Here is a 50,872-nt window from a genome sequence, read left to right as displayed (position 1 = left end):
ATGATGATGCTGCCGGCTGGCTGGGTGATGCTGTGTGATGATGATGCTGCCGGCTGGCTGGGTGCTGGGTGATGCTGTGTGATGATGATGATGCTGCCGCCGTGCTGGGTGATGCTGTGTGATGATGATGATGCTGCCGCCTGGCTGGGTGCTGGGTGATGCTGTGTGATGATGATGATGCTGCCGCCTGGCTGGGTGCTGGGTGATGCTGTGTGATGATGATGCTGCCGGCTGGCTGGGTGCTGGGTGATGCTGTGTGATGATGATGCTGCCGGCTGGCTGGGTGCTGGGTGATGCTGTGTGATGATGATGATGCTGCCGCCTGGCTGGGTGCTGGGTGATGCTGTGTGATGATGATGCTGCCGGCTGGCTGGGTGCTGGGTGATGCTGTGTGATGATGATGCTGCCGGCTGGCTGGGTGCTGGGTGATGCTGTGTGATGATGATGATGCTGCCGCCTGGCTGGGTGCTGGGTGATGATGCTGTGTGATGATGATGCTGCCGGCTGGCTGGGTGCTGGGTGATGCTGTGTGATGATGCTGTGTGGTGGATGCTGCCGGCTGTGTGATGCTGTGTGGTGGGGGGAGCCTCCCCGGCAGAGCCCAGCACTTCCCATCTGCCGCTGCAGCCATGTTGAGCTCTTTGTGAGGGGGAGGAGAGAGGAGGAGAGAGCAGAGAGCCGGAGGATGGTGGCAGACAGCAGCCCCTGAGCCCCGCATCACTGCCCGACACCTGCCGCCGGCTGCAGCCTCCCCCAGAGCAGCACTCCCCGGACCATGAGCCGCTCTCCTGCCTGGTGAGTCCCGGTGCCCCCCCCCCCCCCCCCGCTCCCCGGGCAGATGCTGCGCTACGGCCATCCAATGCAGATTAGATACAGTGTAGCGCACGGCCCATAAGATACATCCTCAGCATTAGATACATCACCCTCCTCATCATCATTAGATACATCCTCATCATCAGATACATCACCCTCCTCATCATCATTAGATACATCCTCATCATCAGATACATCACCCTCCTCATCATCATTAGATACATCCTCAGCATTAGATACACCTCATCCTCCTCCTCAGCATCAGATACATCTTCCTCAGCATCATCTCCATCCTCATCCCTGCAGCAATGTGCCAGCTGTCCCCCTCCACCCCTGGTGCCCATATCTTACCCTGGCTCCTCTCCATCTATTTGGATGGGTGGTTGGTTGCATTGGTTCCTGTGAATCCTGCTCCTTGCTGCCTGTAGCTGCTGGTAATGGCTGTCTGCATCCTGTGACTCAGTATATTCCTATACCAGGCAGAGCCCCATCTGTGCTGCTCCACACTACTAGCCAGATCTCTATGGCCCTTATAGGGATTACCCATCATCAGGTATATACTGTATACCAGTGGTTGATCGTCATTGGGATATATCCTTACTATCTGTACACCATATATCATTGGGTATATACAGTATACACCAGGCCCAAGCATCTATCTGTGTACCATATATCATCGGGTATATACTGTATACTCCAGGTCAGTGTCATATACCAGTCAGTGGTTGATCATCATTGGAACATATTTGGGTGTAGCTAGCTAGTATCTAATCCCTTCTATCTGTGCACCGACAGCATCATGTATATACTGTCCATGCATCTATCGGTGCACCATATAGCATCAGGTATATATAATGCATGGCCAAGGGCAGTGTCTACAAAGTATCTGGTCCTTACTATCTGTGCCCCAGTAAAATCTTTTCCTATAACCAGGTATATACAGTATATGCATCTGACTAGTGTAGCAGGTATATACAGTATATGCATCTGTCTAGTGTAGCAGGTATATACAGTATATGCATCTGTCTAGTGTAGTAGGTATATACAGTATATGCATCTGTCTAGTGTAGCAGGTATATACAGTATATGCATCTGTCTAGTGTAGTAGGTATATACAGTATATGCATCTGTCTAGTGTAGCAGGTATATACAGTATATGCATCTGTCTAGTGTAGCAGGTATATACAGTATATGCATCTGTCTAGTGTAGTAGGTATATACAGTATATGCATCTGTCTAGTGTAGCAGGTATATACAATATATGCATCTGTCTAGTGTAGCAGGTATATACAGTATATGCATCTGTCTAGTGTATGGATCCTTCCTACTTCTTCACCATCAGGTATATAGTTATCCACCTAGTATCCTTACAACCTGTTTACTATATACTCATAATGAGGATTATAAGCTTTGGGTGAGTGTCTGTCTGTACACTCCATAGTACTTACCTGTGGTCAGGTATAGATGCATCAGCCCAGTGTCTGGTTATCATCACACATCTCAGGCTACATAACACTGGATAGTGTATGTTCATCATCTGGATCCCTATAACATCTGTACCAACACAATGTCACCCGGTATATACCAACGTCTGTCTATTTCCACCTTAGTTTGCTGTGCACCAGACCTGCGCATAGTGACAGGCCGGTGCTTGGCACGGGCATCTTAAAGGGGTACTCCAGCTAAAAAAAAAACAACAACTTTCTTTCGAATCATCTGTCAAAAAGTTCCAAAGATTTGTAATTTACTTCTATTTAAAGAAATCTCCAGACTTCCAATACTTATCAGTTGCTGTATGTCCTGCAGGAAGTGGTGTACTCCTCTACCTCTGTCTGTCAGGAACTGTCCAAAGCAGGAGATGTTTTCTATGGGGATTTGTAACTGCTCTGGACAGTTCCTGACATGGACAGAGGTGGCAGCAGATATCACTGTGCTAGACTGGAAAGAATACACCACTTCCTGCAGGACATACAGCAGCTAATAAGCTGGGAATATTTTTATAGAAGGAAAGGAGGAACCGGTACAAGGATCATGGGCACCCAAGGCCCATTGATGTGCATAGGCTAGCCCAGGGGTAGGGAACCTTGGCCCTCCAGCTGTGCAAAACTACAACTTCCATCACTGCTTGATATATATATATATATATATATATATATATATATATATATATATATATAAACAGTATGTAATAAGGTTATGAAGGGGGAGATTTATCAAACATGGCGTAAAGTGAAACTGGCTTAGTTGCCCCTAGCAACCACACATCTTAATGTTATGGCTGATCAGTGTATTATTCCAGTGCCTGCTTAGCATTGAATTCTTTATTATTCTCTCCTATATCCTCATGTGAGAGCTAGGTATCACCTGATACTGTATACTGATCCTCTGGCGGCAATATATATGTATCCTGGGCATGTTGTTACAAATCTATCTGGTGCCAGGGCAATGCTTTTGCCTCCTCTGCTTTTCTATGCGTCTATGGTATTATATATCTGGTTATTGTATTGTATTGTATTATATATTGTATTATATTATATATATATTGTATTATATATCTGGTTATTGTATTGTATTATATATCTGCTTTTCTATGCGTCTATGGTATTATATATCTGGTTACTGTGTTTGCCCGTTCTCTGTCCCTTGCCCCCGGGCCCTGCTCCAGCAGTGCTGTACACCAGGCCTGTCGGTGTTATGATGGCCGGCCATGTGACTAGTCGTGCAGCAGGTGCTTGCACAGGAAGGGCCGGGCTTAGTCGTGCTGAGCTGACTGATCTCTTTACACATTCACATCTCACATCCGCAGCATCTGAGCCTGAACACATCCTCCCACAGCGGCCGGGTTCCTGCACGCCACCCACTGAGGTAATCACACAAGTGGGGAGACATTGTACGGGTGGAGATTGGGATGTACTATGCACAATGCAGAGAAAGCCCCCCCCCCCCCTGACATTCCCTATAAATATCCTGTTATTTATATGGACACAAGACGTCTTCCTTGTATATTTGACTACTGTATGGTTACGGTATTATGTGGGCGGACATTACAGCAGGAAGCCCTATTCTGCCTGATGCCCAGGGCTCCATTTTTTTTTAAATCCCCCCCGTACAGTGATACCTTATATTACATACAACTCATTCATTGGCTTGTAGAGTATCGCGCTTGTATCTCAGCTTTGTCGGTCTGGCCGCCTCGGTTTGCCTCAAGGCTTCCATTCATTGTTGGTGTCTATGGATCTTTGAATACTGAATAAATGACATTCATTGATATGTACACAGTGTTAGCTAAGAAGACACTAAGATGTCTTCAAGGAAAGGGATGGGGAACCTTCAGGCTGAAGGTTCCCCATCCCCGCTACTCCTCATGTCCATGGCTATGTTCATGCATAGTATTTGGTCCATATTTTCAGCTAAGACTAAAGTAGGTAAAAAAAAAGAAAAAGAAAAATTCTAATATTACTCCATGTCAGTTATACTATAACCAAACACTACCTATGAACCCAGTGTGAACATAGCCTTGGATTTATGTTAAAGGGGTTTTCCAGACAAAATTTTTTTGACAGCTTATGAATTGGTGGCCGAAATTACTGCTGCTGGTCCTGATCTATGTTAAAGCAACTCTGTACCCACAATCTGTACCCCCCCCCCCCCCCCCAAAAACGCTCGTACCTTCGGATGGCTGCTTTTAATCCAAGATCTGTCCTGGGGTCCGTTCGGCAGGTGATGTAGTTATTGTCCGAAAAAACAACTTTTAAACTTGCAGCCCCGTGCCAAACGGCCATGGCCTAGAGTGTCTGTGCATCAGACTGGCACAAGCTCTCTGTCCCTCCTCCCCGCCCTCCTCATCATTAGGAATGCCCCAGGCAGATTGTCTCCTATTCATCAGCTGTGTGAATACTGCACATGGGCTTGATAGTTATGGCGCCTGTGCAATGTTCACTTCAGAGCAATAGGAAATATCCTGCCAGTGGCATTCCTAATGATGAAGAGGGTGGATAGGAGGGCAAAGTTAGGGCACAGATACTCTCGGCCACGGCCGTTTGGCACAGGGCTGCAAGTTTAAAAGTTGTTTTTTAGGACAATAACTGCATTACCTGCTGAACGGACCCCAGGACAGATCTTGGAGTAAAAGCAGCTATCTGATGGTACAAGTGGTTTGGGAGGGGGGCAGATTGTGGGTACAGAGTCACTTTAAGTCAGTGGCTGAAGTTGGTAACAGCAGTCTTTTTAAAGGGGTTATCCAGCGCTACAAAAACATGGCCACTTTTCCCCCTACTGTTGTCTCCAGTTCAGGTGCAGTTTGCATTTAAGCTCCATTTACTTCAATGGAACCCAAACTGGAGACAACAGTAGGGGGAAAGTGGCCATGTTTTTGTAGCGCTGGACAACCCCTTTAAGATGAGGACTAGGGTTAGCAGAGAAAACCAATTTGAAGGGAATTCATCATATTGAAAATGCAGTTCAAGCCTGTTATAGAGCAGGAGGAGCAGAGTAGATTGATATACCTATTTGTGTGGAAAGGTTCAGTATAACTAATAATTTATTCATCTTAACCTTTGCTCATTCTTAGGCCCTGTTCCCACTGAGGAAAGGTAGCGGAATTCCGCGACGGAATTGTCCGCCGCGGAATGCCGTTAGCCTCCCGCTCATAATGGGAGTCTATGGGAGGCGCGCGCTCCTGCTCTGTACGCGCTGAAGAATGATTTTTTTAATGATTTTTTAAGGAGTCATCCCTGGGTTGTTTTTGGAGAGGGTTCAGTGTAGGCTGATAAGTGGCTGATTCAGATGTTCAGGCGGCCAGGGAGTGGAGTGCACTGTAGCTCATTCCCCCCGCCTATATCTCAGGGTCAGGAGTGAGACCCAGTGCAATCAGTAACTTTTCAAGTCAAAAGTTTTTACAAGTGACAGTAAAGCTGTAATGCGATCATGTTTTTGTACTTCTTTTATTATTATTGATAGGCCAAATGGGCTAGTAAGGGCAAAGAAAATAGCATGACAGGGTTTTGCCCGATATTAGATTGTATTGTTCGTTTTTTGGGGAGACTTCCCATATGTGAGAATGACGGTAATAGGTCGAGAACAATTGTATGGGATTTGCCCCATTATGGTCCAATAAAAATCTAAAATAACTGTATAAATGAAATAGTATATCAATGAAATGAACAGCAATAATCTACATCAGGGACTCTGTAAAATATTTATTAGATTTAACAGAATCAGAAATATATTCATTTTTTTTACTGCCTCTTAAGATGTCTAAAGTATATACACAACAATCCCGGGAGAAGAGGATGTAATAAATTAAAGGCATTAAAGGGAGAAAAAAAATTCCAAAGAAAAAATTAACCCTGATTTATAAGATTTATTTATTTTAACGTGCTTCATATAATATATATATATATATATATATATATATATATATATATATATATATATATAAATTTATTTTGAAAAAATTTGGAAAAAAATCTTAGGACTGTTGACAATATTGGCAGTGTTTTCTGTGAAATAAGACGATATATAGACGACATTTTTGACACAGAAATTTACTGTGGGCCTTATAGCAACATGATATAGTTTGTTGGGTGAAGATATCATGGTATACATGTAGATATGTGTAGAATCAGTATAACATCTATCCATTGGCGTAATGCAGCAGCGGTCAGTGTCCTTCCTGTGTACAACATGTAACCACCTGCTCCATTTTCTTCTGTCATTTAGAAAAATCGATGATCGGTCGCTCGTGAAGAGACGTGAAATTAAAAGAACCTCTAAAGACATTCCCATTTCTTCAGGTAAGGTGTTCTCGGTAGTCAATGCTTATTTTAGTGTGTGTATATGTAGAATATATATATATATATGTGCCAAGAACTGCGACTGAGCTTAGTAAACGTTCCTTTAAGTACGTTGCCATGGTAACGGGGAATAATGCCTTTCACTGAGCGGACCCCACACACAGCGGCATTATTCCCCGGGACCAGTGGGATAAAGCTTAGTCATGTCTCATTTCAGCTGTTTTATAGGAATAATCTTGAAGATTGTTGTGTAAGACCATGTATAAAATTGCCAGGTCAGCCATTTAAAATCTAGTAGACATGGCTGCTCTTCAAGGATATGTCACATGGCAGTTCAAAGATTAAAATAGCTGAAGTTTTATAGGACTAGAAAAACGTGGCTGCTTTCTTCCAAAAACAGCGCCGCACCTGTCAGCAGGTTTTGTCTGGTATTGCAGCTCAGCTTCTGTGAAGTGAATAGGGCTGAGCTGTAATATCATACAAACTGTAGATCTGTAAAAAAAAAAATTGGGGGGCTATATTATGGCTTCCTAAACTTTAAGGTTTATAAAGATCTCAAAAAGTGGAGTTGGTGATTTTTAGGTGGTTTGGTCTTGGATCTCTATGTATTTAGGTAGTCTAGTCTGCAATCTGTATTTATTTTTGTGGTCTGGTCTAGGGTCTGTATTTGGGGGCTGTTCTCTGGGATCTGTATCTAGTTGGGGATTTAGGGTCTGTATTCATTTAGGTGGTCTGCTCTGGGATCTGTATTTAGGTCAATTCCTCTGGGATCTGTATTTAGGGGCCTATTCCACGGGAGCGATAATCGGCCCGATTCGGTGGAATCGACCCGATTATTGCTCGGTGGAATAGAGAAAACGATCAGCCGATGATTGTGTCATTGACTCATTGTTATTTAGGGCCAGACCTAAAATCATCGGTCCCCCACCGCACATCGCTACTGTGGAATAGCGGTGCGCGGCGGGCGACAGACGATTTGAGAAGCAGCAGCATACATTACCTGGCAGGGCTTCTCCTCTGCTCCATCTTCCTCCCCGGGTCCCGCGGTACAGCATCAACAGCTCCGGAGCGGCCTGACTTAGCTGTCAGACCGCTCAGCCAATCACAGGCCAGGACCGCCGTGGCCAGTGATTGGCTGAGCAGTCTGACAGCTCAGTCAGGCCGCTCCGGAGCTCCTGATGCTGTGCCGCGGGACCCGGGGAGGAATATGGAGCGGAGGAGAAGTCCTGCCAGGTAATGTATGGTGCAAGGGCTGCAGGGACATCGGTAAAGATGTCCTTCAGCCCTCGCTTAATGATCATTGGGCCGTGAAATAGGCCCAGTAAACGAGCGACGATCTAGCAGATCGGCGCTCATTTACATTGTTGATCGGGCCCTGTTCGGCCCGTGAAATAGGACCCTTAGTCAGGGGGTCTGATCTAGGGTCTGTATTTATGTAGGTGGTCTGCTCTGGGGTCTGTATTCACTTAACTGGCCTGGTTTGGAGTTGATGATTTATAGGTGGTTTGGTCTTGGCCCTGTATTTATTTAGATAGTCTAGTCTGCAGTCTGTATTAATTTAAGGGGTCTTGTGCTGTAGATGAGATGGTGTTTTTTAGGTAGTCTAGTCTGCAGTCTGTATTTATTTAGGTGGTCTTGTCTAGGGTCTGTATTTAGATCATCTGGTCTGGGATCTGTATTTAGGGCCTCCGCTTTGGGATCTGTATTAAGTCAGGGGTCTGATCTAGGGTCTGTATTTATTTAGGTGGTCCCCTCTGGGATCTGTAGTTATCATCTGCTCTGGGATCTGTATTTAGGTGCTCTGCTCTGGTATCTGTATTTAGTCTGAGGGTCTGATCTAGGGTCTGTATTTATTTAGATGGTCTGTTCTGGGGTCTGCAGCCTGGTTTGGAGTTGGTGAGTTAAAGGTGGTCTGGTCTTGGCCCTGTATTTATTTAGATAGTCTAGTCTACAGTGTATGTTTATTTAGGGGGGCTTATCTGTAAATGGTCTTTTTCTCAGTAGTCTAGTCTGCAGTCTGTATTTATTTAGGTGGTCTGGTCTAGGGTCTGTATTTAGTTCATCTGGTCTGGGATCTGTATTTAGGGCCTTCGCTCTGGGATCTGTATTTATTTCGACGATCTGCTCTGGGGTCTGTTTTTACATAAGTGGCTTGATTTGGAGTTTTGTGATTTTCCAGTTGTCTGGTCTGAGATCTTTTTATTTTTTTTAAATGTCTGGTATGTTAGTGGGCAATCTTTTCTGTGGTCTGTAATTCACTGTATGCAGGCATACTGTAGGTACATCTAAGGGCTTATGCATAAGGGTATATACCATGTACACATCAGAGATAATATAAAGCTCATAGATTTTCATGATTTTTTTTTTTTTTGGTACCTCAATGATTACAGTGTTGTTGTATACATGAGAACTAATACATGTTTAGCAGTGCTACCTGGCCACTGCATGATATCTGTCCTCACCTGGCTATAAGCATCCCTGTGGTTTTCATGTAGGGGTTTACATTGAGTTGGCACATACCCATTTCTGGTGTGAGAGCTTTCAGTGTTGTTGGTTTAAGCTCCGGCACGTCTATGTGCTTTGTTATTTTAGCGTTGTTGTTGATGGTCGGAGCCTATGATTGGCGTTCGTCACCACCGCACAACCACGTGTGATTAATTTCATTATATCTGCATCAGGGAATCTACGGGGGCAGTCTGCCGAAGTAAGGCCCTGCCAGGAGAACATGTAAGGCCTTTATATCTCTTACCCCTTAATTTGGAGGCCAAGGTGGAATTAGTAAATCATGCCAAATTTACAAATAGTATGTATTTATGGGACTGTATTTCTTAGGAGGTCTGGTCTGGGGTCTGTATTTTGTGAGATCTGGGATTAGTCTGGGGCCTGTAAACAAAGGGGCACTGGTCTGGGTCTATAAACAGATCAGGGGTGATTTAGCCAGTGTGGACTAGGGTCTAGGATTTTTATCAGGTCCGGAGTATGTTGTTTTTTTGGGAGTCAGGTGTAGGGGTCTGTATTTTTAGGGGGTCTGGTCTAGTGCCTGTATTTTCAGGTGGTCTTGGGTCTGTATTAAGATAGATTCTCTGAAAGAATCTATATGTATTCATGGTACTGTTTTTTTTCAGGGGTTTGGACTGGGATCTGTATACAGGGAGGTCTGGGGTCTGTAAACAAAGGGGGAATGGCCAGGGCCTATAAACAGTATGGGCCTGGCCAGGGGTCTTTAAACAGGGGTTTGATCTGTGGTCTGTATTTTTGAGAAGTTCTGTTCTGGTGTCTGTATTTTTAGGCAATCTGGACTAGGGGGTCTGTTATTTTTCTGTAGTCAGGTCTGGGGTCTGTAATTCTTCGGGAGTCTGGTGTGGGGGTCAGTATTTCAAGAGGGTCTGGTCTAGTACCTATATATTCATTATAGATACCCCTGTACTGAAAGGGTCCTATGAGTCAGTTCTTAGATCTGCAGGAGGAACCGCTCTGTCTCCTGTATTTCCTATGTGGAGGTTTGCATACATCCTTTGAGGTCAGATGAGACATGTTGTGAAGTGAGGCTTCCCATTCTACAGCCTTATATCAGATCATAAAAAGCTATATTTATAATATTATAATTGTACAATCTCCTCCGTCTCAAGAACTGCACAGATAAACTGATTATTACATAACTTCTTTTATTTTTCTACATTAATAATTTAACCACTGAACGATTACATATACACTGGTCAAAAAAATAAGGGGAACACTTAAACAACACAATATAACTCCAAGTAATGCTGCGTTTACACGAAGCAATAATCCGCACAATCGATCGTTCATTGCTTCAAAATCGTTAAACAATCGATTGGTTGAATTATCGCTTCGTGTAAACGTAGCAAGAGGGTCTATTTATGCTACGTTTACACAGAGCGATAATTCACCCAAACGATCGTTTAACGATTTTGAAGCAATGATTTGGTTTTTATAACAATCAGCTTTTAGACGAAGTGAAAAATCTTTAAAAAATCGTTATTGCGATCGTTTTAAGATCGCTTAAGCCCATCTCACACATAGGGTGAATCTGTGAAAGACTGTTTACATGAAGCGATCTGCGAATTTTTAGCAAATGACCAATGATGATTTGAGAACATGCTAAAAGATCAAAATGAACGATTTCTCACTCATCGCTTTCCTGTGTTTACTTAAGCCGATTATTACTCAAATGCAATCATTATGGCAAAAATTCGGTAATCGTTCCGTGTAAACGCACCATTACACAGAAAGATTATCTGCCAAAGATTTGAAAAGAGGAGAAATCTCAGGCTTTCCTTTATGACCTGATCTCTGTTTATAGTCTGTTTCTGGCTTTGGCTTCAAATCTTTGGCAGATAATCTGTCAGATAATCTTTCTGTGTAAATGGACCCTCACTCAATAAAGCAGTGGTTCTGCAGGTGGGGACCACAGACCACTTCTCAGTACCTATGTTTTCCGGCTGGTGTTTTGGTCACTTTTGAATGTTGGTGATGCTTTCACACTCGTGGTAGCATGTGACGGACTCAACCAACACAAGTGGCTCAGGTAGTGCAGCCCATCCATGCGAGCTGTGGAAAAAAGGTTTGCTGTGTCTCTCAGTGTAGTGTCCAGAAGCTGGAGTGGGGTGGCATTTCTTTGGAGGGCCGCACAACCCTCCATGTGTTGCTAGCGGTAGCCTGACTGCCATTAGGTGCCGAGATGAGATCCTAAGAGCCCTTGTGAGACCATATGCTGGTGCGGTTGGCCCTGGGTTCCTCCTAATGCAGGACAATGCTAGACCTTGTGGCTGGAGTGTGTCAGCAGATCCTGCAAGATGAAGGCATTGAAGCTATGGACTGGCCCGCTGGTTGCCCAGACCTGAATCCCATTGAGCACATCTGGGACATCATGTCTCCTCCATCCACCAACGTCACGTTGCACCACAGACTGTCCAGGAGTTGGCGGATGCTTAAGTCCAGGTCTGGGAGGAGATACCTCAGGAGACCATCCGCCACCTCATCAGGAGCATGCCCAGGTGTTATATAGAGGCCATACAGGCATGTGGAGGACACGCACAATACTCATTCTGACTTGTTTTAAGGACATTACATCAAAGTTGGATCAGCCTGGAGGGTGTTTTTCCACTTAGATTTTGTGTGTGACTTCAAATCCAGGCCGCCATTGGTTAACAATTGTGATCTCCATTGTGATTTTGTTGTCAACACATTTAACTTTGTACAGAACTAAATATTCAATGGGAATTTTCATTCATTCAGATCTAGGATGTGTTATTTAAGTGTTGCTTTAATTTTTTAATATATATATATATATATATATATATATATATATATATATATATATCACAGCTGGAGGCTCCATTGTTCTGCTCTGTCTAATAAAAGAACGGATCCAGATATAAAGAGCAGTCCAGATATAAATAGCATCCAACAGACGCCAGTGACTTTTATGTAGTCCGTCAGTTTTCTGCATTTTATGTTGCACCATTTTGTCTGGGATTTTCCATTGTACCATTAGGATCCTAATTTTGAGGCGCTGTCTTTGTATCACGTCTGCATTAGAGCTGTATGGGCACTTGATGGGGCTACTAGACCCTGTGTTTCTGCTGTTATTATAGAGCAGCGGTCAGAGTGAATAGCCTGGAGGTCAATCACAGCCTGTCACAGCGATCACTGAGGAAGCTGGCACCATCTCGCCGCTTGTCATTGATGTGTCAGATAGCGCTGGCTACTTGTGTTGACAGTGTTACCGCAGAATAATCCACCTATCATTTACTCCTTCCTGCCCTGTGTGTTATCATGTCTGGGCTAATTATAGTTAACAAAGTATTTTTAATTTTTTTTTTAGTACATGTATAGTACTTGTTTAGTACATGTATAGGAGCCGTGTCATGGAGGGGAGATCGTCACACTGGAGACTGTTCATGTAAAAACCATTGGATGTACATTGGCGCTAAAAACTGCTGTATACTGTTTTTATGGCAGTCGTTGAGTAGACATCTTCCAATGCGTTGTCTTTTTATGATTCCACGTTAAAAAAAAATTGCACCAATACAGGTTTTCTCTGATTGTTTAGCCCCTTAGATGCCACAGTCCATAGTGTCCACGGCATCCAAGGTGTTTTACAGAGAGGGGGGTGTCATCTGTCAGTCAATTAATGCCCCTTAACCTATAAAATAGAGTAAAAGCAAAGTAAAGAGCAGAAAACAGCAGTGGGCTTGCTGCTTTTTTTTCTTGCAAACCAGATTGTAAAGAAATTAGTTCTATAAATTATATACACCCCCTAAAAAAATGACCAATAAAATCTTTAACAAATTTTAAAAAAAATACAGTGTGAAAAAAAAAAAAAAAAATGCTTTCTTTTTTTTCAAAGTAGGCTAGGTTCACACTGCGTTTTTGCAATCCGTTTTTTGCAAAAAAAACATGAAAAAAAGGATGTATTTGTGTGCATCTGTTTTGATCCGTTTTTCCATTGACTTACATTGTAAAAACGGATCAGTTTTTTTTTTTATCGGACACAAAAACGTAGCCGACACTACTTTTGTTTCCGTTAAAAAAAAAAAAAAAACTGATCCGTTTTTTTTTACAATGGATCAAAACAGATGCACACAAACTGATCCGATTTTTTGCAAAAAAAAAACGGATTGCAAAAATGCAGTGTGAACCCAGCCGTACAGTTAAAAATAAAATAAAAAAAAAAGCTGTATTTTCCCAAGTACTTAAATTGTTTAAAGAAGAAGAAAAAAAAAACAACGAATTTGCTATGACCACATTTGTACTAACCTGTAGACTTTATGGGGGAGATTTATCAAACATGGTGTAAAGTGAAACTAGCTCAGTTGCCCCTAGCAACCAATCAGATTCCACCTTTCAATTTCCAAAGAGTCTGTGAGGAATGAAAGGTGGAATCTGATTGGTTGCTAGGGGCAACTGAGCCAGTTTCACTTTACACCATGTTGGATAAATCTCCCCCTATATGTTTTAAAATTGGTATGTGACCACCAGACTAGAAATTTAGGGACTTAAAGCTGAACTCACACAAAAAAATAACATCAGCTTCATATTGGAATTAACTGAAGATATTTCTCTTTTTGGAACAGATAAATTTGTCATCAAATCCCTAGAGACTGGTGCTACCGGATTTACTCAGCATGACCACCCACGTGACGCTGGAAGATGCGTTATCTAACGTGGACCTACTGGAGGAGCTGCCCCTCCCTGACCAGCAGCCATGCATCGAGCCTCCGCCGTCCTCCATAATGTATCAGGTAACATGACCCACAGACTCCTATACTTACCATAACTACTGATGTAATGGCGCTCCCGCACTAGGCGTCACATCTGCAGGTGCCCCATATTGGCTACTTTAAGGTCAAGACTCACTTTTTATTTTCATTTGGGCTTCTATGGAGAAACCTACCATACACCTTTTTATACTGCTTATTTTTTTTTTTTTTTTTTTTAACTTACCTTTGTTTTTTCTTGCAGGCTAACTTTGATACTAACTTTGAGGATCGGAATGCGTTCGTTACTGGTATAGCTAGATACATAGAACAGGCCACTGTCCATTCTAGCATGGTGAGTACTGGCGAAACGGAGGTCAAGCTCTGCGGTACACTATGCGAATCATGAGATGGTTTTGAGCATCAGATATATAAGACATAAGGAGCTGCGCTGTCCGCGGGGGAGCACAAGCCAAGGATAATGTGGAAGAATGATAATAAAGATACGACCACATCAGTCAGCAGAAGCTTGTTGGCGGATTCCAAGTAGCCGCTATTTATTTTCTATACTGCACCGAGATTTGTGTGAGTCTCCTGTGCTGCCCTATATGAAGAATAGGATACAGGAGAGATGCTGAGCTCAGGGATATATCGTCCCTATGATTTTATTTGATCCTGATTCCCCATTGTGAAAGCCTGTGAGTCCTATTTGCCCCACCACACATAGAGAAAGCCTGTGAGTCCTGCTTCCCCCACCACTCATAGAGAAAGCCTGTGAGCCCTGCTTCTCCATCACACATGGAAAAAGCCTGTGAGTCCTGCTTCCCCCACCACCATAGAGAAAGCCTGTGAGCCCTGCTTCTCCATCACACATGGAGAAAGCCTGTGAGTCCTACTCCCTCCTACTCATAGAGAAAGCCTGTGAGCCCTGCTTCTCCATCACACATAGAGAAAGCCTGTGAGTCCTTCCCCCACCATACATAGAGAAAGCCTGTGAGTCCTGCTTCTCCATCACACATAGAAAAAGCCTGTGAGTCCTACTCCACCCTACTCATAGATAAAGCCTGTGAGTCCTGCTTCCCCCACCACTCATAGAGAAAGCCTGTGAGTCCTGCTTCCCCCACCACTCATAGAGAAAGCCTGTGAGTCCTGCTTCCCCACCACTCATAGACAAAGCCTGTGAGTCCTGCTTCCCCACCACTCATAGAGAAAGCCTGTGAGTCCTACTCCCCCCTACTCATAGATAAAGCCTGTGAGTCCTACTCCCCCCACCACTCATAGATAAAGCCTGTGAGTCCTGCTTCTCCATCACTCATAGATAAAGCCTGTGAGTCCTGCTCCCCCCACCACTCATAGATAAAGCCTGTGAGTCCTGCTTCTCCATCACTCATAGATAAAGCCTGTGAGTCCTGCTTCCCCATCACTCAGAGAAAGCCTGTGAGTCCTGCTCCTCCACCACACATAGAGAAAACGTGTGAGTCCTGCTCCCCCCACCATACATAGAGAAAGCCTGTGAGTCCTGCTCCCTCCACCATACATAGAGAAAACCTGTGAGTCCTACTTCCCACCATACATAGAGAAAACCTGTGAGTCCTGCTCCCTCCACCATACATAGAGAAAACCTGTGAGTCCTACTTCCCACCATACATAGAGAAAACCTGTGAGTCCTGCTTCCCCACCACTCATAGATAAAGCCTGTGAGTCCTGCTTCCCACCATACATAGAGAAAGCCTGTGAGTCCTGCTTCCCCCACCACACATAGAGAATGCCTGTGAGTCCTGCTTCTCCACCACTCATAGAGAAAGCCTGTGAGTCCTTCCCCCACCATACATAAAGTCTATGAGTCCTGCTCCCCCCACCATTCATAGAGAAAGTCTGTGAGTCCAGCTCCCCCCACCACTCATAGAGAAAGCCTGTGAGTCCTGCTTCCCCACCACACATATAAAAAGCCTGTGAGTCCTGCTTCCCCCACCACACATATAGAAAGCCTGTGAGTCCAGCTTCCACCCCCACTCATAGAGAAAGCCTGTGAGTCCTGCTTCCCCCACCACACATAGAGAAAGCCTGTGAGTCCTTCCCCCACCACTCATAGAGAAAGCTTGTGAGTCCAGCTTCCCCCACCACTCATAGAGAAAGCCTGTGAGTCCTGCTTCCCCCACCACACTATAGAAAGCCTGTGAGTCCTGCTTCCCCCACCACACATATAGAAAGCCTGTGAGTCCTGCTTCCCCCACCACACATATAGAAAGCCTGTGAGTCCAGCTTCCACCCCCACTCATAGAGAAAGCCTGTGAGTCCTTCCCCCACCACTCATAGAGAAAGCCTGTGAGTCCAGCTTCCCCCACCACTCATAGAGAAAGCCTGTGAGTCCTGCTTCCCCCACCACACATAGAGAAAGCCTGTGAGTCCTTCCCCCACCACTCATAGAGAAAGCCTGTGAGTCCTGCTTCCCCCACCACACTATAGAAAGCCTGTGAGTCCTGCTTCCCCCACCACACATATAGAAAGCCTGTGAGTCCAGCTTCCCCCACCCCTGCAGCTCATGTAATGTCCTTTGATCAGGGAAGGTTGGACCATCTAAGTGTTAACTGGCTAAAGCGAAATACTGCCGAGGTTTACTACGCACGGCACTGAGCAGCAGCAGTGTATGTCCCGCCAGCGCCTCCTGGACATATATCCAACCCACCTCCTCTCCCCTCATGTGCATGAGATGCTCTGCAGCTTCCAGCTATAGTTACCAGCAGCAGTCGGAACAACAGGGTAATGTGGGGGACAATATTGTGCAAATGTCTGCTCACAAGTGAGACAGCCAGACCTCAGCCACCTTACATCAGCCTGCTGAGTTAACCCCTTGTAGACTGCACCCAGATGGATAAGTATGCTGTGTACACTGTGCAGTGCTATGTGTGATTTGATATGCATTGGTGATGCTTTCTATCTGTGTTGTTCTATGTATGTGTGATGTGCATACTGTGTACTGTATAATATACTGTATATATATATATATATATATATATATATATATATATATGTGTGTGTGTGTGTGTAAGAGCATATGTCTGACTATCCATCTATCTATCTTCTATCTATCTTCTATCTATTATCTATCTATCTATCTATCTCCTATCTATTATCTATCTATCTATCTATCTATCTATCTAAAAAACTTGTATATTGGAGCAGCACTACCAGATATCCCGAAGTGGGTGCCAGCGGGTGGCCGAGACCACGGCTTCAACTTGAATATATGTAGAAATCCCCACAGCACTCCGAATTGGCAAAAAACAAACGTGGTTTATTGCATAGTGTAACAGCACACAATAGTCAAAAGCGACGTTTCGACGACCTCCGTCGTCTTTTTCAAGCGAGCTTCAATCTATCTATCTCCTATCTATCTATCTATCTATCTATCTATCTATCTATCTATCTATCTATCTTCTATCTATCTTCTATCGATCTATCTATCTATCTATCTATCTATCTATCTATCTATCTATTGTCTTCCTTCCTTCCTCCCTTCCCTTCCTTCCTTCCTTCCTTCCTTCCTTCCTTCCTTCCTTCCTTCCTTCCTTCCTTCCTTCCTTCCCTTCCTTTCCTTCCCTTTCCTTCCCTTCCCTTCCTTTCCTTCCCTTCCCTTCCCTTCCTTTCCTTCCCTTCCCTTCCCTCCCTCCAGCTATGTTCATACAATGTACGTAAATTATTAATCACGGCCATTGTTGCCGATTTGCAACACGGCCGTGATTAATCCTTTACCCACTTTGTGCTGCATGCTAAGGGAATTCCAGCTGGAGTGTATACACATGGTATACACTCTGGCCAGGACCCCTAGCAGCGCCACATAAAACTGACATGTAAGTTTTCTGCGGCTGCTATTCAATGAATAGCGGCCACAGAAAACCCTGTCAGTGCCCACTATGGAGCATTGGGGAATTCTGATGCAGGCATGGACGGGATGATCTTTTCTGACGCTGGCCGTATACTTGGGGTTCAGAGATCAGAGAATACTTTTTGATGCAGTTATGTATTTATATGTAATGATTATTTGTGCTCTTATGCAGAATGAGATGTTGGAGGAGGGGCAGGAGTATGCCGTCATGCTGTATACATGGAGGAGCTGTTCTCGAGCCATTCCTCAAGTAAGTAATGTAGACTATGGGGGACATATATCAACACAGGCCTCTAGCATACGATCCACCCCTTTTTACGTGGTGTACACCAACCTTATCCTCTGGTTGCCTGATTGGCGGGTGGGGGGTGGGTCGTCAAGGCGGGGAGGAGGAATGGCCTCCTCCCACGCATGATTTATCATGATTTACGCCTGCTCGCAGGTAAATCATGATCCCCGCTGCGCCAAGCTGGGAAATGTGCCCGGGGAAAAGGGGGTGGGGCTTTATCTAAGACTCGCCCCCCTATATGTCATCTGACCTGATCATAAATATCCCCCTATATTAGACCTGAACGTATCAACCATTACTACTAGAAAAAAAAAATTCTTTCAAATCAACCGGTGCCAGAGATTTGTAATTTGCTTCTAATAAAAAATCTCAAATCTTCCAGTACTTGTCAGCTGCTGTATGTCCTGCATTAAGTGGTGTATTTTTCCAGTCTGGAGAGCAGGAGAGTTTTTCTATGGTGATTTGCTACTGCGCTGGACAGTTCCTGACATGGGAAGAGGTGGCAGCAGAGAGCACTGTGTCAGACTGGAAAGAGTACACCACTTCCTGCAGGACATACAGCAGCTGATACGTATAGGAAGAGTTGAGATTTTTTAGTGAATTACAAATCTCTGGCACTTTCTGGCACCAGTTGATTTGAAGTAATTTTTCTTTGGGTAAACAACCCCTTTAACTATTTCCCCATATCCCTTTCAAGGGAATCTCTTGTGTGCAATTTATGTTTTCCGAACTGCTGACATTGTTAGATGCAAGCTGTTAGAGCAAGGAGACACTTGTTACCTTTTATATGCCTGTCTGTGCTTCCAGAAGGTATAGACATGCTTTTATTCTCCAGTGCAAAGTGTCTAAGAGGCGTTCCTAAGCTCCTGATCTGCTGCAAGCTGGAATGCCTCCTCTCACCCCTGCTTGATTGATAGTCAGGGATGGGAGGGGGAGCGAGGAGGCTTATAGAAGCCGCACTCTGATCGCCATGCTTGCTTCCATCTGTATAGAAATTATCTTCATGAGTCAAGAAAATGGAAATGATAAATCGGTGTTCACTGTGTGTTTGTAGGTAAAGTGTAATGAGCAGCCGAACCGCGTGGAGATCTATGAGAAGACGGTGGAAGTCTTGGAGCCCGAGGTCACAAAATTAATGAAGTTCATGTATTTTCAGGTAAAATATTATTTTTTTTATAATAGACTAGAAAGGAATGAAGCTTGAGCACGCTTGGGTTTATCCAAAAACGGACTCTTAGCATTTGATCATCGGTGACTGAAGAAGTCAGATTTAGCCCTAGGGAGTCCTGGAACACATGGATATGGCTTAAAGTGTCACTGTCGTTTAATTTTTTTTTTTTTTTTTGCAGAAATCAATAGTACAGGCGATTTTAAGAAACTTTGTAATTGGGTTTATTAGCCGAAAAATGCATTTTTATCATGTAAAAGCAGTTTGAAGCTCTCCCCCCTGTCTTCATGGTTCTCTTATGGAGAGGGGAGGGGGTGGAGGGAGATGAGGCACCAAAGCAGGACAACAAAGAGTTAATTTACAGCTACATCACCAAGCTATCTCCTCTGAAGTCAGCACTGACCTCTGAATACCGCTTTCACACAGTTCCCTCTGTGTAATCCTTTGTTCTCTGCTCTCTGCTGGTGATTAATCTCCCTCCCCTCTCCATAGGTTACACAGGGCTCGACTGATGTAAAAAAAGAGTCGATATTTCCTGATAATGAGCAGTGAATGAGAGGAGGGGGGGGGGGACCTGGGGAAAGGCTTTTTGAATGCAGATAATGGCAAATTTGCCTAATAAACCCAATTACAAAGTTTCTTAACATCGCCTGGACTATTGATTTCTGCAAAAAATAAAAAAAAATACAGTGACAATTTAAGGCTGTATCCATGTTTTCCATCATTGTGTTGCTGAAGTCCTTGTTAGACTGCTATATTTCGGGTAATTCTGATACGCTTTGTTCTCCCTTGCAGCGTAAGGCCATTGAGAGGTTCTGCAATGAGGTGAAGCGTCTGTGTCATGCCGAGCGCAGGAAGGACTTTGTGTCGGAGGCCTATCTGCTCACCTTAGGGAAGTTCATCAACATGTTCGCTGTGCTGGACGAGCTCAAAAACATGAAGTGCAGCGTGAAGAATGACCATTCTGCGTATAAGCGGTGAGGAACCATGAGAGGTGTTAGTGCTCTGTATACTGTACCCTAATGCTTCAGTGGTCAGTCCAGGGCCGGCGCCAGCACAGGTCACCTTCAATGAAGTTTTACTTTCCTCTCAAGGGGACAGTCTGTGTATTGTCATCTATGTCCATGAGTCTTGCTGTAAAGCATGTGACTAAATGCTGTTAAGAACAGCCCAGGTCCCCATAACAATGTACAAAAAAGGAATTAAAATAAATTACAGCTTGGCTGTCCAGGCATGATGGGAGTTGTAGTTTTGCAACAGCTGGAGAGCCAAGGTTCCCTACCCCTGATATATGTTATACAGTACTCCTATTTTATGTTGTTATTAATATTATTATTATTACCGCTTCTTTGTAGAGCTGCCCAATTCCTAAGAAAGATGGCTGACCCTCAATCTATCCAGGAGTCACAGAACCTCTCCATGTTCTTGGCCAACCATAACAGAATCACTCAGGTATCTTTTGTTATATATTTTGTTACTATTATGCCTCTTATGTATGTTATCTGCGGTGTCCATTTACTTTTATGCTTTTTTTTTTCTTTAACTATTTCCTATACCTATAAGAACCTCCAACCCCCATTTATTCACATTAGGTTACATGCCCATTCTATGTCCATCCTATTATATTGTATTATAAGGTGTTTATGGTGTTAAAGGGGTATTCCCCCCAAAATTATTTTTGCATTAATACACTGCCCACCCGTAGCTTTCCATCTTTCCAATATAAAGTTATTATGGATTCTGCACAGTTTTGCTGTTATCCAGCTGCATTCACCCCCACGGATTGCAGAGAATCATCAAACCTCAGTCCACACCGACACGCTCCCTGCTCCTGGCCCCCACCCTCCGTGTCGGCATCACGTGTCCTCAGTCCCAGCACAGTGAAGTGACTGAGAACACTGATGTGGTGGCTGCTGTTAGAGAGGGAGACAGCGGCTCTGACTGTCTCCCTCTCTAACAGCAGCCACTCGGTCACCCCCAGCCCAGAGCTCACCCGGTGTCCAGAGCCTCCCGGCACCGTCCAGCACTCACCCGCGGGACCCCCCCCCCCCACGCACTCACCCGCCGTACCCAAATCCCCCCCCCCCCACGCAATCGCCCGCTGCAAGCTCGGCCCCCCGCGATCACCCGCTGCAAGCTCCGCCCCGGGCAAGCTCCGCCCCCGAGATCGCCCGTGACAAGCTCCGCCTCTCGCAATCGCAGCGTCACCGCCATCTCAGCTCTGCTACACCTTCCCCCCAACTCAGCTCTGCTACACCGCCAGCGCCAACTCAGCTCTGCTACACCACCAGCGCCGACTCAGCTCTGCTACACCGCCAGCGCCGACTCAGCTCTGCTACACCGCCAGCGCCGACTCAGCTCTGCTACACCGTCAGCGGCGACTCAGCTCTGCTATACCGTCAGCGCCGACTCAGCTCTGCTACAGAGTCACCGCCGACTCAGCTCTGCTACAGCGTCACCGCCGACTCAGCTCTGCTACAGCGTCACCGCCGACTCAGCTCTGCTACAGCGTCACCGCCGACTCAGCTCTGCTACAGCGTCACCGCCGACTCAACTCTGCTACAGCGTCACCGCCGACTCAGCTCTGCTACAGCGCTACCGCCGACTCAGCTCTGCTACAGCGTCACCGCCGACTCAGCTCTGCTACAGCGTCACCGTCGACTCAGCTCTGCTACAGCATCACGGCCGACTCAGCTCTGCTACAGCGTCACCGCCGACTCAGCTCTGCTACGCCGTCACCGCCGACTCAGCTCTGCTACGCCGTCACCGCCGACTCAGCTCTGCTACGCTGTCACTGCCGACTCAGCTCTGCTACGCCGTCATCCCCGACTCAGCTCTGCTACACCGACACCGCCATCTCAGCTCTGCTTCTCTGTCATCATCTCCTTCATTGTCTCAGCTCTGCTACTTCACCATCATCAGGCAGAAGCATTGCATGATGGGAAATGTAGTTTCCTATCTTGGATATAGATCGGCTTTTAGAAAAACTTGTAACTCAGGAACGGCAGCAGCTAGAAAGATGGGAGACGGCTCAAAATACTAAGGGGGACTTGGTGAGTAAGGCCCCCTTCACACGTCCGTGTCAGTTTTTACTGTCAGGAAATCCTGATCAGGAGACCTTAAATGTCATCAGGATAGTATCAGGATTTCCTGACAGTAATCCGTTTTTACCATCAGGAAACCATCAGGAAAAACCTTCAGGATTTCCTGATGAGATAATATTGTCTAGTATGCCAACATAAATCACAGGTACCCGTGTACCTGGATGGCCACAGGCTGCAGAACTACAACTCCCATCATGGCCTACCAGCAGAGCCATGATGGGAGTTGTACTTCTGCAACCTGGATGGCCACAGGCTGCAGAACTACAACACCCATCATGGCCTGCCAGCAGAGCCATGATGGGAGTTGTACTTCTGCAACCTGGATGGCCACAGGCTGCAGAACTACAACTCCCATCATGGCCTGCCAGCAGAGCCATGATGGGAGTTGTACTTCTGCAACCTGGATGGCCACAGGCTGCAGAACTACAACACCCATCATGGCCTGCCAGCAGAGCATGGTGGGAGTAGTAGCCCTAATCTCACCTGTCCCGGATCCTGCTCTGTCGGGGCCGCGAGGTTGGGGTCCGGGTCAGAGTGCAGTGCTGAGGTCCGGGCAGCGGCGGCGGTCGGAGGTGCGGAGCATCCGGCGGGCGGCCTGGTGGTGAGTTCCCGGGGGGGGGGGGGGAAGAGGGTCAGATGCGGCGGCGGGGGCGGCGGGGGCGGGGGCGGCGGCGGGGTCGCGGCGGAGGTACTGGAGCATCCGGCGGCCGGCCCGGTGGTGAGTTCCCGGGGGGGGGGGGGGGGTTGAGAGGGTCAGATGCGGCGGCGGCGGCGGCGGGGGGGGGATCTGTAGTGCCGGGCAGCGTGTGCGGTGCGGTGCGGGGGGGATGGGGGTGTGCGGGTGATCGGACGGCGGCCGGGGCTGGCTCTCTACCAGTCCGGAATCGCGGGCACTTTCCTGATATACATCAGGAAAATGCCCGTGATTCCGGCGCTCCCATAGACTTCTATGGGGGCGTCCGTGCCGGATTTCCGGACGAAAATAGGACAGGATCTAAAAAATCCGGTCCTATTTTCCGGAACGGACACCCTTCCGGAAAAATCCGGAAGGGTGTCCGTGTCTAATGTTAGTCTATGAGTCCGGAAATCCGTCCGGATTTCCTGATAGGAAATCCGGACAGATTTTCCGGACGTGTGAAGGGGGCCTAAGACCAGCTAGGTTTGGGAGCATTTCATTTTTTTAGCTCTTGGGGGGGAAAACACCTTTAAATCTATGGAGAGGGGAGGTGGAAGAAAAGAGGGCTGCTACCAAGAGAAAGACATAGATGCTCTTATTGAAGTGGTTTACCCTCCAACTTCAGTGCTTGATTTCAGAGCAACACTACTTATTACTGCCGTATAATGTCCTCTATGCAGCAGTGTATATCCACTGGATTAAGACCTTAGATTACTACTTACAAGAAGCAGCAGCATCTGTCTGTGTGGGCTCGTGTGTGTTTGTCTCTGCTGTTTCTTCATTCCCTTGTCTCTCCTTTAAGGGAAGATGTCGCCAGAAAAATTACTTATTGTTTAAATAATGTTTTTACTTTAAAAACATATTTTTAAGAATTTTTGGTGACATTTTTTTCTCATTTTCCATTTTTTCTATCTATATTATAAAATAATCCTGAGATCTTGCAGTTTTAATTCTCACCACTGGGGCTTTAGGGGGGCCCTATTCCACCGGACAATTATCGTTCAGATTATCGTTAAATCGTTCGAATCTAAACGATAATCGTTAGGTTGAAATGCAGTTAACGATTAACGACCGAACGAGAAATCGTTGATCGCTTTATAAGACCTGGACCTATTTTTATCGTTGCTCGTTCGCAAAACGTTCTCAAATCGTTCGCATTGAATAAGACATCGTTCGATCGTTCGCAATAGATATGAACGCAATAGCGAAGAAAAAATGATCTCAATTACTATCATAAGTAACAATTATCGTTCCATGGAAATGACTGAACGTTTTCAGGTCTTTCGCAATAGCGGTCGTTTGAAATCGTTAATCGTTAACGATTATGCAAACGATAATCGTCCGGTGGAATAGGGCCCTTAATCTAAGCTGAGACTTAATGTTGTGTCAGTGATGATAAGAGGAGACTGTTGTAAAGTGATCTGTACAGCATTGCAGCGTCATGTGACACCAGTAGATAGAGGAGCTCTCTGTGGAATGACCTCTTCACAGGTCACAGAGCACGCTCAATGATGTTTTACTTTCATCTCAAGGGGACAGAGTCTGTCTATTGTCGTCTATGTTCATGAGTCTTCCTGTAAAGCATGTCACTAAATGCTGTTAAGAACAGCCCAGGCAATATGACAGGCCTCATAACAATGTACAAAATGTAAAATAAAAAAAATTACAGCCAGAAAATAGAAACAGATTAGAATAAGAGAATACGTTTTAGTGTCGGACTCTAATCTGTAAAAGAAAATTTTGGTGATGCATTCTCTTAAACGTCAATGGACACTGTAACTTGATCCCTCAGTGAAGGCAAAAATCCATCTTGTCCCTAGCTCATCATGGGATGATTCTAAGGTTATGACCTGATTGATGGGAAGTTTTCATTGATGCGTATAATAATGTTGATGGCCGACTCTTAGACTGGTATGGTGGCTTCTGCCATATGATGGCTCCCTGTCTTTACAGTGCCTGCACCAGCAACTTGAGGTGATTCCCGGTTATGAGGAGCTCCTGGCCGACATTGTCAACATCTGTGTGGATTACTATGAGAACAAAATGTACCTGACACCAAGTGAGAAGCACATGCTGCTGAAGGTAAGCTGCTCTCAGGCCGTCAATGGTGACAGATTTGGGCATGAAAAATTGGGTCTGGCCTTATGGTATAAAGAGGTAATCCAGAGGAAAAAAAGTTCAAATCAACCGTTGCCAGAAAGTTATACAGATATGTAAATTACTTCTTTTTAAAAATCGTAAGTCTTCCAGTACTTATCAGCTGCTGTATGTCCTGGAAGTGATGTATTCTTTCCAGTCTTATCCAGTGCTCTCTGCTGCCACCTCTTTGAGGGAAGGTTTCCTATGGAGACTTACTACTACTTTGTCATGGACAGAGATGACAGCAGAAAGCACAGTGTCAGACTGGAAAGAAGACACCATTTCCTGCAGGGCATACAGCAGCTGATAAGTATGGGAATACTTGAGAAATTTAAATAGAAGTAATTTACAAATCTGAACAACTTTCTGGAACCAGTTACTTAACAAAGAAATTCTCCAGAATACCCCTTTAAGGATATCACTTACTTACTTGGGCTTCAATACACTGACTCCAGAGGGTGTGACAGCTACCTCCTGTGTTTCTTACAGGTGATGGGTTTTGGACTATACCTGATGGATGGAAACGTCAGTAACATCTACAAGCTGGATGCTAAGAAGAGGATAAACCTGAGTAAAATTGACAAATTCTTCAAGGTGATGAGTGAAGTTTATTACAGGAGACCATATGCTGGGTCTCAGTCCTGAAACCTGCTGAGATTTTGAGTTATAGGAAGGGACTTGTCTCCCATCCACCCCAACCAGATTGAAGAAACTATGGCACAGTGCCATACTTTTTTAGTGGCTATACTTGGTATTGCAACTCAGTCCTATTCACAGAGAGCTGCAGTACCATGCACTGCCATTAATAAATATGTGGCGCTGTGTCTGGCAAACAACTTCTTCAATCAGTTTATTGGTGCCAAGTCAGACCCTGAAATGATCTGATGCTAATGACCTATTCTAAGGAAAAGGCATCTCTATTAAAGTCCTAAAATTTTTTAAAGAGGTTATCCAGAATTGGAAAATCATTTCCACTTTCTTCTAGAAACTCTTGGGGGGAGATTTATCAAACATGGTGTAAAGTGAAACTGTCTCAGTTGCCCCTAGCAACCAATCAGATTCCACCTTTCATTCCTCACAGACTCTTTGGAAAATGAAAGGTGGACTCTGATTGGTTGCTAGGGGCAACTGGGCCTGTTACACTTTACACCATGTGTGATAAATCTCCCCCTTAGTCCTCAGTTTGTGTGTGTGATATTGCAGATCACGTCTATTAAGGCGACCATAGCCAAGTTGTAATACCACACCCAAACTGAGACAAGTGTGGTGCTATTTTTAGAAGAAGAAAGCTATGCTTTAGTATTATCATGAATAACCCTTAAAGGCAGGGATGATTAAACTTTGGCACTCCAGCTGTTTAAAAACTACAATTCCCATCATGCCTGGGCAGCCGAAGCCTTAGCATGATGGGAATTGTAGTTTTGCTACAGCTGGAGGACCTGATGGTAGTTCACAAAATTTTTTTTTTCAAATCAACTGGTCCCAGAAATTGCCAGAGATTTGAAATGTACTAAATCTCAAGTCTTCTAGTACTTATCACCTTCTGTATGTCCTGCAGAAGTGGTTTTCTGTTCAGTCTGACACCGTGCTCTTTGCTGCCAACTCTGTCCATGTCAGGAACTGCTCAGATCTGTGGCAAATCCCCATGGAAAACTTCTCCTGCTTCAGACAGGGGTGGCAGCAGAGAGCACTGTGTCAGACTGGAAAGAAAACCACTTCATGCAGGACATACAGCAGCTGATAAGTACTAGAAGACTTGAGATATAGAAGTAAATTTCAAATTTCTGGCAATACACCACTTACTGCAGGACATACAGCAGCTGATAAGTACTGGAAGACTAACGGTTTTTTTTTTTTTCATAGAAGGAATTTACAAACCTCTGGCACTTGCTGGGACCATTTGATTTGAAAGAAGAAAAAAAATTGGTGAACTATCCCTTTAAGGCTATATAGCTAATAGGCGTTTGTACCTCAGAACAGGAAATCTCTGTATTTTATTATTTATGAAGGAATAATAGCCAATCCCCAAAGGGAGGGTCTCACAAGGAAAGGCTCAGCCCTGATATGTCTTATGAGCATGACCCTTTCAAGGGGGAGATTTATCAAACATGGTGTAAAGTAGAATAGGCCCAGTTGCCCCTAGCAACCAACCAGATTCCACCTTTCATTTTCCAAAGAGTCTGTGAGGAATGAAAAGTGGAATCTGATTGGTTGCTAGGGGCGACTGAGCCAGTTTCACTTTACAGCATGTTTGATAAATCTCTTGTGTCTATGTTCGGTGGTCTCCCGTATGCCTCAGCGTCTCTTTGTTTTTCTCTTGCAGCAGCTGCAGGTGGTCCCGCTCTTTGGAGACATGCAGATAGAGCTGGCCAGATACATTAAGACCAGTGCTCACTATGAGGAGAACAAGTCAAAGTGAGTGCATGCCGTAATGTCTCTTGGCTCCCGGCGGTGTCTGGATGAAGGAAGCCGGAGAACAACCTGCTGGACCGCAGAATCGGGAGGAAATAATAAACGGCAGAACTAAGCAGCTTGTGGTTGTGAGGCCCAGTCATTGTCTTCCCGGCTTTACTGCCAGAAGCTGCTTAGTGAGTCAATAATTCTGCATAGTATCTGAGAACCAGTAATACTGCCCCGGGGTATTTTAGTATCAGCCACCCCAGTCCTGGTCCGCCTCCGAGCATATCTGGGACACACGGAATAGCTATGTTTCTCTGGATATGCTCAGTGGATCCGGGAATGGGAGCATTTACGTGCTGAAATAACCAGGAGCAGTATACGCTATAGTAGGTTTTTGTTTTTTTTGTTTTCTTTACTTTATTATTATGATGCATCTTATCCAGGCCTAGAAAAACATGTCCGCTTTCTTTCAGAAACAGCACTACTCCTGTCCCCAGTTTGGGTGCAGGTTTTTGCTTCTCATTTCCATTGATGTGAATGGAGCTGAATTGTAATACCACTCACAACCTGAGGACAGGGGTGGCGCTGTTTTTGCAAGAAAGTAGCTGTGCTTTTTTTTTTTTTTTTTTATTCCTGGATAACCCCAGGATTAAATAATTGAATGCATGTTTGCACTCACACTTTTATATATTACTGTCTATGAAGGTTCAGTAGTCTGTGATATATATATAACTTTAAGAAAGTCGCACCAAAGTTTGCCACAACCACAGCTTCCCTTGGGATTAACAGAGACAATTTCTTGGAGTTTAGGTTTACAATAGTCATATTTGTCTGTTTGCAATGCTATAAAATCATGTTTTCCTTCCAAGCTCTTCATTGATGGAGAAAGTTTGGCTTCCAGCCTTGTACATGAATCATGCAGGATGGCAGATGGAGGAGGCGTGCATTCTTCAGCTCGACCCGACTTCTGCAGTTCTTGCGCTTATAAGAAAAACATGATTTTATAACTTTGAAAAATCAGGTGTCTGTCCATGTTCGCAGCATACTATGCAGCTGACAAATCCTCTTTGGGGTTTATGTGGAGAACTGCAGTGAAAATCTTTTTCTTTCAAATCAACTGGTTTTAGACAATTCATTTACTTCTATTTAAAAATATCCAATGTTCCAGTACTTATCAGCTGCTGTATGTCATGCAGGAAGTGGTGTTTTCTTTCTAGTCTGACACAGTGCTCTCTACTGCCACCTCTGTCCATGTCAGGAACTGTCCAGAGCAGGAGAGGTTTTCTATGGGCATTTGCTACTACTTTAGACAGTTCCTGACATGGACAGAGGTGGCAGCAGAGAGCACTGTGTCAGACTGGAAAGAATACACCACTTCCTGCAGAACATACAGCAGCTAATAAGTACTGGAAGACTTGAGATTTTTAAATAGAAGGAAATTACAAATCTATAACTTTCTGAAACCAATTGACTTGAAATAAAAAGATTTTTTTGCTAGACAACCCCTTTAAGGAACACTATAAGAGGATGTAAGCTGCAGTATTTAGATTACACCTGTAAATCCGAGGGCTAAAAATAAAGCACCTTGCACTTCCCCTCATGTAACCACTGAAGAGGAATAGAGAACAAATAAAAAGTATATATGTTTATATATATATATATATATATATATATATATATATATATATAGATCAGGGGTCGGATTTCTTAGTGTAATATCACATGCACGTTGGTCATAGGATCACTGTGTAGCAGTCTCTACCTAACACATGCTCCTAGACTCTTTCTGCGCGCCCTAGTGAGGCTGCGGTCTGCAGGCTTTAAGCAGCTGTTTCCTGCCCAGGTGGACCTGCACCCAGAGCAGTATCAGCCCCCAGTACAATATCTGTGAGCAGATGGTGCAGATTCGGGACGACCACATCCGCTTCATCTCTGAGCTGGCGCGCTACAGCAACAGTGAGGTAAGGACACCCCCTGTCACCTTATAGTGACAGTACATATGATTCATACCAGGGGCAGAGGTTTTTTTTTTACTATTGTATTTATATTTGCAGTTCTGATATTTGATGTAGCTGTAGCAGGTGTAGCTTCTATTGTGAAAGGATCCATACCGGATCCGCAGAGTATTTTCTGCTGCGGATCCGCAGCAGATTTTATTTAAATATCTGAACACAGCATCAAATCTGCTGCAGATCCTGTAGGTGTAAACGCTCCCTAAGGGATTTTAAAGGGGTACTCCAGGGGGGGGGCACTTTTTTGGTTGGACCGGGGAGGAGGTGGCTGAGGAAAAAAACGTCCACTCACCTCCCCGGTTCCAGCGACGGGTCCCGCATCGCGGTGCTCCGGTTCCCAGCCGCTTCATGGTATCTGACGCGGGCCCGAGACGTGACGTGTAACGGATCCCGCCTCCTTCACTGACTGGCTGAGCGGACCTGAGACATCACGTCCGGCCCGGGCACCGGAGCGCCGAGATGCGGGACCCACCGCTGGAACCGTGGACGTCTTTTCCCTCAGTCACCTCCTCCCCGGTCCCAGCAAAAAAGTGCCCCCCCTGCTGGAGTACCCCTTTAATCATGGGTGTCCAACCTACGCATCTCCAGCTGTTGCAAAATTACAATTCACATTGTTCCCAGCTTTTGCTTTGTTTGTCCGGGCATGATGGCAATTGTAGTTTTGCAACAAGGTTAGATAGTGTATACATGTAATCCAGGCAATTCCAAAGGTTATATCTACTTTTAATAGATAGATAGATATGTAGATGATAGACAGACAGACAGATAGATAATGTGGCACAGTTGTATACAGTTAGATATGACACAAAGACTGTCAGCCGGCGAAGGTTATCAGTGTGTCCTGTTGTTGGCAGGTGGTAACAGGATCAGGTCTGGACAGTCAGAAGTCAGATGAAGAATACAGAGAGTTGTTTGACCTGGCGCTAAGAGGGCTGCAGCTTCTATCTAAGTGGAGCGCGCATGTCATGGAAGTGGTAAGTCTGGTATTTGTACTTAAAGGGGAGAATTTTTTTTTTACATCAACTGGTGTCAGAAAGTTGTACAGATTTGTAAATTACTTTTATTTAAAAATCTTGAACCCTCCAGTATTTATCAGCTGCTGTATGCCCTGCGGGAAGTGGTGTATTCCTTCCAGTCTGACACAGTGCTCTCTGCTGCCACCTCTGTCCATGAGTAATAGCAAATCCCCATACAAAACAAATACCAGTTGATTTAAATAAATAAAATCATCAGTAGTATCTTTTTAATTGTCTTAGAAATCTCATGTATCCTGTGTAATCAGTCATCAGAACATATAATTAGGCTCCTGGAAGCTTCCACCCCCTCCCCCCCTTTCCATATACCCCTGTCTACATGTACTCTATGTGATGTATATAACTCATAGCATTTTCCTGCATTTTCCATCCTTCAGTATTCTTGGAAGTTGGTTCATCCTACTGACAAGTTCTGTAACAAGGACTGCCCGGGCACAGCTGAAGAATATGAGCGAGCTACAAGGTATAACTACACCAGTGAGGAAAAGTTCGCCTTTGTCGAGGTAAGTTACACATAGCCAGGCTCCATATCCTAGTACAGCCATAGACTGTATTCATGTTTTCCAGACAGTCCCTGAACTTTCGGCAAGTACACTCATCTCTAGTCAAAACCCATTGTTCTTATTACCAGAATAGTATAGAACACTGAGATGTTACATATAGGTCTATAGGTTTTTTACATCTTGTATTGTTCTTACGATTTTTTTTTAAAGGTGATTGCCATGGTGAAGGGTCTGCAAGTTCTCATGGGCCGCATGGAAAGTGTATTTAATCAAGCCATTAGAAATACCATATACGCTGCCCTGCAGGACTTTGCTCAGAGTACCTTACGAGAACCGCTGCGGCAGGCCGTGCGCAAAAAGAAGAATGTGCTGATAAGGTGAGAGGAACCTAGCCTGTGCTATTGCAAAACTACTACTCCCACAATGCATGATGGAAATTGTAGTTTTGCAAAAGTTGGAAACAGCTGTCTGGGCATGATAGGAGTTGTAATTTTGTTGGCGAGCCACGGGTTGGGGCACCTTCTGTAGGCTCATAATGCCTGTCAGTAAATATACTTTACTATACTTTATTTTACTACACAACAGCATTTCTTAAACTGTGAGGCGTGGTTTGGGTTATACAGGTGGAGCAGTATGTATTTGTGCTGTGCGGCGTTGGGTTATACATGAAACCAGAAGGCCCACTTAACATATATACTTAATATAAACATCATACTAAATAAAACGCGACAAATTGCTTTGGTGAAACAGGCCACGGTGTTTTATTATGGCTTACTTTATTAAAACCAACCATTAAATATTATTTATTAATAAATATTCATAAATATAATAACTTCAAGACCAAAATAAAACCCAGTCCACAGAGATTACTTCTGTGACCACATCCACTAATAAAACACAGTGACGATTTTTTTTTTTTTTTTTATGGGGATAACTTGAGGGCCGGGGGGGCGGGGCGCTGTTACTGGTGAGGTAATTAACTGAGCCTCTTGTCACAGAGCGCTGATTTATATACAGGCTCCTTCCCGCTCAGTGCTGCGTCCAATCAGCGCTGCCCGGCTGTCACCATGGTGATCTAATCTGCCTGGATACAGCATTACTAAGACATAGTGGTGACGTCATCACTCCCGCAGCCAATAGACTCGGATCCTTACAACCATCACCTGCAAATAAAGAGAGACAGGGAAAGCAAACCTAGTCCAAAATAACATCACCTATTGGGGCCCCTGTTCTCATGTGTCCACCGTTCAATAGCACGGTGGCCTTCCAGGTGGAGCAGTGTGTCGGTGCAATGTTGTGTTGGTTTAAACAGGTTGAGTTGTGTGTTGGTGCAGTGTGATCTTGGGTTATACAGTTGGAGCAGTGTGTATTTGTACAGTGTTGGGTTCTACAGGTGGAGCAGTATGTATTTGTGCGGTGTTGGGTTATACAGGTGGAGCAGTGTGTTAGTGCAGTGTGGTGTTGGGTTATACAGGTGGAGTGGTGTGTTGGTGCAGTTTCATGTTGGGTTATACATATGGATCAGTATGTATTTGTGCGGTGTTTGGTTATACAGGTGGAGCAGTATGTATTTGTGCTGTGTTGGGTTATACAGGTGGAGCAATGTGTTGGTGCAGTGTGGTGTTGGGGTATACAGGTGGAGTGGTGTGTGGGTGCAATGTGATGTTGGGTTATACAGGTGGAGCAGTATGTATTTGTGCGGTGTTGGGTTATATAGGTGGAGCAGTATGTATTTGTGTGGTGTTGGGTTATATAGGTGGAGCAGTATGTATTTGTGCGGTTTTGGGTTATACAGGTGGAGCACTGTGTTGGTGCAGTGTGGTGTTAGGTTATACAGGTGGAGCAGTACGTATTTGTGCTGTGTTGGGTTATACAGATGGAGCAGTATGTATTTGTGTGGTGTTGGGTTATAGGTGGAGCAGTATGTTTTTGTGCGGTGTTGGGTTATACAGGTGGAGTGGTGTGTTGGTGCAGTGTCATATTGGGTTATACAGATGGAGCAGTCAGTATGTATTTGTGCGGTGTTGGGTTATACAGGTGGAGCAGTATGTGTTTGTGCAGTGTTGGGTTATATAGGTGGATCAGTATGTATTTGTGCTGTGTTGGGTTATATAGGTGGAGCAGTATGTATTTGTGTGGTGTTGGGTTATATAGGTGGAGCAGTATGTATTTGTGCGGTTTTGGGTTATACAGGTGGAGCAGTGTGTTGGTGCAGTGTGGTGTTAGGTTATACAGATGGAGCAGTACGTATTTGTGCTGTGTTGGGTTATACAGATGGAGCAGTATGTATTTGTGCGGTGTTGGGTTATAGGTGGAGCAGTATGTATTTGTGCGGTGTTGGGTTATACAGGTGGAGTGGTGTGTTGGTGCAGTGTCATATTGGGTTATACAGATGGAGCAGTATGTATTTGTGTGGTGTTGGGTTATACAGGTGGAGCAGTATGTGTTTGTGCAGTGTTGGGTTATATAGGTAGATCAGTATGTATTTGTGCTGTGTTGGGTTATATAGGTGGAGCAGTATGTATTTGTGCGGTGTTGGGTTATATAGGTGGAGCAGTATGTATTTGTGCGGTGTTGGGTTATATAGGTGGAGCAGTATGTATTTGTGCGGTGTTGGGTTATATAGGTGGAGCAGTATGTATTTGTGCAGTGTTGGGTTATATAGGTGGAGCAGTATGTATTTGTGCTGTGTTGGGTTATACAGGTGGAGCAGTGTGTTGGTGCAGTGTGGTGTTGCATTATACTGGTAGGGCAGTATGTAATGGTGAAGTGTAACCTTGGGTTTTACAGGTGGAGCACTATTTATTTCTGCGCTATGGTGCTGCTCTGCGATATTCTGTGTACTACGTGGTGTTATCAGGCGCTGCATAGTAGTATGTGTTTGTTGGTGAGGCCCCAGCATGAAAAAAGAATGCCTGGCTAGACCCAAGAATAAAACGTTTGAGAAGCCCTGCTATACAGTATGAACGTACTGAATAAGGCTATGTTCACACTACGTATATTTGAGGCTGTATAGCAACCAAAACAAGGAGTGGATTGAAAACACAGAAAGGCTCTGTTCACATAATGTTGTAATTGAGTGGATGGCCGTCATTTAATGGCAAATATGTGCTGTTATTTTAAAACAACGGCTGTTATATTGAAATAATGGAAGTTATTTACCGTTATATGGCGGCCATCCACTCAATTACAACATTGTGTGACAGAGCCTTTCTGTGTTTTTAATCCACTCCTGGTTTTGGTTGCTATGAGGACCTAACATGAGGACCAAATACAGCCTCAAATATACATAGTGTGAACATAGCCTTAAACTGCAAAACTCGCTGACAAATAAGCCGCCCCTTCACACAAGTGGCCTTAGGCATGGGCTTCTTGTGCCTTATGAAGATTCTGGTCTTTTGTTAATCAGTTTAATAAAACTAAAGTGTCTCTGCTTCTCCTCAGTGTTTTGCAGGCAATTCGTAAGACCATCTGTGACTGGGAAGGAGGCCGAGAGCCCCCCAATGACCCCTGTCTCAGAGGAGAGAAGGACCCAAAAGGTGGCTTTGACATCAAAGTTCCTCGTAGGGCAGTGGGACCCTCAAGCACACAGGTCTGTATGATGTGTATGTTTTATGTTGCTTAGAAAATTTTTAAGTAGGATTATATTATATGTTTACCTTTTTTTTATTTGTTCCTGACCCCACTGATATCGGTGGGTTCAGCCGACTTAAATCTAATGTGTATGACCTGCTCCTTTAAGAGGAACCTGAACAGTCACTTGCTGGAGGAAGTGGCGAGGATGTTGCAATGGAACCTATATTGTTTGTCACTTAGTGACAATGACACTGGCTTAAATTTAAAGCTATTTTTAGTGGATAGGAGTTTGTTTTATTTAAAGGGAATCTGTCACTGGTTTGTGCTGCCTTAAATAGAAACAGTAATGCTGAACAGATCGGTGTATTACTTACATCTTTCTGTTCAGCCGTTCTCCTAATATGCAGGAGAATAAGATTCTTGCCACACCCCTCCCTCCGCCCTCCAGCTGCTGATTGACAGTTACTGCCTATACACAGCTTGGGTAGATAACTGTCAATCAGCAGCTGGTGGGCGGAGTTTTCTTCTCATGAATATTGAGGACTACTGGGCTCATGCACATAATGTAGAGGACCACTTGCAGCTGCTATGACTCTCTGTACAGTTAATGACCTGTATCTTTTCTGTAGTTGTACATGGTGCGTACAATGCTGGAATCCCTTATAGCTGACAAGAGCGGCTCTAAAAAGACGTTACGTAGCAGCCTGGATGGACCCATTGTACAAGCTATCGAGGAGTTCCACAAACATTCCTTCTTCTTCACTCACCTGCTCAACTTCAGTGGTGCGTACTGGGTGGGGTGGAATTATCCTTACACAAATCAATGCATTGCTCTGGGAAGATAAAACACCTTTACAAACTGAGACAGTAGCTGAAGAGTTTTCCACTTCCATTTATTACAGAGGCGCTCCAGCAGTGTTGTGACCTGTCCCAGCTCTGGTTCCGAGAGTTCTTCCTTGAACTCACCATGGGGCGACGCATTCAGTTCCCCATTGAGATGTCCATGCCTTGGATCCTTACTGACCACATCCTGGAGACCAAGGAGCCTTCTATGATGGAGTAAGAAATTGTTGGGCTTGTCACTTTGCTCCATACACAGTTTACATCTAACTCACCAAAAGTACTGATCAGTAGGGGTGCGGGTCATGATCTAGATGGCCAGTGTGGTGGATAGGTCATCAGTCTCTTTTTTATATATATATATATATATATATATATATATATATATATATATATATATATTCTCCTTTATTAGGTCTCAAATTTTCTGCAGATTTTTAGACTTTTGGAGCCACCACTAGGGGGAGCATAGGAGCTTAGTGCATACTGTTTTTACATTCAAGACAATAATACAGTGACCTTCAGGCAGCCATAATTTTAATGTATGTCTATACACAATTTTCAATTATATTGGCTGAATTCTATATATACTTATAGCAGCTTTACTATGTGCAATATCCTTCATTGTATTTGGTTGTAGAGATGCATCACTTGTATAATCGCTTTATTTTTCAGGTACGTTCTATATCCCCTCGACCTGTACAATGACAGTGCCTATTATGCTTTAACCAAGTTTAAGAAGCAGTTCCTTTACGATGAAATAGAGGCTGAGGTAAGTGGCACCAATGCAAAGAATGTGCCTAGACCCCACCCATAACCTAACTACACCACCACCCTTCTCACCTCCCCATATACTGTAAGTGATTCTAGTACAGTTAAATCCAGTGACTTACAGCGCTCTAAGTGAATTCCTGAGAATGATGTCTGTGATCGCAGTTGTTCCCTCTGACCTGGCCAAACATGAAGATCATGAACACCAAACAAATATTTTATGCTTCTCCCTTCTGCGACCTCCACATCTGTACAAACTCTCTTATGTATTGCCCCACATAGTAATTGTGCCCACAGTAATTGTGTGACACTATATAGTAGTTAGATCCCTCTACACCTCCATATATTTGTGTGGCACAGTCTAGTAGTTAGACCCCCCTATATGCCCCTATAAAATAGGCCCTTTGCCCCCATATCATAGCTAGAACCCCTTTTAACCCCATATAGTAATTGGCCTCCTCTCTGCCCTTATATAATAATTACACCCTCTCTTTACCCTCATATAGTAGTTAGTCTCTCTCTGTGTACTCATATAGTAGTTAGGCCCCCTCTGTTCCCCCTTATAGTAGTTAGTCTCTCTCTATGTACTCATATAGTAGTTAGTCTCTCTCTGTGTACTCACAGTTGTTAGCCCCCCCTCTGTTCCCCCTTATAGTAGTTAGTCTCTCTCTCTCTCTGTTTACTCAAATAGTAGGTAGTCTCTCTCTCTCTGTGTACTCATATAGTAGTTAGGCCCCCTTTTATCCCCCTTATAGTACTTAGTCTCTCTCTGTGTACTCATATAGTAGTTAGTCTCTCTCTGTGTACTCACAGTTGTTAGGCCCCCTCTGATCCCCCTTATAGTAGTTAGTCTCTCTCTCTCTCTGTTAACTCAAATAGTAGGTAGTCTCTCTCTCTCTCTGTGTACTCATATAGTAGTTAGGCCCCCTTTTATCCCCCTTATAGTACTTAGTCTCTCTCTGTGTACTCATATAGTAGTTAGTCTCTCTCTGTGTACTCATATAGTAGTTAGTCTCTCTCTCTCTCTGTTTACTCAAATAGTAGGTAGTCTCTCTCTGTACTCATATAGTAGTTAGGCCCCCTTTTATCCCCCTTATAGTAGTTAGTCTCTCTCTGTGTACTCATATAGTAGTTAGTCTCTCTCTGTGTACTCACAGTTGTTAGGCCCCCTCTGATCCCCCTTATAGTAGTTAGTCTCTCTCTGTTAACTCAAATAGTAGGTAGTCTCTCTCTCTGTGTACTCATATAGTAGTTAGGCCCCCTCTGATCCCCCTTATAGTAGTTAGTCTCTCTCTGTTTACTCAAATAGTAGGTAGTCTCTCTCTGTGTACTCATATAGTAGTTAGGCCCCCTCTGTTTCCCCTTATAGTAGTTTGACTTCTTCATGTCCATCCTCTGCGTTCCCATATACTGTTAGGCTCCCAAATAGTATACAGATTCTCCTTCTCTGTGCTCATATGGTATACACCCCCCTGTCTTTATCTAGTTTTATCGTTAGATATATATAAAGCTAGTAGTCACCACTAATAATCATGGAGTGCTAAACCAATACATATAAGTAGTACATCATCCTCTCAAAAGAAAAATAGCATATGCACAAAAATGGTAGCACATCACAAAAATCTTTATTATAACACTGACATAGATACAAAGTACCACATAAATATATGAATGTACAGGAGTAGTAGAATGTCCCATATAGTATAAGGCCTCCTCATATAGTCACACACACACAGTTGAAAGCTGTGCTTGTTGGAAATCTGGGAAGTGTGTCCTGGGTTTGTAAGAGGGTCTGCAGCATAGTAGAGAATCCCCCGGCTGCATCAGCAGAATATCCACCAATGGTAAGTGACTTACCTATTGTAAGGCAGATAGCTGATGGCTGTAATGCAGCAGAGTCAGCATGTCATGTTATACTGAACCAGATCACTGCAAGGTTTGGTTTGGTTCAGTAAAATCAGAAAGTCCAAAATTTGCATATCCTAAAGTATGGCAACATGCAGCAATGTAGGATACCATTCAGTTTAATGTTCTCCTTCTATTCCAGGTGAATTTGTGCTTTGACCAGTTTGTGTACAAGTTATCAGACCAGATCTTCGCCTACTACAAGGCCATGTCCGGCAGGTATGGATGAGAATGGACACTAATGAAATGGCAATGGGTGGTCCTCAGGGGCTTCTTCATGCCCCACTAGACTTGTTTTATAGAACGGGTATTGAAAAAGAGCTATCAATGGAGGCCAGCAGGGAGGGCAGAAGCCAGGGCCCGCCCTGATGACTCCTGGTCAAGTCAGCATTAAAGTGATGACAGCTTCACCTCTTTTGTATTCACTGCTGTGTGAATATACCCTTAGGGGTGCTGGGTGTTTATACATCATGGAACACATACAAAAAGACAAATTTGGTCAGCTCTCCTACAACACCATTATCAACACCAGATCAACTGGTTTCAGAATGTTATCTAGTTTTATAATTTACTTCGATTTAAAAATCTCAAGTTTTCCCATATTTATCAGCTGCTGTATGCCCTGCAGGAAGTGGTGTATTCTTTCCAGTCTGACACAGCGCTCTCTGCTGCCACCTCTGTCCATGTCAGGAACTGCCCAGAGCAGGAGAGGTTTTCTATGGGGATTTGCTGCTGCTCTGGACAGTTCCTGACATGGACAGAGGTGGCAGCAGAGAGCACTGTGTCAGACTGGATAGAATACACCACTTCCTGCAGAACCAGAACATACAGCAGCTGATAAGTACTGGAAAACTAGAGATTCTTCAAAAGCAGTCATTTACAAATCAACATAACTCATTGAAGTCAGTTGATTTGAAAGAAAGTACCCTTTTAACACTGGACAGGGGCAGACATCCAAAAATGGTCCAAATGTCTTTCTTTTTCCAGTGTCCTGCTGGACAAACGTTTCCGGGCAGAATGTAAGAACTATGGAGTAATCATTCCGTACCCGCCATCCAATCGCTATGAGACGCTTCTGAAGCAACGACATGTACAGGTGCGTAATATCTACTGTATATACAGAGGTCTGTGCCCTCATAGTACGGAACAGGATATTTCCCTATAACTATATATAAATATATATTTATATATGTATATTTACCCTCCTTACAGCTGCTGGGCAGATCTATTGACCTGAACAGGCTGATCACTCAGCGAATCTCTGCCGCCATGTACAAATCTTTGGATCAGGCCATCAGTCGCTTTGAGAGTGAAGACCTGACCTCTATTGTGGTGAGTGTAATCTGTTAGCCGTAACCGTATCGTTGGCACTGGTCTACTGAAGATCCCTGCCGAGATCCATAAGAATCACCTGTAATCTGATGGTATACTTGTCATCACTACAGCGCCACCACAGGGGACATGGAGTATTGCATGACGCCCTTTGTGATGTATGTTACTTCACTAACACTATCCTTCTTACCTATCGCTCATGTCTCCAGGAACTGGAGTGGCTTCTTGACATCAACCGTCTGACGCATCGCCTTCTATCCAAGCATTTAACACTGGACAGCTTTGACGCCATGTTCCGAGAGGCCAATCACAACGTATCTGCACCGTATGGAAGAAACACGCTGCACGTCTTCTGGGAGCTCAACTTTGACTTCTTACCCAACTATTGCTACAATGGTTCAACCAACCGGTGGGTTCATATACTTGTAGGTGGGATACCATCATCTAGTTAAACTTATTGTTTTTAACCCCTTATATCTTTATTGTTTTAGGTTTGTCCGTACTGCTATCCCATTCACACAGGAGCCGCAAAGAGACAAGCCAGCCAATGTACAGCCTTATTATCTGTATGGATCAAAGGTCAGTGACTTCCGGAATAGAAATTAGTCTATAACGGAACTGCTGTGATCGAATAGTGTGCCCATAGGCTACAGATACACATTAGTACAGTAATTGTCGTCCAACAGCTATCTCGATCCCCAGATATGGCTGAGAGTGTATGTGAGTAAGAACTCACTGGGCTGTCACAAAGTCTTATAATATCACCGGCACTACTCCTATAGTCCATTCAATTATATTTCTGTGCACTATAGGACCTCAGACACACTTGGGACTGCACAAATCGCACCAGAGGTGCACCTCTCAAGTAGACATATTGTACATACAACGAGTTCAGTAAAAAAGCTGAGGACACTCACCGGATCGTAGCGATACTTCTTTATTTCAGCATATGTTAAAACCTTCAGTGGCACATGTCATTATTCAGCAGACGTGAAACCTCTCCACATGCATGACACAAACATGACGGCCATTTTGCGCCCATGCACGCTTCATCAGAACATTCGATGAAGCGCGCATGCGCGCGAAATGGCCGTCATGTTTGTGTTATGCATGTGCAGAGGTTTCGCGTCTGCTGAATTTGACATGTGCCACTGAAGGTTTTAACATATGCTGAAATAAAGAAGTATTGCTACGATCTCGTGAGTGCCCTCAGCTTTTTTACTGAACTTGTTGTAACTCACTGGGCTGGATATGTTAAAATCCAGCATGCCCAATTCCCCTTTTTTTCCTGGCATGTGTCTGTTATCAGAGATTCCATCATTGGGACCACCATTTATCTGTTGTGTATAGCCGTCCTATAGCTAGGGCTACTCCACTACTTCGGTTGCATGACCTGAAGGTCATAATGTTAGTAAATGGTATCATGTTGTCACATACAACACATATTTGGCTGGGTCTACAATAGCAAAAATCACTTTGTTGCCTATTGTGGATTTATATATTATCAGAGGCCACCGTGATGTGAAGAATAATTGACTTCCCCTTGAGGCATAACTGGTGTTTAATATGTTTTTAATCTTTTCCTGTAGCCTCTCAATATAGCCTACAGCCACATATATAGCTCATACCGAAATTTTGTGGGTCCGCCGCACTTCAAAACCATCTGCCGTCTGCTGGGATATCAGGGGATTGCTGTAGTGATGGAGGAACTGCTGAAGATCGTCAAGAGTCTGGTAAGATGGTGTACTATATCTGGATGTGGTTATCTTATGGTCGGCCTGGGACTTCAGTAGATGAACATCTGCATGTAGTTAAAGGGAATGTGTCATCAGAAAACGACTTATTGTTTAAATAATGTTTTTTACGTTAAACATATTTTTTAAGAATTTTTGCTGACATTTTTTCTCATTTTCCATTTTTCTATCTTTATTATAAAATAATCCTGAGATCTTGCAGTTTTCATTCTCACCACTAGGGCTAAAACTAAACTTAGACTTCCTGTTGTGTCTGTGGTGATAAGAGGAGGGTGCTGTAAAGAGATCTGTACAGCATTGCAGCGTCATGTGACACCAGTAGGTAGAGGAGGCAATAGCAGCTCCCTGGAATGGCCTTTTAATGGTCACAGAGCACGCTCAATTATGTTTTACATTCATCTCAAGGGGACAGAATCTGTCTAATGTCGTCTATGTCCATGAGTCTTGCTGTAAAGCCCAGGCAATATGGGAGCCCCCATAATAGTGTACAAAAAATGAAATAAATAAAAATTTAAGTCAGAAAATAGAAACAGATTACAATAAAAGAACAAGTTTTAGTATCTGACTCTAATCAGTAAAAGAAAATTTAGGGGAAACATGCCCTTTAAGGTAATGCTGATCATTATTACCTAAACATAGGCTTCCTTTCACACACAGATATCTGACAGATTATTGAAGTCAAAGCCAGGAACAGACTATAAACAGGTCATAAAGGAAAGACTGAGATTTCTCCTCTTTTCAAATCCATTCCTGGCTTTGCCTTCAATAATCTGTCAGATATCTGTGTGTGTAAAAGGACCCTTACTAAGATACTGTATATTTTCATTGTTGTGAGATACATAGATGGGCCTATCTTGCTTGTTGTTAGGTGTTGGAAAACTACAACTCCCAGAATGCAGCTGTCAGGATATGTTGGTAGTTGTAGAATTGCAAGAGCCTAAAGGGGTACTCCAGCGGGGGGGGCACTTTTTTGCTGAGATGATACGTCTCAGGTCCGCTCAGCCAGTCAGTGAAGGAGGCGGGATCCATTTCAAGTCCGCTCAGATCCCGCCTCTGTCACTGACTGGCTGAGCGGACCTGAGATGTATCGTCTCGGGCCTGCATCAGACACCAGGAAGCGGCCGGGAACCGGTCACCGGAGCGCCGCGATGCGGGACCCACTGCTGAAACCGGGGAGGTGAGTGGACGTCTTTTCCCTCAGCCATCTCCTCCCCGGTCCAAGCAAAAAAGTGCCCCCCCGCTGGAGTACACCTTTAAGAGCCGTAGGTTAGAAGCCACTTATCTAAAAAACAGGCGACTTAAAGATGGGTTGCTACTTTATGGAGTTAAGATTATTTCTTGTCTGTGTCTTCCCTCTGTAGCTTCAGGGTACCATATTGCAGTATGTGAAGACTCTCATTGAAGTCATGCCAAAAATTTGCCGTTTGCCCCGCCATGAGTATGGATCTCCAGGTAAGAGCCAGATTGACTTTGTAAGGTGCTGGGGGAAAGGGAGCCCTTTGCTTGTCAAATATATAGGGCTTATGTGCACAAGTAATACAGTATATGTAATGGATGTGTCACAGTATAGTATTTATTGCTGACTTGTAGGTATTCTGGAGTTCTTCCACCATCAGCTGAAGGACATCATTGAGTATGCTGAGCTGAAGACAGACGTGTTTCAGAGCCTGAGAGAAGTGGGCAACGCCGTGCTCTTCTGTCTACTCATAGAACAAGCTTTGGTAAGAACTACTTGCATTGTATTAGTTCTTTTATGTTACGCCAACTATTCCAATTGACATTGAGATTTTTAATTTTGATGTTATTAAAAGTTTATTCTGTCAGAAAAAGTTATTCCTTATATATTTTCCAAATCCTGGTGGTTTTTAAAAGAATTCTTTTACTAGATTAATGCTGCCTTAACAGAGGGCAGCATAAACTAGTGATATAGATGCTAAACAGATTAGTGTATAACGTAGATCTTTTTGTTCAGCCGTTCTCCTAATATGCAGGAGAAGAGGATTCTTGCCACACCCATCCCCCCGCCCTCCAGCTGCTGATTGACAGTTGACTCCCTATGCACAGCATGGAGACATAACTGCCAATAGACAGCTGGTGAGTGGAGGTTTCTGCTTCTCATGAATATTGAGGACAACTGGGCTCATGCACATAATGGAGAGGACTACTTATTGTCCCTGTTATTCAGGAGGAGATCTCTGGATCAGCTGCACAGAACAATGTAAGTGATACATCATTCTGTTCAGCTTCTCTGTCACTAGTTTATGCTACCCCGAGATAGGACATCATAAACCTGCTGACAGAGACCCTTTAAGATCTCTGTTTGCTGTCATTTAAAAAGAACCTTCATAGCTTATCCTGGTCATGTGGCTTATCCAGTGATCAGAGCTGGGTCTTTTATGGAGCTATGCAGCTATGTGTCCATCACATGACCAGGACAGATGAATTGGAAGTAAAGCTATAAAATATATTGGTATGATACAAATATCTGCTCTATCTCCAGCAGTACAAGATAAGTATTCCACAATATACAGTCAAAAGGGATGCTGACGTATACTATGGCGTACTTGCAGTGAGTCCATTGAGTTTTCTGGACCAAATGTAGTCTACTAGTGACTGTGCTAGTGTTGGTCCATTTAATGAAGGTTTACTTTTATTTAGCAGTACATGAGACGTGCAGTGCACCACACTTTTAGGTGCCATAAAATAAAAGTATATATTTATATATATTATATTTATATTATATATATATTTATATTTATATATAAGGGGTATTCCAGGGAATTTTATATATATATATATATATATATATATATATGTGTGTGTGTGTGTGTGTATATATATTTACATCTCTTTAATAAAGTTATAAAATGTCAAAAAAAGTTAAATTTTTTCAAACATTTTTACATTGAGTAGGGACGTAACCTCTCTGCTGCCCCCTGTGGGCAGAGAGAAAGGGTTGCCCCTTATTGATAAATATGTAAAAAAAAAATAATAACTTTATTAAAAAAAATTTATAAAATGTATTCACCAGAAAACCCCTTTAAACTCAATGGACCTTGAACTATACCATGATATACATTGACTTACCTTTTTTTTTTTTTTACCTAATGCTACCGTATACTTCCACATACTACAGAACCTTATATTTGTTGTCACACATTGTTCTTGTTCATGTCTCCAGTCCCAGGAGGAAGTGTGTGATCTACTACATGCAGCCCCATTCCAGAACATCCTACCCCGTGTATACATCAAAGGTAAGTCCCGCTGGTTAACACACAGATACGCAAATAGAAAGACCCTACTGTAAACAGGGAAGCGAGGATGTCTATGAAAGATATCACAGACGCCAACTATTGTGAGAGCACCTCTAGAATATATCATGTATAGCACAAATATTGACTATTCAAAGGGAATCCGTCAGCTGCAACTCGGCTGATACTGTTAGATAGCTGTTAGGGCACCCAGGCAGCCCCTCCCATTGCTCCCCACGGCTCCTCCCCTTCTACCCTCGATGTCTGTGAGTTTAATAGTCCATCTATTGGCCCATCTAATAAGACCCTTAGGTCAAGGAGACACATGGTACTGTTCATAGATTCATATCGGTGATTCTCCCATTCTTTTATTATACAGTATGAAGAGTCAGAGAGGCTTTCCTGAGCTCCTGAAGTGCAGCAAGCTGTACCCCGCCCTCTCTCCCCCTCCCATACCTGAACCTGCTTGGGAGAGAGGAGACATTCCAGCTTACTGCATATCAGGAGCTTGGGAAAGACTCTTTGACTTTTTATACCAGAGAATAAAAGCATTATTCTACATCCTGGATATATGAAAGGTACAATGTGTCTTTCTGGCCTCTCAGCTATCTAACAGTGCCAGCAGTTTGTAATGTTAATGACAGCTGACAGATTCCCTTTAAATGAATAACTTTGTCCTTGGAGACTTTTTGACAGGCGGTGTAATCAGGCTGTATTCACATTGGATTTTTTTCTTATTAGAGGGGGAGCGTCTGGAGGTGAGGATGAAGCGGCTTGAAGCCAAGTATGCGCCTTTGCATCTTGTCCCATTGATTGAGAGACTGGGCACACCACAGGTATGGATATTACCAGCTATAATGGTACTGTCACCAGTGCATCAGTAACCTCTTCTCCCACCATATGTCCTCTATAATAGTGTACTGTGTATATTATCCCCCAAGCACAATGATAACCATGACTAGCACTATATCTATATGCCCAGATCATCACATGTTCCAATTTCCACAATCCAGATGCACAAAAAAGTCACACTCCCACATATTAGGTTTCAAAGAACAATTGTGTGACTTCTTATTTACTTACTATCTTGCAGCAAATCGCCATCGCCAGGGAAGGTGACCTGCTGACCAAGGAGAGACTGTGCTGTGGTCTTTCCATGTTTGAAGTTATCCTGACTCGGATACGCAGTTACCTGCAGGACCCAATATGGCGCGGCCCTCCCCCGACTAATGGAGTGATGCATGTAGATGAATGTGTAGAGTTTCATCGGCTCTGGAGCGCCATGCAGTTTGTTTACTGTATTCCTGTAGGGACCAATGAATTTACGGCAGAGTGAGTATCTGAGCCTTTTATTATAGAGAAGTGCTGGGTATTACCACTAGGAGGCGACCTTCAGGTGTCACATCACAATCTCAGAATTTAGGAATTTAGGAATCTCCTTCCTTTTTTCAATTTTTTCACTTAACATATATAATGGAATATATATATATATATATATATATATATATATATATATATTATGCCACACGGTATATGATGTCCTTTAGTCCCATGTAATACCTTGTTTCACCCATGGAGGCACTGTATTAAAATTAAACTCTTTCTGCTGGGTTTCCAGGCAGATTACAGCGGATCACTGGAACAATCCTATCTTGCTTTGGCTTATTTTAAAGGAACATTGGAAATTGTAAAAATTGGACAAGCCCTTTAAGAATTGTTAAATTTGGGGTCAAGAAATTCTTTATGATTTTGGATTTTGCATTTACCGTAATAAACAATTTTTTCTTAAAACATTTCCCTCCATCTAGACAATGCTTTGGAGACGGGTTGAACTGGGCAGGCTGCGCCATCATTGTGCTCCTCGGACAGCAGCGCCGTTTTGATCTCTTTGACTTCTGCTATCACCTTCTGAAAGTCCAGAGGCAGGATGGGAAGGACGAGATTATTAAGAATGTGGTAAGTACAGGCATGCGGGGGAGGAAATCTAATAGGGAAATACAAAAAAATTGGTTGTCATCAGCTTGTATCCGTATTAGAGATGAGCGAACCTGGAGCATGCTCGAGTCGATCCGAACCCGAACTTTCGGCATTTGATTAGCGGTGGCTACTGAACTTGGATAAAGCCCTAAGGCTATGTGGAAATCATGGATATAGTCATTGGCTGTATCCATGTTTTCCAGACAACCTTAGAGCTTTATCCAAGTTCAGCAGCCCCAGCTAATCAAATACCAAACGTTTGGGTTCGGATCGACTCGAACCCGAACCCGGTTCGCTCATCTTTCATCCGTATATTTATGAAAAACTAATCAGGTGTCCTAAAGGACGAGCTGTAGTACACACTTAGTGGCAGCAGGGGGCAGCACCTCACTTACTCATTGCTCATACAGGGACAGAAGCAGCTACCATTGTATTTATTCATACATATATAGCAGGGATGGGGAACCTTCGGCCCTCCAGCTGTTGCAAAACTACAACTCCCATCATGCCTGGACAGCCGTTGGCTGTCCAGGCATGATGGGAATTGTAGTTTTGCAACAGCTGGAGGGTCGAAGGTTCCCCATCTCTGATATATAGCTTTAGGACAGCAGTTTCTACTCTGCCAATCCATTACAGCTCTACAGGGAAAGCCATCTAGTGGCCACTATGTGAATGGCAAATAGCGTGTGCTATATTCCAACAAAGATGGGGAAGCACTAGGGTTATACAGAATTAAGACTACTCATATATACAGCAATGCACTTAATAAAGCTTTACATCATGTTTGATAAATCTCGCCCTAAGTGCTTACCCTCTCTAGCTCTGTTCCCGTGACTCCTAATGTAAGTCTATGGAATCATCTTGTAAACATAGAGAATGGAAAGAGAAGTTCTTAGCTGCGCTCTTCTCCCTGCTTCTACCAATCATTTTGAGTCTAAGCACTCCAGACCCTCACCTCTACAACCTCAGATACACTATCTTACCTCTTATGTTTCCCTCCAGCCACTGAAGAAGATGGCCGACCGAATACGAAAGTACCAGATCCTGAACAACGAAATCTTTGCAGTCCTGAACAAGTACATGAAATCGGTGGAGAGCGACAGCTCCACGGTGGAACACGTCCGATGCTTCCAGCCCCCCATCCACCAGTCACTGGCCACCACCTGCTGAAGGCTCACCGGACGATTTTGACAATTTCCATAATGTTGTGGTGCATGTTCGTCCTGTTTTCGCCGTACACCTACATGATGCTATGGAAACAACAGGACTGTACAGGAAGTAGCCATGTCAAGGGGGTGTATGCCGACTATCACTCCTATCAGGGTCTGCGGTGGTTAGTTACCGCCAGAGATTGCAGAGGTCTCGTGATGACAGAGCAGTATCAATGGGTTTTATACAGGTTTAAACCAAGTATTTTTTTTTGGGATTTAATGAACATAGACTTTAGTCCGGGGCTTCAAGGGATTGTCCATGATTGTGATGTAAAGCTAGGGGATGTGCTTGAACTTGCAATATATGTCCTGCACTTACAACCCAGTAGGCAATGGCGCCACTGCCACCTTAAAACCAGTCTTATTAGATTGCTGGTAATTACTGGGGGGTGTTATAGAGTCATAAGGGGGTGCTCTATGATGAGCTATGCAAGAACAAGGGTCCATATACTGCCCGTTCCCCATTTAGTCCTACATATGGACCAGATAATGGAGATCACTGCTCACTACCAGCATGCCCATAGATGAGGAGTGTGCATAAGTCTATGTACTGACACCTATATGGCGCCCTGGGATATGCCCCTCATATTCCTGCGAGACATATTACCCCCAAGCACATCTTTAGGTTCAGCTGTAAATTCCAGAGGACCCCTTTAACTGCCGCTCCGTCAATGTCTGACCACAGACGTCTTACCTGCCCTATTTATTGTGACTGTACAGTGTTGTGGTATCTCATCCGCGCTTGAAGAATCTTTCGCCAACCTATCTACTTATACATGTTATCGGTGGGTTCAGTTTACCAGTGAGGGGGCAGGGATAGGTGACCACTAACCGCCCCTCATATACAGTCCTATGGCATCGCTGGTCTATATTTTATTTTTTATCACCGTTTAACAGAACTGTATTCATGTGTTGTGGTACCTTTTAATTTTTTATAGTTTTTTTTTTTTTTCCGGTATTTGATTTGAAGAAAAAGTCACACGATTTAGTTCTTATGTTAAATTATTTTGCTTCCTGGCTTGTGAATAAAAAGAAAGTTAAATTCTCATATGTGATATATGGTTTTATTCATGATGGGGGGGATTACATTATATAAGTAATAATATGATGGAAGCCCCTCTACTGATTCCAACCTAGAACTGAATAGAACCCAAAGTGATCTAAGCTTAGGGCCCTATTCCACCGGACGATTATCGTTCGCATAATCGTTAACGATCTCAAACGACCGTTATTGCGAAAGACCTGAAAACGTTCACTCATTTCCATGGAACGATAATCGTTACTTATGATCGTATTTGCAATCGTTTTTTCTTCGCTATTGCGTTCATATCTACTGCGAACGACCGAACAATGTCTTATTCAATGCGAAAGTTTTGCGAACGAGCAACAATAAAAATAGGTCCAGGTCTTATAAAGCGATCGACGATTTCTCATTCGGTCGTTAATCGTTAACTGCATTTCAACGAACGATTATCATTTAGATTTGAACGATTTAACAATAATCTGAATGATAATCGTCCGGTGGAATAGGGCCCTAAGCTTAGAGCAGAGGTAGGTAAGCTTGGCTCTCCAGCTGTTGCAAAACTACAACTCCCATCATGCCTGGACAGCCAAAGCTTTAGCCCTATTCCACTGGATGATTATCGTTCAGATTATCGTTAAATCATTCGAATCTAAACGATAATCGTTCGGTTGACATGCAGTTAACGATTAACGACCGAACGAGAAATCGTTGATCGCTTTATAAGACCTGGACCTATTTTTATCGTTGCTCGTTCGCAAATCGTTCGCATTGAATAAAACGTCGTTCACTCGTTCGCAGTAGATACAAACGCAATAGCGAAGAAAAAACGATCGCAAATACGATCATAAGTAACAATTATTGTTCCATGGAAATGAGTGAACGTTTTCAGGTCTTTCGCAATAGTGGTCGTTTGAGATCGTTAACGATTATACGAACAATAATCGTCCGGTGGAATGGGGCACTTAGAGGGACCTTGAGGAAGATGGGGTGTGGTTTGGCGGTGTTAGGGATTAGCAGGTGAAAGGGGGTTATCCAAAGTTTAAAAGTTGACAAATAGCTACGTGGTCAGGGTCAGACCTCAATGACCCTCACTAATTATCAGAATGGAGGTTAATTGTCTCCAAAGTGAATAAAGCAGCAGTGCACTTGCTCCACCATTCACTGTCTGTAGGACTGCCTAACATAGCTGGGTTCAGCGCTCAGTCCCACAGAGAATAGCACATTGTCGCTCCATCCATGTTCAAGATGGGTCGGGATCCCTGTGGTCAGATCTCTATTGATCAACTAGTTGCCCCTATACTGTGGATAGGGATAACTTATAATCTTGTGACAGCCCCTATAAGGGGCTTGTGGGGCATGTGCCGGGGGTCACTACATTTTATTGCCATTTGCTTTTCATGAAAAAACACAGTCAATGGGAGCGGGGGAAACATGCAGAAAGGACTAGAGATGAGCGAACCTCAAGCACAAGCGGCATCTGAACTCGAACACTCTGCATTTGATTACCGGTGGCTGAAGAAGTTGGATGCCGCCCTAAGGGTCCTATTACACAGGGCGATTTTTACCGACAATAAACGATCGCAAACGAGATTGTTTATCGTTTACCATATTACACAAAACGATGGTCGTTATGGTGCGTTTACACAGAGAGATTTATCTGACAGATTTTTGAAGCCAAAGCCAGGAACAGACTATGAACAGAGAACAGGTCATAAAGAAAAGACTGGGATTTCTCCTCTTTTCAAATTTATTCCTGGCTTTGGCTTCCAAAATCTGTCAGATAAATCTGTCTGTGTAGATGCACCCTAAGGGTGGTATTACACGGGCCGAGCAGTGCCCGATAATACCTGTAAACGAGCAGCGATCTGCTAGATCGTTGCTCGTTTACTGGACCTATTACACGGCCCGATAATCGTTTGACAAGAGCTGCAAGGACATCGTTACCGATGTCCTTGCAGCCCTTGCTAAACTGGCATACATTACCCATCCACGTTCCAGGGCTGCTCCTGCGTCAGCTTCTCCCGGGGGTCCCGCGCGCTCTCTAGCGTCACAGCAGCCTGTCAGCTGGTAGGCCGCTCAGCCAATCACAGGCCGGGACCGCCGCGGCCTGTGATTGGCTGAGCGGCCTATCAGCTGACAGGCCTCTGTGACGCTAGAGCGCGCGTGGGACGCGAGGAGAAGCGGACGGC

At 44.0% G+C, this 50,872-nt stretch overlaps 1 protein-coding gene across 3 annotated transcripts; it reads left to right on the top strand.

Moving 5' to 3' along the window:
- Positions 1 to 585: 585 nt before the first annotated feature.
- Positions 586 to 48,644, top strand: CYFIP2 (cytoplasmic FMR1 interacting protein 2). 3 transcript variants are annotated; one of them, XM_069968813.1, is made up of 32 exons: positions 586 to 795; positions 6,535 to 6,608; positions 13,709 to 13,876; positions 14,097 to 14,186; positions 17,890 to 17,967; positions 19,061 to 19,162; positions 19,970 to 20,151; positions 20,530 to 20,626; positions 24,908 to 25,036; positions 25,583 to 25,687; positions 27,417 to 27,508; positions 29,337 to 29,454; positions 30,360 to 30,479; positions 30,917 to 31,042; positions 31,253 to 31,419; positions 34,487 to 34,634; positions 35,248 to 35,401; positions 35,521 to 35,677; positions 36,134 to 36,230; positions 38,277 to 38,353; positions 39,122 to 39,230; positions 39,347 to 39,466; positions 39,676 to 39,875; positions 39,958 to 40,045; positions 41,056 to 41,199; positions 42,582 to 42,672; positions 42,811 to 42,941; positions 44,402 to 44,474; positions 45,213 to 45,307; positions 45,565 to 45,803; positions 46,280 to 46,427; positions 47,451 to 48,644. In XM_069968813.1, exons 3-32 carry the CDS (start codon positions 13,760 to 13,762, stop codon positions 47,616 to 47,618), a joined length of 3,762 nt encoding a protein of 1,253 aa, XP_069824914.1. In that variant the 5' UTR covers positions 586 to 795; positions 6,535 to 6,608; positions 13,709 to 13,759; the 3' UTR covers positions 47,619 to 48,644. The 3 variants fall into 3 exon arrangements, with proteins under 3 accessions (XP_069824914.1, XP_069824922.1, XP_069824928.1); XM_069968821.1 differs by lacking the exon at positions 586 to 795 and adding an exon at positions 3,596 to 3,678; XM_069968827.1 differs by lacking the exons at positions 586 to 795; positions 6,535 to 6,608 and adding an exon at positions 13,525 to 13,598.
- Positions 48,645 to 50,872: the final 2,228 nt, after the last annotated feature.

Source organism: Dendropsophus ebraccatus, chromosome 1, assembly GCF_027789765.1.
Source record: "Dendropsophus ebraccatus isolate aDenEbr1 chromosome 1, aDenEbr1.pat, whole genome shotgun sequence".
Taxonomy (NCBI): domain Eukaryota; kingdom Metazoa; phylum Chordata; class Amphibia; order Anura; family Hylidae; genus Dendropsophus; species Dendropsophus ebraccatus.
This window is presented reverse-complemented; position numbering and strand designations above follow the sequence as displayed.

Excerpts from the sequence above, each read along its gene's own strand:
- CYFIP2 (XM_069968813.1), top strand. The coding sequence starts at position 13,760 with ATGACCACCCACGTGACGCTGGAAGATGCGTTATCTAACGTGGACCTA. Across the intron at positions 39,231-39,346 it reads TGAAGCAACGACATGTACAG|CTGCTGGGCAGATCTATTGA; the intron begins GTGCGTAATATC and ends CCCTCCTTACAG. Across the intron at positions 42,673-42,810 it reads CCATGAGTATGGATCTCCAG|GTATTCTGGAGTTCTTCCAC; the intron begins GTAAGAGCCAGA and ends GCTGACTTGTAG.